This window comes from Protomyctophum parallelum (genome assembly GCF_964188405.1).
Source record: "Protomyctophum parallelum genome assembly, chromosome: 14".
In the NCBI taxonomy this organism is placed as follows: Eukaryota; Metazoa; Chordata; class Actinopteri; order Myctophiformes; family Myctophidae; genus Protomyctophum; species Protomyctophum parallelum.
The window spans coordinates 13,089,113-13,161,201 of record NC_139709.1 but is presented as its reverse complement, the minus strand read 5'-3'; the positions used below and the strand labels follow the sequence as shown (position 1 = coordinate 13,161,201).

General features: G+C 42.1%; 2 protein-coding genes across 2 annotated transcripts; one reads left to right on the top strand and one right to left on the bottom strand.

Moving 5' to 3' along the window:
• Positions 1-22,705: 22,705 nt before the first annotated feature.
• Positions 22,706-28,610, bottom strand: LOC310871123 (potassium voltage-gated channel subfamily V member 2; the record flags this gene model as incomplete). The annotated part of the gene is made up of 4 exons (XM_083782612.1): positions 22,706-23,029; positions 25,955-26,080; positions 26,921-27,551; positions 28,054-28,610. The coding sequence occupies 4 exons, from the start codon at positions 28,608-28,610 to the stop codon at positions 22,706-22,708; spliced, it is 1,638 nt and encodes a 545-aa protein (XP_083638738.1).
• A 2,319-nt stretch (positions 28,611-30,929) lies between these two features.
• On the top strand, positions 30,930-34,260 carry rps28 (ribosomal protein S28). The gene is made up of 4 exons (XM_083781126.1): positions 30,930-30,998; positions 31,320-31,367; positions 32,399-32,521; positions 34,110-34,260. Exons 1-3 carry the CDS (start codon positions 30,960-30,962, stop codon positions 32,519-32,521), a joined length of 210 nt encoding a protein of 69 aa, XP_083637252.1. The 5' UTR covers positions 30,930-30,959; the 3' UTR covers positions 34,110-34,260.
• The last annotated feature ends 37,829 nt before the right edge of the window (positions 34,261-72,089 follow it).

The following is a 72,089-nucleotide window of genomic DNA, read 5'->3' as shown; positions in this document are numbered from 1 at the left end:
CAACTGCTCAAGACAGGATCATGAAGCATCAATCCATCAAGGCAAAGCTGCACTGTGCTGCAGTGTCCATGATGCAGCCCTACAAGCACGACTTCCTCATAACGTACCGTATGCTCCATAGTGTACAATAGTGTTGATTGATTGATTGATTGATACAAACTCAAACTCAATACAAAAGCTGTTAACTGTGTCCGACACCATAAAGTATTACACTTGTTGGGCCCACCGTTTTCAATTCATCAGAACATTTAGAGACGTACAAATATACACTTGTATATAGCCAAAAACAGACAAAAACATCATCATAAAAGGAGGTAAAAAGGAGAAAAAAAACATATCGTCGGGGGGAAACCCTCATAACTCAATTTTTGAGGATTTTGAAGTGCTATTGAACACCTTTTATGTCTGTGTGTTGTTTCGAAAATATTGAACCAATGGAAAGTAGTAAAAAGTGCTTTGGACAAAACCTCTTAACTCCATTGGACCCTCAAAATGTCTGCTAAAGCAACTAACTCCACCACCTCTCTCCCTCTCATGGAAGTAATTGATAATACATAAAGTATATATAAAATAAACACCAAATTTTATGAGGCAGTATAGTAGTAGTGTGCTTTTTTAGTGAGTAGTGAGGTTTTCTTAATTTCGTGAAAGATTTATATTTTTAATTTCTTGAAAAATGAACATTTTGGAGTTTCCTCCTGACAGCAGAGATATACAGTGAGGGGAAAAAGGAATGCGTGGGGATTCATACATTTTACGGGGGCCAGTTTCAAATTGCATCCGTCCGTACATGCCCTTTGAGAGCGGTTTTGAAGGAGTCAAGGGATTCGCATGTCTTATAATGACTAAAAGTACGAAAAGTGCTGTTTTCAAATGTATAAAAATCTTTTGAAAATAGCAGATTGTAGATTGGCTATTTTCAAATGGCCGATGTTGTATATAGGCTGAAGTTGTTAAATGTAGTAGTAACTAAAGTTGTCAAATAATTGTAGTGGAGTAATAGTCCAATATTTGCCTCTGGAAATGTACTTAAGTACAGTATATATGTACTTAGTTACTTTCCACCACTGGGCATCAGTGGCAGCAAATACCAGAATTTACCAACTCGCGTACAGCCGGCGGAACTGCTCAGCCTGGTATTCCTAAAGTAACCTATAAGTAAATGATGCTTAAACGGTTAAACCTATATCCCTAACCTTAACCTCAGTAAAAACTATTCCTAAACCTGCCCCTATACCTAAACGTATACCCCAGTAGAGTTCTCATCGGGCCCGAAAATTAAGGCCCGGCCCTAACTAGGCCCTAACTGGGCCCTAACTGATCAGGCCCTAGGCCCGGCCCGGCCCGACTAATTTGCATAGATTTTAGGCCCGACCCGGCCCTAAAACGTTGTGTTGGGTCCGGCCTGGTCGGGTTTGTGCAGAATTTGAGAACTCTACACAGAGAAAAAGTGAAACACCAGTCAGCACCATCTTCATAATAGAGAAATACACAAACAGACAGAACAGAACTATTATTTTTATTATTCTAAACAAATTCAATATATATATATATATTTTCATGGAGCCCCAGGCCCGGCCCGGCCCTACTTATTAGCATACATTTTAGGCCTGGCCGGGCCTGGTCGGGTTCGGGCAGAGTTTGAGAACTCTATACCCCAGTAAAACTACGCCTAACCCTAAACTTATTTCTAACCTTATTCTCAGTGAAACAAAAGAAAGAATACAAGAACCGCCGCACCGAGCGGTCGGCGTGAGGTCGGATGGAGGGCCGTTTAGCAGCAGCAGCAGCAGCTGCTGCTTCTATACTGTACCCTATAGGCTATACACTAGCAGCACTGGCTCATCAGCTCAGCCTCAGCCACGTCCCACCAGCCCCAAGGTCAGCCTCAGCCACGTCCCACCAGCCCCAAGGTCAGCCTCAGCCACGTCCCACCAGCCCCAAGGTCAGCCTCAGCCACGTCCCACCAGCCCCAAGGTTGTGGCAAAGCGTTAGTTCACAAGTGTGCGTGCACGCATACATTCACGTCGTACACGTGGTGCATGCAGCCCGCATCGCTGCGCTTGATGAAGTGGATATAATGGCTCGCATATGGTTGAACATACAGTATAGCCAGGGCTGAGGGGATTAAGGGAGTCGAGTTATTAATTGACTCTGGTTCACGAGGCCTCCGGCATCAGCACCCTCGTGAATCAGGCTGCATATACAGTATATATACTGTATACTGTATACACTCAATTATGAAAATTTTTTAACCTATGACCTTTGACCTTTAACCCTGATAAAAGTAAGTAAAATGCCTGTAATATAATTATGTACTTTGTGATCATTAGAATGTCTATTTATTATTGTGCAAGATATCCAAGATTTTTATAAATTTGCATAAAAGTAACTTATTTTTGTTTTGTTGTTTTACATAATTTCCTAGAAGTACAAGTAGTAGTAAGGTTGAAATCTATTTTTTTTGCAAGTAGAAATGTATACGGGTCTTGCAGGGTTAAATTAATATTGAGTTAAATATTGCTGAATATTGTTGCACTAAGTATGTGTGTGATTTGGCATTACAGCAACTCGCACAATATGACACAAGAAAGACCCCCATCAGTGGCGTGCACAGACATTTAGAGGGGCAGGTGCTCAAGTGAAAAAAGGGCACCTTGTGCAGCGTGTGGAACCGGCCGGTTGCCTTAATAGTGTTACATTTATAGATGTTGGGGCATAAATAATATATTAGAAGCTTTTTTCTTTATGAAGAATTGATCAATGTCACCATGGTCCACTGTACAAAAAAAAGAAAAAAAAGTTTTAATTTTTTTCTTCAAAAGGGCACATTGCTGTCCAGAGGGCAGGGGCAGGTGGTGCTCTAGCACCCCCTAGTGTCTATCTGTGCACGCCACTGACCCCCATAATATAACAAGGATTTCACCGTGAGTTCTGGTTCCCCTTCATCATTGGACACTGCAGGTTCTCTATGTTCAGTGATTAACGTTCATTCATGGCGTGTCAAGGGTTATAACGGCGCCGCCGATACAGCAGCGCCGCCAAAACAAACTGTCAACGAGACGGCGGGACAAATAGAACAAGATTCACTTTGAAGTATAAAAAACGGATTCATCAGCGAGTGTTTCGGCGCGGGCGAACGAACACACACACACACACAGGACAGTGAGTGACACGTCACGGGCAGCTGTCTCCAGTGGCGTGCACAGATAGACACTAGGGGGTGCTAGAGCACCCCCTGCCCTTTTGGCAATTTTGCTCTTAAAAAAAAGAAAAACGTTTTCTTTTTTTTTCTTAATTTGTAGTGTGTGGACCATGGTGACTGTGACATTGATCAAATCTTGATAAAAAACGCTTCTACTATATTATTTAGGCCCCCACAATCTAAAGCCATGTTTCTATGTCAGTGGTTCTTCGATTAAAATAAAATAGCAGACCTACAAGCTCGTAGCGCGCCACTCGGTGGGCGGCGCGCTATGAGCTTGTAGATCTGCTATTTTTCAATAGCTAAAGCACCAAAATGGGTTCCCGCCCCAAAATGCGCTGCACAAGGTGCCCTTTTTTCACTTGAGCACCTGCCCCTCTAAATGTCTGTGCACGCCACTGGCTGTCTCCCAGAGGGAGAGGGACAAAGCCATGGGATTCATATTTCTTTCCGCTGATCATGGTACATTTGGGCTGCCGTCTATACTGCCAGAAGAGCAGGCTCGATCCGCATTGACCCAGCATGCTCGGCCTTCACTGCACTTTATCAGGGACGTGCACACATAGACATCAAAGGGGGCTTCAGCAACTGGCCCTCTCCAGACCACAAATGCAGCGTTTACTGATGGTGAAAGAAATGCAAATGGCCTCCCTCTCCTTTCCATGCCATACCGGAAGGCAGCATTCAGGAGATTATTTTATTTTATTTTTTCGAAGTCTCCTGAACTAATTTGTTTCGAAATCCATGCCGTACACCGCATCTCCAGTAGATAAAGAGTGCAACCCTGCAACGCATCGCAGTGCGACGCGTTGTGAGCTTGTAGATCTGCTATTTTCGCTATTTGGGCCAAAAGTGGCCTGTTGTGGGATCTCCAGCATATTCCAGCACTGGTCTGATAAAGATCACATATTACCTGGGTCAACACATCTGGAGGGAGCTGTGCTCGTTTGGCCACACTCAGATATAATAAGTCACAACGTTAGTTGTTCCAGTTGTTGCTGTTGCTTGTCATGGCTTCCAATTCCCACCTGATGTCGTGTGTGAGATCCAACTGCTCCAGACCATACTGAATGACTGCTAGCTTACATAATGTCTTGAGGCTAGGACTGAAGTCTAAGACATACAGGTCATCAGGTTTGTTGTTTAATCCAAAGAGGATGACACGATCTCCCACCATGCAACAGCACCACCTATACATCGGACCCGGTCCTTTCCCTTTGGGCTCAACCCTCTTCCAGGAGAAGGTCTCTGGGCTGAATTTCCACACATCATTGACATTCTGGTTACCGTTGTTGCCACCAGATATGTACAGCTCTCCATTGTAGGTAAATGCTGAATGACACAGGCGTCCTTCTGATAGAAGCTGTGCAGAAGGTGTGTTCAGACAGACGTTGGTCTCTGTGTCAAACACTCTGATGCTGTCGAAGACATCCTGGTCCTCCCCATTGCCCCCGAATACAAACATCTTTGTCCCGAGGATGGTGGCAGAGTGGCTCCTTGAAGCAGGAGGTGGAGTTCCTCTGGTGTTAATTAAAGACCAGACCATTGTGCTGGTGTCCAACTTGACCATGTCATTAGTCCATCCATTCAGCTCGGTGGATCCTCCATGGATAAACATGACCTTCTCCAACACACAGGCTGAGTGGTAGTACCTCGCCTCTGGAACAGTCCCAGAAACCCTGGGACGGAACCATCTGTGGGCGTCGACATCAAATGCATAAAGCACGTTGCAGTAAGGACGCCCTCCCCAGAGGTAGACAGTGTCTTCAATCAGCACAGCCGTGTTGCCGAAGTACATGGAGGGAGCCTCAAGGTGAGGTTCTCTTCCACGTGTCATCGGAGACAACCTCCTCCAGCGCAAGGACACAGTGTTGAAGACGTGAACTTCTGTCTTCTGAACTTCTGAACCCCTGTCGTTCACGTAAGCTGTCCGTTGCACCGTCCAGTGCGTCCACCCTCCAATCGCGTACACCTCGTGTCCGACGGTCACAGCCGCACGATACCCTCCTGGTCCGCGCAGATTCACAGTCCACCTCAGCATTGTACACACAAAGACAGGGCTGGAAAACCTGAAAATTCTCAAACGTTCTGTAAAAGAATCTAGTCAAATTGCTCACACCACCACTTATATATTGATACAGACCTACAAGTAACGACGTCATCTTGATGACATCACACCACCACTTATATATTGATTCAGACCTTACGACGTCATCTTGATGGACCCTGCTTTTACACTTGTAAAATGAGCCAAGTGTAAGCCAAGTGTAAAATGACTTATATTATATATTATAATGAAAAAGACAAAAAAAAAAGACTAATTAATCTTAGACATTCTAGTAGAAGTAGTAGTGAAAATAGCTATAGATCTACAAGCTTCACAGCTATAGATCTGCTATATTCTCACTATATGCGGGAAAACATTGTAATTTCTTGTTTTGGGTCATCCTGGGCTACAACAGTTTGGGAACCATGCACTGGGATTAGATTACATTGAAAGATTACAAGATGCACTGTTTTTGTATCTCCCTCTACCAACCCCCAGCCTGCAGGGGCGGGCACACATAGACATCAAAGGGGGCTCCAGCTCCTGCTCCCTTTTACCCGTCTGTAAAACAACTGCCCTTTCCAGACCACGACGAATGCAGCATTTATACTATAATGGCGAAAGAAATGCAAAATGCCCTCCTCTCCTTTCCATGCCACGCCGGAAGGCAGCATTCAGGAGAATTGCTTTTCTTTCTCCGAAGTCTCCTGAACTTGAACGCTGTATTTCTGCGCTGAACAAATTTGTTTAGAAAGAGGGCTGGGTTTGCTCCCCCGAAAATAGCTGATCAACAAGCTCTCACCGCGTCGCAGTGCGACGCGTTGTGAGCTTGTAGATCTGCTATTTTCGCTATTTTTGTCCAAAAGTGCCCTCTATAACGGGGTTTCAGCCCCTGCCCCTCTAACACTCTCTGCACATCCCTGCCTCCCCCCCCTCTCCCCCACCCCCCTCTCTTTCTCCTTTACTCCACTTCAAGACATTCCCCTGGGCGGGGGGGGGGGGGGGGGGGGGGGAGGCATAATCAAAGCGCGTTGTGCCGCTGAGGCTCGCTGTCATCGGCGGTCAGAGGTTCCAGCTATATAGGTGTTGTCATGCAGAGAAGGAGACACATGCAGCCTGTCAGCCTCACAGGAGGAGATGGGTGGATATATAGGATGGATGGAGAGGAGGAGAGGAGAGGAGAGGAGAGGAGAGGAGAGGAGAGGAGAGGAGAGGAGAGGAGAGGAGAGGAGAGGAGAGGAGAGGAGAGGAGAGGAGAGGAGAGGAGAGGAGAGGAGAGGAGAGGAGAGTGCTTCCTCGCATGCATGCAGCGTTTTGGGGTCATTTCTCCTCATATTGATATATATTATCATCATCTCTGCGCGTGCGTGCGTGCATGTGTGTTGTGCGCAGTACAGTAGCCAGCTAAACAGAGTGACACACACACACTTACAATTTAGGCATTCAGCAGACACTCTTCAGTTATTAAATGTTTTATCCCACGATTTTGCAACCCATCTCTTCACCCAGTGTCAATTATCTAATGTAATCCTGGGCTTCCTCTGCCAACCTGGGGAGAGCAACGAACGGACCTCATGCTTCCTTCTATGCATGAGGAGTCCAAGCTGTTGCTTTTCCCCTGAAAGGGGGAGAGTTTCCCCGGCCGGATCCTGTAGCGCGTGGAAGGAGCACGTTATTCCCTTTCCCCTCCATCAGGCGCCAGGCTGGCCAGGGGGAGGTAGTTGGAGAACACGCCCCCAGTGCCCACAGCGTCCCCTGCAGCGGGAATCGAACCCAGGACCTTCTAGCTGTGAGGCGACTTTCGAGTTGTATGTGCGACGCTGTGGTGTGATCAAGTACAGGGCAGTGGTTTTCAACCCTTTTCATATCAAGGCCCATTATTTATTCTGCCTCTCAGACCCATAACATGCTGTATTATTGATGTATATTGATGGCAAACATTGATGAAAATAACAATTCTCTAATTATGTATAGACTTCTTGTAAAATTAAGTAATGCAGATGTTTAACAATAATGTTGACTCTTGAGAGCGTGACATGAAACCAAATGGACCCGGTACGGGTCCATTTGGTTTCATTTTACGCTCTCAAGAGTTAAATATCTCTGCTGTTGGGAGGAAACCTCAGGAAATGAAAAATATATTTTTTTCAGGAAATTAAGAAAACCTTATATTTTTAAAGCAAAGCAATACAGCCTCATCAAAGTTGCTGTTGTAACTTTATATATTGTCAATGACCTCCATGAGACGGGGAGAGCTGGTGGTGGAGTTAGTTGCTTTAGCAGACCGTTGTTTGAGGGTCCAATGGAGTTAAGAGGTTTTGTCAGAAGCGCTTTTTACTACTTTCCATTGGTTCAATATTTGCGAAACATCACACAGACATAAAGGGTGTTCAATAGCACTGATTTATGCCAAAAATATCACAAATTGAGTTATGAGGTTTCCTCCCGACATAAGGGGTCCATAATTTGGTTATACCAACTGTCCATCATTTTAGCTGCATGGGGACCACCTGGAACCCCCTCAAGGACCACTGGTTGAAATCCACTGAAGTAGGGCATTGATTTATGAAACAGCAAAAAGGATAAAATAATGGAGATTGGAGGTTTTTTCCCAACAACAGAAACGGTATAATTACTCTAAGTCTAAAGTCTATGACTGTATACAGGTGAAGGTGATGGAAACAGATGACTTGGTTAGTCACATTTTAGTCACCTGGAATGCTTTAGTGTTAGTCTAGTTTTAGTCGACTAAATGTCATAAGATTTTAGTCGACTAAATCTACAGTTGATTTAGTCAACTAAAATGCTGGAAATAGCCGATCTACAAGCCCACAACTCTTTCTCACCATGAACTCACACAATTAAATATTTCAAACAGAACACAATATTTCGCTATTTAGACGGCCTTGGTCCACGAATACGGGACACACACGCACAAATGTAAAAACGCACACACACACACACACACACACACACACACACACACACACACACACACATCTTTAGCCTTGACACTTTTACTGTTGGAAACGAGAGCCCTGAGCACCATTTCATTTACATGCAAATTGACACCCACTAGTAGTCCATATACTCTCCTGCCAGTCGTGTAATATGTATGTATGCATGCGTGTGTGTGTGTGTGTGTGTGTGCGTGCGTGCGTGCGTGCGTGCGTGCGTGCGTGCGTGCGTGCGTGCGTGCGTGCGTGTGTCTGTGCGTGCGTGTATGTCTGTGTGTGCGTGCGTGCGTGTACATGCGTGCCATAGCTAGCCTATACTCTGCAGGCTCTTAGTAAATAATATGCCATCCTCTCATCCTCCACATACTAAAGCTAGGCCAGAGAGAGAGAGAGATAGAGACTCACATCATTTCCATTATTAGGTTTTATTAGCTTTGGTCTTTGACAAGACACAGGAAGAAAGAGTCTGCAAAGGAGCCCTGCATTCAATCACTAGGCAAGCAGCACTGTTTGTCATCTCAGGTTCAAAGTGAATCATTATGTATACTAGAGGCCATACTGGTGCTGCTGCTATAGGATCATCCTCTGATCACGTTTACTGCTCGTATCGCGGAACAGATCAAGTGTCGTTTCCAGGTGGCTGAGCATTTTGAGCACTATTAAAAGCATGCAGCGGTTCCCAAACTTTTTTATGTCAAGGACCCCCAAAATGATACTCATTAGCCCGTGGACACCCCCCCCCCCCCCCCCCCCCATTTGAAAAAGACATGCCAGAGACCCCATGAGAGAAGATGTCTACGGCTCTAGCATAGTGATTTTCAACCACATTTCAAGGGCCGCCAGTTTGACCTGAATTAGGCTACGGGCCCCCTATTTAATGGCATTTCTATCTCTGGGACCCCCATTTATATTTTAGTATAGACCCATAAGGGTCCATTTGGTTCCAAACTATCATTTAGCTGGGGACCCCCTGGAACTCCCTCAAGGACCCCTATAGGGGGTCCCCGGACCCCACTTTTGGAACCACTGCAGTGACTGCACGAAAGTAATGTTTCATCAGCGAAAAACTATGGCGAAAACTAAATAAAAGCTAAATAAAAACTAAGCTACAATGACTGCTGAAACCTGAGACTAAAACCTTATTATCGTCAACAAATAAAAACTATAGACTAAAATGTTGGGAGAGACTAGTGGAAAAGAGATCCTGGTTGCATGCTATTTTCAGCATGCAACCCAGTGTAAAATCAGCCATCAGACAAAATACATTTTAGTCGACTATTATCAAGTGCAGTTTTAGTCGACTAAAATCGTAGGATATTTAGTCAGCTACACTAAAACATTTCCGATGACTAAAATATGACTAAAACTAAATTAAGTTTAATTCCAAAGACTATGACTATACTATACTAAATCAAGACTATATAAAACAGTGGCAGCATCTTGGAGTCGGACCATATAGAATAATGGAACTACTCCGTTAGAAGTAATAGTCCGGAATTCAAAATGTGCTTGAGTAAAAAGTACAAAAGTATTGGCATCAATTAGCAATGCGATGCGACACATTGCGATGCGACACATTGCAATGCGACGCATTGTGAGCGACGCATTGTGAGCGACGCATTGTGAGCGACACATTGTGAGCGACGCATTGTGAGCGACACATTGTGAGCTTGTAGATCGGCTATTTTCAAATCGCCGAAATGTATAGGGTTGAAGTGGTTAATGTATGTTTTGTGATCATAATCAAAATCCACAGTATTAGTAACAAAGGTTTTCAAATAAATGTAGTGGAGTAAAAGTAGCTACAATATTTGACTCTGAGATGTAGTGGAGTAGAAGTAAAAGTATTGGAAATTGAAAATACTCAAGTAAAGTAAAAGTAGGCCTACCTCAAAATTGTACTTAAGTACAGTTCTTAAGTAAATGTACTTAGTTACTTTCCACCACTGAATAGTCAGAGTGGGAACTCAAGGGTCATTGTTTGTGACACAGCAGCAAAGCAAGGACGTTTTACTGTAAATATCAGGTGCTTGGCGCCCTCTCTTGGCTTGGTAGAGATGATGCATGAAACCTAAACTGTACTGTGTCAGTGTGTGTGTGTGTGTGTGTGTGTGTGTGTGTGTGTGTGTGTGTGTGTGTGTGTGTGTGTGTGTGTGTGTGTGTGTGTGTGTGTGTGTGTGTGTGTGTGTGTGTGTGTGTGTGTGTGTGTGTGTGTGTGTGTGTGTGTGTGTGTGTGTGTGTGTGCACCAATGCTCATGTACAACATACAATAATTGGCAGAAATGCTCAAAACAACATGTCACATTGTAGGCTAAATTAAACTCATTAAAGTCTACCAAAACACTTGTGTCTCAAAGTCAAATGCTTCTTCTTATTAATCCTTGCACGGAACAAGTCAGTCATTGTATTGGTCATCATATTATGGAGAAAGAAATAGAGGAAAACAAAAAGCAGGTGGAATCTGCACAGAAACTGCATTACATGATGTATTCAAGATATTGTTGAATTGTTGAATTGTCGGGACAACGATCCACACGTCCAAGACTGTAATTCTCCCTTCTGGCTCCAAAACTATATGGAAAGCACTTCACATTGCAGTCAGAACTGCAGCCTCACTCCCAATCTTCCGCCGCAGTCTGAAAAACCCACCTCTTCAGACTCCATATTAGCACTTGTAGCCCCAGCCTTGGCGTATGCAAAGGCTCAACTTGTGTAATGTAGTTATCATATTGTAGACATAGCACTCTATAGTGCACATAGTTTCATTATACAGATACTGTTACACAGATGTTAGATTCTTAGCTTACTTATGATTCTTGATGTATTCTATGTATTTGATTTTATGATGTATTACCATTAGTGTATAACGATATAGTAACTGCATCGAAAAATCAATTTTAATTTCAAGAAACAGCAACATTGACTTTGTATCGTCAACGGTTGTATCAATACTATGTTTGGTATTTAGACATTGTAAGAAGAAAAAAGAAAAAGAGGGGGTTTAATTTAATTACATTAATGTCTAGATGTATTTGTCCATGTATCGTATCGTAAACCATGTATCGTGATAAGTATATCGTATCGCTGTTCAAATGTATCGTTACACCCCTAATTACCATGCGTTGTTCTTTGCTTACTGTGAATCGCTCTGGATTAAGAGCGTCTGCTAAATGCCTAAATTGTTTCCAGCTGTGAAGCCTCTTGTTACTGGGTGCATAATAGGATTTGTGGTAACTTGGTAAGTCCAGGGACGTGCACACATAGACATCAAAGGGGGCTTCAGCCCCTGCCCTTTTATACCCGTCTGTAAAACAACTGCCCTTTTCCAGACCACGAATGCAGCATTTACTGATGGTGAAATAAACGCAAATGCCCTCCTCTCCTTTCCATGCCATGCCAGGAGAATTGCTTTTTTTCCCCCCGAAGTCTCCTGAACTTGAAAACAGTCTTTTGCGTTGAACAATGTTTTTGTAGAAATCCATGCCGTACACACCGCATCTCTACAGCTATATAAAGAGTGCTGGGTTGCGCCCCGAAAATAGCTGATCTATAAGCTCTCACCGCGTCGCAGCGCGACGCGTTGTGAGCTTGTAGATCTGCTATTTTTGCTATTATTTTGTCCAAAAGTGCCCTCGTACGGGGACTTTAGCCCCTGCCCCTCTAACAATCTCTGCACGTCCCTGACCAGGTCCATATCTCTGCTGTCAGGAGGAAACCTCATAACTCCAAAATGTTCATTTTTCAGGAAATTAAAAATATACGTTTTTAAGGAAATTAATAAAAACCTTATATATTTTTTTTAAACAATGCAATACTGCCTCATCAAAGTTGGTGTTGTGTCTTTAGATATTGTCAATTACTTGCATGAGAAGGAGAGAGGTGGTGGAGTTATCTGTTTTAGCAGACAGTTTGAGCGTCCAATGGAGTTAAGAGGTTTTGTCCAACATGTTTTTCTTTCACTACTTTCCATTGGTTCAACATTTTCGAAAAACAACACACGGACGTTAAGGCTGTTCAATAGCACTGATTTGTGGAATAAAATCAAAAACCTCAAAAATGGAGTTATGAGGTTTCCTCCCGACAGCAACGACATTATTCAACTCCACGGGTAGAGTAGAGTAGTAGAGTAAAGGCCTTTTGACCTATATGCTCTGTGTGTGAAGCTCATTTTACATATTTATACAATCACTTACATATTTATACCAGCTGATCTTGTCACGTTCTGTGACGTGTTATGTTTTCTTGTGTACCCTGTTCTTGGTTTTTGTTATTGTTTTACCTTTCTGTTGTGTTCCTCCTGTGATCTTGATGTTTTGTATTTTCCTCGTTTCTTAGTTGCAGTTTTGCCTTACACTGTGAACCTTTATTTTGTAGTCATGTTTTGTGCCTTCATGTCTGCCCCTGTAGTTCTGTTCCTGTCTTGTCTCACTAGTCCTGTGATTGCCCATGTTTCCACCTGTGTCCCCTTAGTTCCCCAGCCTATCCCAGTGTTGATTGTCAGTGGTGTTCACCTGTGTCTAGTTATCCCATGTCTATAAGTTTGCCCTTGTGTGTTCAGTTCCTTGTTCGTTCGTAAAATGTTGTCAGTGGTTTTTTGTTCCTAGTGTTTTCCATGTTCCTAGTGTTTTGCCTTGCTCTCCTCGTACTCAAGTGTATGTTTCTGTTTTTGGTTAATAAACCCCCCTTGCATTCGACCTGCCTGTCCTCTGCCTTTGTCTGCACTTGGGTCCAACACCTGCCTGTCCTGAACCGTGACAGATCTAAACTTCAACCTTCATCCTGGGATGTGTTGCTGAATACAGAAATTAAGTCAACTATACAGACAAGTGATTGTATGAATATTCCGCCCTCACCCCACTCCCTAAAGCCAATTAACCGATCAATTATGTGTAGGTCTGAATGAATGATGGGCTATTGGGAGTAATTTAGCCAAAGCTATGGTATATATAGCCTATATAGCGTGGCAGATAAGCAGTGTCATTATTTTTATTATCTTCCCAGCGAATTAAAAAGCCCCCTAAGTGTGAGTAAGTGGCTGGGTTTAGCCAGATCATTTCTGTTATAATCATGTTGAATTTATCAGATTTTTCCCATATTATCAGACAGAACAGAGAATACACTGTATTGTGTGTTATATACTGCTCTAACTGCTGTACTAGTCAAGCGCTCGCTCGCGCGTGTGTGTACGTGTATGTGAGCTTAATGTAGCTACTATACGTCCAAGCTACACCGGGCATGTGTGCGTTTGACGTAAGTGCACTGCGCGCACAAAGTAATGCGTGCGAAATGCCCCGGCTAGTGGCTACACCAGATCTGTGAGGCATGCTCTTTTGGTGTTGAACACTGACTGCTATTTTACAGTGCAAAACAAATTTCTGCATCTGATATTGATAATCATTTTATAATTACATATTTCTTTGGGGGGGGGGGGGGGGGGCTCAAACCCAGTACCGTGCGGTCCAGTTGGCCCCGGGCCCCACCAGCCCAATTTGGCCGTAATCATTTCTAACGAGTGTTTTTTCAGTAAGACCCCACATATCTCTCCAGTCGTTTTAGTAAACAGAAAATACATTTTCAGGTCGGGATACCACTTTTATCCAATCCGTAACGCCCACAAAGATAATTTATCAGCTTGAATTTATAGTTTTATCCAGTTCAAAATGTATCTGCTCATTTATTTTCCCATCACTTCCAATTTTACTTACTTTCAATTTACTGAGAGGGCTATAGAGAGAGATGGGGAAGACCTATAGAGATCAATGATTTTATCAGAACACTTATTAAAAGATATTTTAGGAATATATATATCACTTACTCCTTTAATGTCAAACTAGCTGCAAGGGAAATATAAATGAGCTACCATACTGTCATGATTGATCATCAATTCTTTATTACAATCAATTCAAGGTTTAAAGCAGAAAGAATGAAGAGAGATGAGATTTTGCACTGTGAATTATACAAAGACATAATTCATTATGAGATCATTCGTGAAGGGGAAAAAAAGAAACTCTCTCAATAAAAGAAAGCCTCAATATTCTTGTTTGTACATCTTTTGCAAGTAGCCTACCATCATACAAAAGATTGAAATATCTTTGATAATAATAACAACAACAATATGATTATTATTATTATTATGCCATTCAGGGCGGGAACAACCTTTTGGCTAAGCATGATGTTATACTTTAGCTATTGAAAATTAGCAGATCTACAAGCTTATAGTGCGGCACCGAGTGCCACGCTACGAGCTTGTAGATGCTGTTTTTTCAAAAATCGTGAAAAAGGGGCACACATCTTTGAACATATATTCTTTCAGAGCGAACTTTCTTTTTTCTTTGCTTCTGGGAGGGGTCCCTGGAACGACATATTTTCAGATGGGGGGGTCGGCGGGCCAATTATATATAGTTTTTGGGGTCCTTATGACAAACATTGAGAACCACGGACATAGATTAGAAACATAGGTTTTTCTGAAATCTATCATGATTTAGATTCTAAATCTAAATTTTAGAAGACATTTTGTAGAATCTGGTGTCAGGTCTATAAATGGGGTAGGCTATTATTAATATTATTATTATTATTATTACGGATATATTCAGGTACAAAGGTTTCATTGTGACATTGTCTTTTCCCAAATGCAAAAAATGCAGAAAATGAACAGATTTTTTTTTATTTTACTTTGAGTAGGCCTACATGCAGCTAAAAGCAAACACCCTTTTCAAACATCCAAGCATCATCATCATCATCATCATCATCATCATCATCATCATCATCATCACCATCATCATCATCATCATCATCATCACGCTATACAAGATGCCTAGCAGAATTGGATCAGCTCTTGCATGCTGCATCCTTTCTCGCAGCACACTTCGGGCACTCTCCAGGCGGCGCGGCGCGCGCGGGAGGAGGAGGAGGAGGAGGAGGCTACCGCTGCGTGGTACCAGTGCTGGGCCAGGAACAGCGCCTCTCCCCCGTCGTCGGCCTCCCCATCCAGCTGTCGAGCTCCGGCCTCCCCATCCAGCTGCAGTGGAGCTCTGGTGGTGCTCTGGGTGGTGGGGAGCTCCGGTGTTGTTGTTGCCTGCGTGACAGGGCCCTCCTCTGTTGAGACGCCCAAGTCCACTGCACAGAGATATAGAGAGTTTAAGCCTCATTTAGGCCTGACACATGATTGACTTGGGAATGCGACAAAAGCAAAAACTAATTTTCTTTTCTTCATACTTTTAAACTTGACATGCGTTTGTATTTTTGACTTGACGTGCGTCATGATGCGACGCATTGTGAGCTTGTAGATTTGTTTAGTTTTTTCAAATTATTCTGCACAATGAGTATACGTTCTACTTTTGGTACATATTGATGCCAATACTTTTGTATTTTAATCAAGTACAATTTGAATACCGGACTTCTACTTGTAACGTAGTTCTACATTGCAGTATTTGATACTTTTACTTAAACTAACTAATACTATGATGAAAACTGTTTGTCAACTACCTTTTTTCACTGACGAAAACTAAACGGAAACTAAGCTATATATGATGACTAAAACTAAGACTAAATATATCGTCAATTTAGTCAACAAATAAAAAACCGACTAAAGTGTTATAGGAAGGGACTACCGGTAGTCACTATAGTGGACAAGAGATACAGAGTATACTGTAAGTCATTTTACACTTGGTCGCATGGTATAGCTTGTAGATCGGCTCGTGTAAAATCAGCCATTACGACAGCGTCAAGGCCCGCCAAAATATATTTCCGTCGACTAAAATCTAAATGATATGTATAGTCGACTAAAACTATAGCCTAACACGAAGACATTCTAGGTGACTAAAATGTGAGTAAATCTAAATGAAAACTATTCAAAAAGACTCTGACTAAACAAAAAAATCTCAATTTGCTGTCAAAATCAACACACTGTCACACACATTTAAATGAATGAATGAATGAATGAATGAATGAATGTTCATTGTTCAGCAGTGTTGTTTTTGGCAGCACATTTCTATTTTAGTTTTAGTCTTTGTCTCCTGAATAGTGTTCATTTAGTTTTAGTCACATTGTAGTCACCCGGACTGTTTTATTGTTAGTCTAGTTTTAGTCGACTAAATGTCATAAGATTTTAGTCGACTAAATCTACAGGTGATTTAGTCGACTAAAATGTATTTTGGCGGGCCTTGATGCCGTCATAATGACTGTTTTTACACTTGCTGAAAATAGCCGATCTACAAGCTCACAACGCGTCGCAGCGTGACGCGTTGTGAGCTTGTAGATCAGCTATTTTCAGCATGCAACCAAGTGTAAAATGATTTATACTGGATCTCTTGTCCACTAGTCCCTTCCTAACATTTTAGTCTAGTTTTTATTTGTTGACGAAATTGTCAGTATATTTAGTCTTAGTTTTAGTCATCATAGATAGTTTTCATTTAGTTTCCATTTAGTTTTCGTCAGTGGAAAAAGGTAGTGGACGAACATTTTTCGTTTTAGTTTTAGTCGACGAAAACAACACTGTTGTTCAGTATACTTACAGTCAGATGATCCACTTCCTCCCAGCTCCGAGACGTCCCTGCGGAAGCGGCGGGAGTTGCCACAGGCCACGACGGCCCGGCGGATCAGTTCCCTCCCGCACAGTTTGACCCTGTCCTCGCTGCCGCTGACGCCTGCCGTCAGCAGCACTGCCGCCAGCAGCACACACATCATCACCAGACCCTTGAGAGCAGACATGTCGTATGGTATAGAGGCTATAAAGTATAATAGGCTATAGCGTCACTTAAGTCACTTTTAAGGCAGCAAGGGTCTGATCAAGGAACCGAGAGCAGGAATGGAGGACGGTGTCTGTGGAGAGACCTACCTATAAAGAGGCTGCAAGAGTGACTTTTTGAAGTGATCCAGAGGGCCTTATATACACCGAATGTGCGTTCTGGCCCGGGCCATTGTGTCTTCAACCTTGGGCAGGGGAAAACCTGTCCTGATCTTGTGCCCAGTGACGAAGGCTGGAATTCTCATTAAGATAAAAAAACGCTGTCAAATGATGATGATGACGGTGATATACTGCATGTTTGCCAGGAGTTCTCAATCTTTCGAGACCCAAATATGATCCTGCATGCATATGTGAACCAAATGGACCCTTACAAAATGAACACTGATCATTTTATAGTATCAATAGAGACTATATAAAACTCCACAAGTTATTTTATTTTATTTTATTTTATTTTATTTTATTTTATTTTATTTTATTTTATTTTATTTTATTTTATTTTATTTTATTTTATTTTATTTTATTTTATTTTATTTTATTTTATTTTATTTTATTTTACAGTATACATTTTTGTTTATGTCTTCAGCTGTTGTCACATACAACATAGCTTACATACACATTAGCACAAAAAGTTTGGATTGGTTTGTAAAGTTAGTGATTAGAGTTATAACGGAGATATTGACAATCAAGCACATTTAGATGTCAATAAGACCCATTGATCAGTATAGACTTTTGCTGCTCTCAAGACTGTCCTTCAGTGTGGCTTTCCCTTGAAGTGAGTTACCTTGCAGAATCACTCATCAGCATTCTGACTGGGGATAGACGAAACAAAATACCCCTGTGGCAATAAATTAAGCATGCATTTTGCAGAATACAGTTAACGTTTGGTGTCTCTATATCTCTATGAGAGCTTATTCAATGTGTTAGAAACAAAGAATTTGTCCACAAATTATTTATTAACATTTTAACAAGTTCAACATGCTCTCTCATTTTCTTGGTTTATACAAGCCAGGCATTCTAAAAAAAAACCCCTCCAAAATGGCATTGTCAAATTACCATAGAGTCACCGATCAATCAAAAGTATTCAGAAAGAGCCATTTCCAGTCATTGGTTTCTGTTTGGCCTATTAATCACATGAGGTCTAATATTGCACATGGACTCATTGCCTTGGCTGTGTTCCTTTCTAACGCTTATCTTGACAGATGCTGACGAATGGGAAGTGAAAGAGAACAGAATACGGAGGATGCACGGATGTCAAGGAGATTGGTACACTGCTGACGATGTTGTCCACACACCTGCTGCTCCTGCATCACTCAACGTAGACCATGGTTTTCAACCCGTTTCATGTCAAGGCCCATTATTTATTCAGCGTTTGAGCCACGTCGGACCACATTTGATAGACTCTTAAATAACACATTTAGAAATGGGAACGATTGTACAAATGTCTTTTACAGTTTACTGAAAAACCTCATGTTTCTATCTGTCAGTGGTTCTCAGACATTTCCATGTCAAGGACCCCAAAAATTATATGTATTTGGCTGCTGACCCCCATCTGAAAATATGTTGTTCCAGGGACACCCCAGAAGCAAAGATTTGAGATGTTTGTCTTCAATGCCGTATTGATGTGGTGCAATAAAGAAATGACAATTCTTCTACATTCTGTGTATAGACTTATTGCAATTTAAGGAATGCACATATGTTTAACAATAACTTACCTCTTGAGAGCGTAAAATGAGTGGTCCATTTGGTTACCAACTCTCCATCATTTAGCTGGGGACCACCTGGAACCCACTCAAGGACCACTGGTGGCCCCCCGGACCACTGGTTGAAAACCACTGATACATGATGGGCATGCAACCAGTCGCCCTGGGGCCCACATGCGGCTCCCACCTTCATCTAATGTGGCCTGCAGGTTAATATCATAATATTGATATATTATTTATACTATATTAGTAGCCAAATGACTAGTATAGTCTTTTTTCATGTCCAATGTAATTGCATTTGAGTTCATAAAGTTAACAAATGTAACCTATAACTAAATGCATTTGAAATTAAATAAGCATGTTTACTTTTCAGGATTCCAATTAAATTAAATAGCAGATCTACAAGCTCAAAACGTCCCACTGACACTGAGTGAGTGAGTGTGTAACTATAGTGGCCCTCTGGAGTGAGTGTGGAACTATAGTGACCCTCTGGAGTGAGTGTGGAACTATAGTGGCCCTCTGGAGTGAGTGTGGAACTATAGTGGCCCTCTGGAGTGAGTGTGGAACTATAGTTTCCCTCTGGAGTGAGTGTGGAACTATAGTGGCCTTCTCCATCTTCAACGTTGCCCACCCCTGATGTAGAAGATCGGACCATCACACCAGAAATTACATTAATAGTGTAATTTGCACATACAGCATGTCAATTTGTTGCAATAGTATTAAGGCCTTGGGAAATCCTCCAAACATAATTACAAACTTTTCTGGCATCATCAATACCATGCAAACAATGTGCAAAGTTACTCTCCAAATACAGAGACACAGCAACTAAATTATCTATGGGTCTAATACTGTGTGTGTGTGTGTGTGTGTGTGTGTGTGTGTGTGTGTGTGTGTGTGTGTGTGCGTGTGCGTGCATGCGTGCGTGCGTGCGTGCGAGCGTGCGTGCGTGCGTGCGTGCGTGCGTGCATTATAGTATAAGTGTTCATGAACCATTTTGTATTAAAATGGGGAGCTTTAACAATAATACTTTCTTCAGAGAGAGAGAGAGAGAGAGAGAGAGAGAGAGAGAGAGAGAGAGAGAGAGAGAGAGAGAGAGAGAGAGAGATAGAGAGAGAGAGAGAGAGAGAGAGAGAGAGAGAGTTAGAGCGAGAGAAAGATTTGGTTTTGTAAGAAAACTGGGGCATTAAATAAATAATGTACCAGACAACAGGCAATGATTAACCATAATGATTGATGATATACTTGCCCAAAGCTTCTTGAGCTTAATTGATGTAGCCACTATTAAAAGCCATTGGCATTCCTTCTGTTTCCTTATCCTGTAATCCCATTAGACAAACAGCCAATAAGACTCCTAACTTTAGAGCCCACACACAAACAAGACTGGATGCAGTATTAAAGCAGAAATTATATACCCCCCCCCCCCCCTGCAAAATATGCTGTAAAACTAAGACAAGAAATAATAAACACATCATGCATACATGCCACTGTATACACATGACATTTTATGTATACAGTATTCATAAATTGCAGAATCAGTGTTGCCAGATTGGGCTGGTTTCCTCCCCAATTGGGCTGTTTTAAAATGCATTGGGCTGTAAAAAATAGCATTGTGTGGTGAATTCAAATTTGGGCTTGTTTTTAACATATTTGGCGGGTTTTATTAGCCTCAAGACACAATTCATTCTTGGGGTTTTCTTTTCGCGCAGTACGTGTTTAAAGCCTGGTTTCTTTCGACTCCTCAGTGCTCTGATCCGGTCTAGAACCCGCCTATTCACTGTATCCAGTCCTTAACACACATATACACTGTTTCCGTATCCACTCTAGACCGGACATATATTTGTTGTGTGTAGGCTATACGTAGGGCGGGTGGTGGATACCCATGTCCGTCCAATGGGGGCGCAGCTGCACAAAGATTTTCATTTGATCTATTTATTTATTTTTAATGACGGACAAGGAAGCACCTGTCCCGTTCTTTGTTAAATCTGGTACCCATGTAATGATTTTAACTGTTTTATATGGGTTAGGGTGTTAGGCCCATATATGTGGGCTGTTTTTGTTATTGAATTGGGCTGGTTTTGGGCTGGAAACTGTCATTCTGATCTGGCAACCCTGATACTGTGGTATTTGATGATGTCACATGATGTCACATGATGCCACATATATCGACCATATATGGAGATGTGGGGTGACGGATGGACGGACGGACTGACTGACTGACTGGCAGACGGACTGACAGGAAATTCACGTTTCATAGTAAATGCGCAAGTTCGCAACTACGTTTTCAAATAAATGTAGTGGAGAAAAAGTACAATATTTGTCTCTGAGATGTTGTGGAGCAGAAGTAAAAGTACTGAACATTTGACATACTCAAGTAAAGTACAAATACCTCAGAATTGTACTTCAGTACAGTATAGTTTAAGAGCCATAAACGTCAAGACGTCTAATTGGCAATTATGTACCGGATGCCACGGACGACAAGACGTGATCCCTTGGGAATTCAATTTGTATCCATATTTAGAAAATTCCTCTAATCTGGTGTACAGGTGATGACATGCACATTACATGCATAATAGAATTACAAATTCTTTCTTTCTTTATAATGGGAGAATTGGCACTCAAAGCCTAAACTGGTGACCACCAGGTGGCGCTGAAGTACTAAGTTACTTTACACCACTGCTATCTGATCAAGCACAGGAGCATGTCCCAGCGAAACATACTTGCAATTATTAGTGGCAAATGACAAGCTATCTCAATGTCTAATGATTTGTAGACTGTGACCACAACACATTACTTATAGCTAAAGCCACAAGTGCATTTGCATATTATTTATTATACATCCATGTTGCGCTTTAACAGTATCGACTTTAAATTAGACTATAGTGTAAAACAACATATAATTATTTTAAGATTTGCACACTGCAATGACTTCTGAAAATATCTCATGTCAACATTATCAGCACTTCCAGTAGAGCAGCTGGTCAAAGAAAAGAATCACAGTGAGATCTGTACACCATGTACTATATATGCCACTAATACCTTCACTACGTGAAATCCCGATCAAACATTCTAATCCTTTCCGAGACGGAATTAGTCGCATCCGGGACAGGTATATATATACCGTTCTTGGACACAGATATCATGCTGCCCCATATATAGGTTGATTAATTCCTCTCCATTTGACAGAATTAAGTGCGTTCTCTATAAGCGTGCAAAAGCACCACCCAAAGCAGAGGCTTAAAAAGATTATCTCCATCGTCCCACCGCCGCATCCATTTCCTCCACTTGGATTGTTTGCTTCCCTTCATTCCATATTATAGGCCCCCAGAATAAAGCCACATGCAGACGGGGGCCAAGATGCTCTCCCACCCGGGGCCAGGATGATAAGTAAAGGCCACTTAGGGTTAGCGAGGTTATATGGACGACATGGGACGTGCAGAGTGTTAGAGGGGCAGGGGCTGAAATAGCGAAAATAGCAGATCTACAAGCTCACAACGTGTCGCGCTGCGGCGCGTTGAGAGCTTGTAGATCTGCTATATTTCGGGGCACAACCCAGCACTCTTTAGCTAGTGGAGATGCGGTTGTGCGACATTGATTTCTAAATACTGCAGTGTTCAAGTTCAGGAGACTCAGGAGGGAAAAAAGCCATTCTCCTTGAATGCTGCCTTTCCGGCGTGGCATGGAAAGGAGAGGGGAGGCATTTGCATTTCTTTCACCACAGTAAATGCTGCATCCGTGGTCTGGAGAGGGCAGTTGCTTTTTACAGACAGGTAAAAGGGGGCAGGGGCCTGAGGCCCCCTTTGACGTCTATAGCGTTATTCATAGTCTGGATTTCCGGTGGTGAGGTGACCACCGAACTACAACATGACGTCACTGAGCCGCGGTGAAGAGCAAAACCACCGCCACCGCCCCAGCCCTGCATCAACGTTATTTCGGCACCGGTGGTCACCTCACCACCGGAGCGGTGGTCACCTCACCACCGAAAAATCCAGACTATATTGAATGAGCCTTATGTGTTGCACGACGTCCCCTGACGGAATAAAAAACTCATTCTCAATCCACCGTGTCGTGACCGGCCCGCCTGCCGCTGGGCCGATAGTGGACCTCGTCGTCCGAGTCCTCGGGCTGCGGTGGCGGGAAGCAGTGGTCGAAGTTGTGCCTCAGGCGCTTCTCGATCTGGAAGCTGCGCTCGTAGGCGTGCGTGCTGTTGTACTCCTGCTCCTTGAGCTTGGCGTAGTAGTCGGAGAACTTGTTGAAGAGGATGGAGATGGGCATGCCGTTGAGGATGATGCCGAAGGAGATGCAGCCGAAGGCCACGCAGCGGCCCAGGTAGGAGATGGGGACCACGTCCCCGTAGCCCACGGTGGACATGCTCACCTGTGTATGAATGCAACAAAAAACAAACACACAAAAAGGGAAGCTATATGTCAAACTTGTGTTCTCCAAGAAGAGGACAATTACATAAAACGGCAATACACATCAGTGTTGTTTTCCGTCGACGAAAACTGAGGCGAAAGTGTTCGTCGACTACCTTTTTTCACTGACGAAAACTAAATGGAAACTAAATGAAAACTAAGCTATGATGACTGAAACTAAGACTACATATATGGACAATTTCGTCAACAAACAAAAATGTTAGGAAGGGCCTAGTGGACAAGAGATCCAGTATAAGTCATTTTACACACTTGAATTGTAAATTCAGTCACTGTAAAATCAGTCATTACGACGGCATCAAGGCCCGCCAACACACATTTCAGCCGACTAAATCAACTATAGATTTAGTCGACTAAAATCCTATGATATTTAGTCGACTAAAACTAGACCAACACTAAGACATTCCAGGTGACTAAATGTGACTAAAACTATTCAAGAGATGACTAAAACTAAAATCTAAATTTGCTGCCAAAAACAAAACTGATACATATCAACATCAGGAAGGTGCTGTTGATAGCAAGAAAGACCAATCTTGTCAAGAATCACATGAATCATACACACTTTGCAAATGTGGATGATCATTGTGAACAATGTGTGAACGATGAAGTAACTTAATAGCTTTAATTCCATAGTACACATTATAGGTTTTGCTGTTCGCCATGTTCATCACTCGTGAAAAGAAGTGAGGTCACTTTGTACAGTACGGATGGACGTTAATCCGTAATCCTGCTAAAATCTACTTCTACACATCAAGGGACGATCCCACTCTAAATCATGTTTTTTTTTTTTTTTTACCATAACGTGACCATGGGAATGACTCATACATTAAAAAGGGGGTGTTACATTAGAATTCCTTTCCAACCTGCCTCGCACTGCCCTGTCCATGACACTGTCTGCAAGGCTGCCGTCAATGTAGACATGCATTTTTTTTGTTTACTGCCCGGAACAACACATCCGATCATGATCGGATGTGTTGTTCCGGGCATTATGTCACACACAACTGAGATTAAAAACCCATGATCCAACTGATTCCAATGTAACTGGACCACAACATCTCTACTAGCGCTTCACCGCAATCCCTGAAGTGTCTGGTCTGAAATGCAACTCATTACACAGCATTACATGAGCTTATAGCCATGTGCAATTTAACAGATGCCACCCGTCAGACATGAGAGTATATACGTCCTTAATCAAAGAGGGGGGAAACATGGGGAATCATGCTGATGACGACCAGACACACTGTCATCTAATCCATCCTTGTGTTGGGAGGTTCACACGAAGGCACATTATAATACTAGGATTATATAATGAATGATACTTATCAACAGCAGAGATTTGTTGTCTCACTCCAGTGTGAATAAGTAGAATGAAGCGAAAGGTTCATTGATCCAGGGCTTATATACTGCTCTCACCTAGCTTAATGATAGAGGTGCTTTTCGAAAAATTTACTTTTTTTCCCCTCCACCAGTCCAGAATGGCTAGGGGGGGATTATGTTTTTGCCCCTGTCAGTCCGTGTGTCAGCGTTTCCAGACCTGAAACGCTTGCCCCCCCGCGGCAGTCAGCCGCGGGGGTGGAGCTTAATTTCCATCCACCAGCTGTCTAAAAACCCGGAAGAGACGCCGGCAGACAGCGGATAACGGCCGCGCCTGTCTGGTAGGTCTGGCAACAGCTTGTCTGTGTCTGTGTGGGTGTGTCGTCTGTGAACAGCCAATATTGGGCAATCCCAGTTGGCCAAGGAAGAATCTCCACCCATCATTCCCAACTTGGAATCACATGTTTAGGGGCCTCAAAACGGCAAACCTCCACTTTGTATTCACACTTATGCTCCATAGGCGGTCTGACAAACGTGAACGGTTCGGTTTCCCCCAGAGCTTCATAAAAAACACTTTCCCCCACGTTAATTGTTCACTCTAAAGAAAAAGTGTCCAAGGAAATGTACACATTTTGTTATTACCGACAGTGATAATGTGACGTTTTCAGAAAGGAAGCCATTGAGGGTTAAAATTGGCCTCAATGCTTCCAACTCGAGTAGGATTATTAATGTTCTGTACTGTGTTCAGTGTGGGGCAGACGGCCAGATTTGGGAGACCAGTAGCTTTGTTGTTGCAAGGAAAGTGGTAAAATGAGACTTTAGTGGTTGTTTTAGTCTCAGATTTATTCCGACGGAGGGACACAGTACATGTCACGCCCACACCAGTGTGAGCGCACCTGCACCAGGTTCTACGCTGAGTAGCCAAGGCTACTTATTGTCTACTGCTACCCATTGTTCTCTGCCTGCAGATCAACCCAATTTACCCTAGGTTAGCACGCCGTTATTCTTGAACCGTTATCCTGCCTGTTATTGTATTTGACCTTAGCCTGCCCCTATAGTTATCCCTTGCCTGACGCCTTGTACTGTGTATGGAACCGGACCGAACTCTGATTTATGGCTTGCCTAATCCCTATCAGAACCGACGCCCCACGGACTGCATTCCCGGAACCCTGACCCACGCTATCCCTACCAACGACGCCTTTGCCTTTTTCCCTTGACTTTAATAAAACCCGTTTATTGGTTTTTGCTGCCTGCTTTTGAGTCCAATCCTTTCTGGTGCCTGACAGTATAACTCTATGGGGACACAAAAGCGACACAAACAGTAGGACCTGGAAGTAGCTCTGGAGGGGGGGCGCTTTCCATTTTTGGCGGGAACCCCTTTTGGTGTTAGCATTATGTTATGCTTTAGCTATTGAAAAGCTTGTAGGTCTGCTATTTTTTGAAAAATCGAAGAACGACTGACATAGAAACATAGCTTTTTCAGAAAACTGTCAGGATATAGAAGAACATTTTTAGAAACTGATCTCAGGTCAGAATTAAATAGTCAATGTCTCACCGCAGCCCACCACCAGGCATCTGGAATGCTGCTGAAAGGAGTCCCCGGCTGGTCCTGCTCCACGGCGTGCATCAGAGCTGAGAAGCTGAAGATGCCCATGGCAATGAACAGGAACAAGCAGCACACCTGTAGGGAATACACGCCAATGTGCGTTTTGTGGACATATTATTATAGAGGTATACATGTCTATGCATAAAGTGAATGGCAAAGTGACAGGCAAAGTGAGTTCAACATTGTTTAATGTTGTGTAATGCAATTAGATATGACTTTTCTGTTTGGATGCATGGGCTAGTCAAGGCCATAAAGTAGTTTTTTGCCACTCAATAAGCATCCCTGTTTAACTTCCTGGTTTGATGATGATGTCACGCGCATACCGTCTAGTCTATTGCATGCTGGGAAATATAAGTGTAAAGTAAATCTAAAAAGGTACGGTAATCTTGAGGTATTTGTGCTTTAGTAATTCCAAATTCCAATACTTTTACTTCTACTCCACTACATCTCAAAAAATTTACTTTTACTATATTAATTTATTTGACAACTTTAGTTACTAGTTACTTTGTACATTTTGATCATTATTACAAAACATACAACCACTTTGACCCATACAGTAGGCTACATGTACAAGCCCCCAATGCGTCCCAATGTGAAGCATTGTGAGCTTGTAGATTGGCTATTTTCAAAATATTTGTATACATTTGAAAACTTGAAATGGGACACTCTGCATAGTGAATACTTTCTACTTTTGGTATTTTAGGTAAATTTTTATGCCAATATTTTTGCACATTTACAGCTTTTGAATTCCGGACTTTTAAGTAACGGAGTGGTTCTACATTGATTGCAGACGGTATTGATACTTTTACAAAACTTAAAGTAAAACTTATTGAGTACTTTTTCCACCACTGTGACTGTGTCTGTGTACAGCATATATAGGCTATGTTGAGCACCTGAGTGCCAGCGCACTTGTACCTGCTCAGAGCACTGGCGGATGGTGAAGCCAAACGCTCTCATTCCCGTGGAGTGGCGAGCCAGCTTCAGAATACGGAAGATGCGCATCAGCTTGACCACCTTCAGCACCTTGCTGACCTTGCTGACCCGGGCCATGGTCTTCAGGTCCTCCTGGGCGCCGAGGTCCTCCGAATCCGTGAACATCTCGAAGACGATCTGGAGGAAGTAGGGCATGACGGCCACCAGGTCCACAAAGTTGAGCGCGCTTCTCAAAAACTGTCTGATGTTGCTCGTGGTGAAAAGACGCAGGAAGTACTCCAGGGTGAAGAAGACGATGGAGAAGATCTCCACCAGCTCCATGTAGGTCTTGCCGTATAATTTGTACACCTTGAGCTCGTTGACCGTGTTCAGAGTCATGGCCACGATGGAGATGAGGACGAGCAGGCTGGAAAACACGGCGAAGGCTTTCGCCGCCAGCGAGGAGTACGGATTCTCTATCAGGTCCCACAGGACCTTCCGCACACCACCGAGGAACATGGTCTTGTAGCAATCCTCGTCCTGGTGATGCTTGATCTCATCAATCAGCTCTTTTGTGACCTTCAGTTGGTCTTTGATATCGTCGACTTTTTCCTCAAATAGAATCCGACAGCATCTGAAAAGAAAGAGACAGTCGCCGTTAATGTGTTTTTCATATACCTGCGTGGAACAAACATAGAAACTCACACACACAAACCCCTTGGTACAATTGCATGTTCGAGCAGTGTTGTTTTTGGCAGCACATTTTGACTTTAGTTTTAGTCATAGTCTCTTCAATAGTTTTCATTTAGTTTCAGTTACATTTTAGTCCCCTGGAATGCTTTAGTGTTAGTCTAGTTTTAGACCAAATAGCATAGGATTTTCTGAAAAGCATGAAACCAAGTGTAACATTATTGGAATCTCTTGTCCACTAGTCCCTTCCTAACATTTTAGTCTAGTCTTTATTTGTTGACGAAATTGTCAGTATATTTAGTCTTAGTTTTAGTCATCATAGCTTAGTTTTCAGTTAGTTTCCATTTAGTTTTCGTCAGTAGAAAAAGGCAGTCGGCGAACATTTTTCGTCTTAGTTTTAGTCGACGTAAACAACACTGGTTCAGAGGGAGATCTGAGAAGTGCACCTTGGTGTGTCCCTCATTCTCAGTCCCCAGAACGTCATCTCTTCATCGAAGTTGATGGGACACAGGCTCTCCATCACCCATATGACGTTGCTGCAGTAGAAGTGGAAGATGTAGTGGAAGAACATGGGGTCTCTGTCGAAGAAGAACTCGTGGTTGTGAACGTTGTAGTCGTCGCACAGGGTCAGACGCTTGACCGGATCTTCGCAGAGGGCGAGGATCCCGATCCTTGTTTTTGGGTAACGGAGGACGAGCTGAATGGGGATGTGAAAGACCTTTCCGCCCACATTGAGGTTGACGACATTAGATTTTCTTGGATTAGATTTTCTTGGTTTTGGTTTGGTGTGGTTGGTGTTGGTGTTGTTCTGGTGTTGGTCTTGGGGTTGTTCATCCAGATTGTCCATAGACGTCCATGCTTTCACAGAGCTGACTTGCGAAAAGGGGAATTCGTCCTCCTTTTCCTCGACGCTCGAGTTAAAGCTCACATCTCGTTTTATGCTGGCAAAAAGGCTTGAGCGGCGCTTTTTCAACACCTTCAATTTATGCCTTTTGCCTTCCATACCTGGTGATGATGGCACAGATTGTTATCCTCCCAATGAAGTTATCTGGCTAAGTTCAGGCCCACACAGTGGATGAATGAAAACAACAGTATTCCACAAGACTTATATTCCAACAGGATCCTTTGTAGACTCATGAATTCTGCCATCCGGGTGAATGAAAGAAAGACAGAAATGAGGGCAGAAAGAGCTGCCACGTTTTCCTCTCAGTGTGCAAGAAGATCAGCAACATGAGGATTCAGCCTCCTCACTGATTCTATAATCCTATTGCTGTTCTTTCTGTCCAAACGCTAAGTTAAAAATACTGTCCGTGAGGATTAGTGCTGTGATTTAAAGCTTTGGCTTCTAAGAAGAGGAAATGCAACGAGAGATAGTGGAAAGAGATGTCAGTTTTGTATTGATGACAGTGCTATTAAAAGCTCATGTGCATGCAGTACAGACAGATACTGTAGGCAGGTGACCATATATAGGCCTACATTTATTTTTTTGTAAATGTTGTTTGTACAAAGGAGGACATTTGAATTTTGTTCAGGAAAAATTGCTTGTGCTTATGAGCATCCTACTGTACGTGAGGACACTGAGGAGAACTTTCCCCATAAAATTGTAATATCGTAATGTCAATAATGTATTGCAGATTCATACAGATTTAACATATTTGTGAGATAAACTTCAACAATCAACAAAGGTCTTCAACAAATCAACGACAAGTGTGTCAAAATGAATTCCTGCTACCTAAACAGTTTTTTTTTCACCCACATAAAAAACTAATTATTCTGTTCTTCAGTTTTTTTCCTGCACCCTTAAAACCAACACCAACCCTGATTTTTCTTTTAAATAAACCAACACAAAAAATATAAATCAACGGCTTTTCTAAGAAAGAAAAATCAAACTATACTAATGTCCCTTCAGGCCAATAGATTCAGCTGGAAGTGATTGTATTTCATAAAAAATATATATACTCCGTTAGCTCGAATACTTGTAGGCTACTCCTGTAAACAAAGTCTGACCCATTCTTGTTTGTCCTTTAAAACATCATTGCCACGTTTTTGTTTTTGTTTTCATCATAATTGTCTTGTTAGAAAAAAAAAGAAAAATAAACATGTATTATGTTATACGTATGCACCATTGTTGTTTCCCTCTCCTGTAATGTCTGTGCTAACCCGGGGTTCTTTAAAAAACAAAATAAAAAGTTGGTCACAAAAATAAATATAATAATGGAAGATCCCTTTTCAAATGTTTTCCTCCGTGAGCTTTGCGTTTGACATGATGATCGTATCTTTCTAGTAGAAGACTCATTAGGCCAGAGGTCACAGGAGGTTTAATCCCAGCTGCCACCCTGAGGCAATGAAGCGTGTAAACGTTCCCTTAACTCTACCTGTTCACTCATTGTAAGATAGACCCGTTATTGAAATTCAGTTGACATGTCGCCTAATTGGTAAATTAGTGATTTTTGATGGGGGCCCATGAAATAAAAATGGTAGAGCCATAAAAAAAAATCTCTTATGGGTATTTTCTAATGGGGGGTCCGCAGGCTAAAGAGGGGGGGTCATTAACATGAAAAGGTTTGGGAACTGCAGGGGCTCCATCTTGCGCCACCCTTATCCCTTATCCCAAGACGTATTTGGCATTTTTTACTATTTTGAAAAACATTTTAAAATAGTTCAACTAGCCGATCTATTGTGAGCTTGTAGATCGGCTATGCTATTTGAACAATTTTAAAAGGTTTTTTAAAATAGTAAAACATTGCAAATTAGTTTAGGGATAAGGGTTAGTTAAGGGATGGCGCCAGATATAGCCCCAAGTTTGTACTACAACTACAAGACAAGTCCTGACTCCTGGTACAGTCTTGTGTGGTGTGCTGACTATTAGTATTTTTGACGTAGGCTATGATTGAATCAAGTTGCTTGGCACAGTTGGCAAACTTGGCACTAGTTTTCTTTTCTTTTGTAGTAGTCTACAACCAAACAGACTCTGTATTAAACTCATAATTGTATAACTAACTGGGCAGTTTCAGAGTAATGATTGTGAATGTATTGTTTTATTGATTCCAATGATTTTAGTAATGGTATGGTCCTCCGTCCTCCGAACCCCCCGTTTATATGATGGAATGGTACTAGCCAAGCTACCGGAAATGGAATTTCGAATAAAAATATAAATGTAATCTAAAGAAACATTATTTAAATTCACATTATATAGCCTACCTACCTATCATGTGTATGCGTGTGGAATGTATACACACACAAAAAACAACAACTAAAAATGTTCCACATAGGCCTATATTATTTTATTATTTCTGTTTAATAAAATGAAACCCCGCACCACGTGACTTCCTTTCCGGTCTAAGCTGACAACATGGACGCCAGCCGCGTGCAGCCGATCAAGCTCGCCAGAGTAAGAAACTATTAGATTAACGCCGAAATAACGTCAACCAAACAGATTTACAGAAACCTAAACTATTAGTGTCACGTTCGGTTGTGAAAAAACAAAGCGAGACGCAGTCTTGAGCTTCGTATTTGCGTTTTTTTGCGAGCCGTTCCTCGGCCCTTGTTTGTTCCATCATGGAGGCGATATACATGCTTCAGCTAAAGCGATAGCAACATGCTAATAGCTAACGTTACTATTGAATATCATAGCAGTGGTGCTTCAATGGATGTTGACTTTGTTTTTAATTCAACATGCTAAACTCTAATTGCACGTTTTTGTCATTTTTAGGTCACTAAGGTGCTCGGAAGAACTGGTTCCCAGGGACAATGTACACAGGTAATGTTAAACTGCTGATGCTAAACTGGCTAGTATAAATGTCTGTCTATGTCACTGGTTTCCAAACCTTTTCACGTCAAGGACCCCCAAATTGACACTAATTATCCCCCGGACCCCCATTTGAAGAGATAATATGCCAGGGACCCCTATAACATAAGGGTTTTACGGCTCTAGCAGTGATTCACAACTATTTTAATTTCAGCGACCCCCAGTTTGACATGCATTCGGCTACGAACCCCCATTTAATGGCATTTCTATCTCTGGGACCCCACATTTTCAAAATCAATGTTAATTTGAACTCTAGTGTACAAATGGAACCAAACGGTTCCATTTGTACACAAAGAGTTAAAGACTCATAAAGGTCCCTTTGGTTCCTAACTATCATTTAGCTGGGGACCCCCTGGGACTGCCTTAAGTATCACTGTCACTGGGGGTCCCCGCAACCCACTTTAAGATCCACTGGTCTATGTGACCACTATTCTCAAGTGTTATTTTGACGAGGTACTACGATTTTCAAAGTGTATATATGCATAATCGTACACTGGGTGATTTAGTAGGTTGGACAAGTAACGTCATAAGATTTTATTTGTTTATTTAATGGCCTAGTACTGTCGGACCTAATAATACTGGGGATTTAACATTATTGCCCAAGTTAAATCCATACCTTTTAATAATAAGGTTTGTTGGTGTCAAGTTGCACTGAATCCCTTCCCTTTGTTGTTGTTTGACAACTTAAAGAAACTTGCCTTTCTTTCTTTTCAGAACTCATTAATTTAAGATGCGCCGATGTGACTACAAATATCTATTTGAACTAATGTATAACTAAGTTAACCAATTTATAACCGATTCTAATTAGGTTTTTGTAATTCTAGTCTCATCCCTTTCTCCTATAACTCATGTAAAACATAGCCCAACAATTGGTCATGAAAACCTTTTATCCATCGGTCACCTCAAAAGTGATTTGATGTCCTTTTTTATTGCAGGTCTGGGTAGAGAAGTGATTTGATGTCCCGTTTCATTCTTTCTTGCAGGTCCGTGTAGAATTTATGGATGACAGCAACCGCTCCATCATCAGGAACGTGAAGGGCCCAGTGAGAGAGGGTGACGTCCTGACGCTCCTGGAGTCTGAAAGAGAGGCCAGGAGGCTGCGATAGGTACGCTCGCCATCATGGAAGCAGCTATGGTTAAAGCCCAAACCACACCAAAGGGTCGGGTTGGGATAAAACAATTTTTTAAAACCATTTAGGCCTGGGAACGATTATACACATGTCTTCTAAATCCTGACAGTTTTCTGAAAAACCCTATGTTTCTGTGTCAGTCGTTCTCAAACATTTTCATGTCAAAGACCCCCAAAAATATATGTAATTGGCCACCGACCTCAATATGTTCCAGGGACCCCCAGAAGCAAAGATTTGAGTTAAAAAACGTTAGCTCTGAAAGAATATATATTCCAAATTTGCACTACATTTTCACTAATTATTTTTGCCGCTCGTCGGTGCAGCGCTATGAGCTTGTGGATCTGCTATTTTTTGTAACCTAATGCTTAAACACAAAGTGGTTCCTGTCCAGAAGGGGTTAAGGTAGACCACAACAACTTTGCCTTAAAACTGTTTTGTCCCAACCCGACCCTTTGGTGTGGTTTGGGCTTTAGTTGCTAGATTCCATGCAGGTTAGCTGGACAGTGGAGGGGACTGTTCCGCATCAAGTTATACATGGGTCTATCTTTTTTTCTTTGCTCTCGGGAGTGCAGCGGGACGCGTTAAACCCATTTAGGACGGGAATCCATTCTGGTGTTTTAACTTAGAAATGTGCAACATTTTCTCTGGGGGGGAGATTACCCACTGTTTAACCACAAGATCTGACCACCCACCCTGTTAATTTTGGTGTAAAGGTTCAACTGGGCGCCAGTAGTTGGTTTGTGCTGCTGCTATGTGGCGTTGGCCCAGCTTCTATTATGTGTCATGCATACAGTCATTGTGCATATGATGTGAATTGGCCATGTTCAAGGGCGGAGAATGGGGTTACAGATTGGTCGTGCACTTTATCAGCAGGGAGAATATACTAGGGGCTATAGCCTATATCTTGTGCCAAACCTTATCCCTAAATTTATTTGCCTTTCTTTTTTTCTTTTTTCTTTTCTTACTATTTAAAAAAAACCTTTTAAAATTGTTCAAATAGCTGATCTATAAGCTCACAACATGTAGATGTTAGATCGGCTAGTTGGAACTATTTAAAAATGATTTTCAAAATGGTTCTCAAACATTCTTTGCAAGAGTTTCCCCCGTTAACCATAATTAATTAGCCGAGTACACCGATCACACATTTGGTGTTTCTTTAACTTTATTTATTTTGTCTGCCATTTTATTATGTTTAATATTCACACTCACTCAGGTCAAATGATGACCGTATTATTGGTGGTTTGGTTTAGGACCCCTATTTGAGAAATGATGGTCTACATTGCCCCAAATAACCAGCTGTAGGGTTTAGAATGAACGGGTCGTGTGTGGAAGACTGTGGAATGAAGATTAATATATGTATTAATAACTTTGAATACTTTATTGGCAGAAATGTAAATGGTACAGAGTACAGTCAAACACTTTGTACAAAAGGATATCACTGAAAAAATAGGGGGCTTGTTTCCATTCAGTTCCTGGGAAACTGCTTTCCTTTTTTTGATTTAGCTGGAACGTAAAAAGTGAAGATATTTGGGCTGATGTATGACACTGTTCCCTTCTCTTGCAGTGCCCAGTGGAGATGCGTGGGGTGCCGATCCAAGGTGTGGAGGAGTGATGGCGACCAGTGACCAGTTCTATAGCCTGCATTGGCTTACATCTCTGACTTTGTTTGTTGACGTTTGTTAAAAAATAAATTTGGTAATTGATGGCTAAAGGAAGTCCTGTGTTCTGTCATTGTTTTTGAGGTTGATTGTAATATTGATGAAGAGAAAAATATCATTCTGGAAAGTGTTTCTATAAACCATTGTCGTAGACTACTTATGCTGATCAATACATCGCTATATAAATCTTGTGAAAGCTAGATTTTTCCAAGCAATTTGTTTAAGAATGATTTGCTCATACAATCTGATTCTAACATACTAAAACTTTTGTATTTCTTTTGGTCAAACAATTATAAAACCAAGCATTTAATCTTGTATGAGTTACAACTTGCCATTTTACATTATGACATGGTTAATAATTTCAACTAAATTCAATCTGGGGGAATAAACTGCCGCTGTCATTTTATATATAGGAGCTGTGTCTGACGACATTTCATTAAAATGACTAGCAATGTCTTAATTTGTGCACAACTGCACATCAATGTTTTTCTAAATCAGTTAAAATATAGTGTACAAGCAAGCCATTTATATTTGCAGAAACTATTTAGCAAGGACTAGTGGGAGAATGTTTACCTGGCCAGTGGCCACCATAAAGACGAAAAGCTACTTGTGCTGGGATGACCAACTCCTTGATGTATGTTAGTGTTTTTTAACAAAATACTGCAGATAAGTGCCACATCTACATGGCAAGAGCATATGTATAAAATGCTGATTTGGCCTTTCGTTTCATCTAGATTTCACAGGCGGTGCTACAACTACTTTTACCCGGAATGTATTGTAATTAATGTAATACAACTATTTTATTTAATCATATAGATGTTTCACTTTTAAGTATGGGTTTAGGAACATCCCCACCAAGCAGATAAAGATAACCATATTGTTAACCATTGTCTAGTTGTCTGGTTAGTTGTGGTGTGAACTCTGCCACCAGTTAGAACTTCTAGTTAGCTTGGAACAGCCCTTCAGACAGTTCTCAATATACCCAGTAGAGGGCAGCATCACTACATTTTGGTTCAGCATAGATGAGAACAATTACATTCACATCTATGCTGAGGTCAATATCAACGGCTCTAGATTCATTTAATGGCTCTAGGTAACGTCTTGATAGAGTAATAATGAATGTGGTGGAGATTTGCAAAGTCACACTTAATTTCTGTTTGTGTTCTAACTAGTCTAAAACTGAAAATACACAATATATAGACCTACACATACTTACAGCTGTACAGCATACAGTAAGCTTCTATAATAAATACACTACACTGTCAAAAATACGATATTAGCCCATGCTATGGCATCAGTTAGTGTCATGCTACTGTATGCATGACATGGTGACAAAATGTCATAATATTGCTTTGATTGAATTATGTTATACTGTGCTATGGCTTCAAAAATACATAATGTCTAATACAACATGGCATCCAAAACATCAAGCTATTTAATAACACTGGTAAATGACATGCTATGGGTATCTGGCATTGGAAAAACAATGAATCTGTTCTCATGGTTCTGGTACAGTAGGCTATGTGTAGCTGATCTGTTAATGGTAATCCTAATACATTCAAACCCAAAACATATGTCATAAAAAGTGATACCATTCTAAAAACATACCATTATGTCAAAGAAATGTCATACCATATGGCAGAGGTTGCCAAAGTGGGGACCCTTGAGGGAGTTTCAGGGGGTCTCCAGCTAAATGATAGTCCTAGTTAGGAACCAAATGGACCCTTGTGGATCTGTAACTCTGAGAGTATACAAAGGTTCCATTTGTACACACGCAGAGTTAAATTAACAATGATTTAGAAATGCCATTAAATGGGGGTCTGTAGACTAATATGCATGTCAAACTAGGGGTCCTTGAAATGTAACGGGTTGAGAATCACTGCTATAGCCGTAAAAATCGTCTTCAAATGGGTGTCCGCGGGGTGCATGAGTGTCAATTTGGGTGGTCCTTGGCATGAAAAAGCTTGGGAACCACGGACCTATGGCGCTATATATGCTGAAGGAATTCCTGATTGAAACTTTGGTTCTCTGCTCCACACAAATAAAAACCTTTAGGTGTTCTATGTCTTGACCTATAAAATAGCAATAGCCTAATATATCTTAAACACTGCTTTGAGGCGCACGTACCTATACTGTAGCTGTAGCAAAGGTGTCCAACTCCAAACTCGGATAATTTGTTATACTGTGGTGTCAAAAAACACGATACACTACAGTATGTCAAAAACAATATGGTATCAAAAGACAACACACTCTAGGCTATGGTGTCATCATGACATACTACAATAGTGTCGGGGAAAAAGATACATACTTATACGACCAGGGGTGTCAAACTATAGCGGTCGGTGGGTCACAAAGGGGTCCAATGCAGCAGGACGATTTTGTGAAGAAGAACAAATATGATATGTTATGCTATCTTTCCCTAGCACTGTGTGTAGCCTGATGTTTTGGTACTTTTTTAATTTTGTTGTGAGGTTAAGAGTTTTTTTCCCCCAGGGTGTCAGCATCCTCAACTATCTTTAACTCCATTGCATCTATCTTTTAACCTGTAAATGCTTAATACTATATAGTATAGTACTAGTGTGTTGTATCAAGGCCCATTATTTATTCGGCCACGGACCACCATTTGTTGACATTTAGACCTCTCAGACCCAAAACGTTGAATATTCTGTTGTTGTTGGTTTAAGATCTTGTCCCCAATTCCATGCTGTGTTGATGTTGGTACGATAGGAGAGATAACAGGCAAACGTTGATCAAAATAACAATTCTTCTACATTCTCTAATTGTTTCGACTTCTTTATGCAGATAATGCAGATGTTTACTCTTGAGGGTGTAAAATGAAAGCAAATGTACCCGTATGGGTCCATAGTCCATTCCACACTTGTATTGAGGACACAGAGAAAGATTTTACATTTTGTTTCATTCAGTTTTAAGATTCAGTATATTTCCCGTTGGCTGGCACCTCACAAGGACCGGTGTGCTGTGCACCCTTTTGCTTATAGTTTCTTTCGGCAATGACCCAGAAATATTCATTCACGACACTCGCTTGTCGCGACCCAAACCAAAGTAATATTACTAGTACCACAGACGAAAAACAGTCTAAGTCCAAATTTCATTCGGACCCCTCCACGAAAAGGCCTCGTTGTCTATCATTTATACATTATGGATCAATAGTGTGGACTTTTCTTCGTCTGTGGCATTCGAGATAGATAAAGAGGCAAATGTAGTAGTCCTATAGTATAGTATTAGTATGTATAGTATACTAAATCATTGTTAGATTTTGTTAGATTTAACCGCTTGAACCCTAGTGTCCCTAGTCTGGGTCGAACATTCAGAAAAAAGACATTTTTGGTCAAAAATAGCAAACACCTTAATAATGCTAGATAAATACAATATATCATACCACAATCAAATCACCCCGCACCCCATCAGCATACAGCGTTCACTATGGACTTAGTGGTTGATTCTGCAGGGAGTGCAGTTTCTGGCTACACCAGTGTTATTTTCTGATACCCCAATGAACCAATATTTAATGTATCTGTTCTAAGACTCCCCAAGAATGAGTTTCAACTTTCACTTGCTGTGAAAACATCTTATGCTGTACTTTGTTGTCATTTTTGTTTTCTCCAGATCATTTGCCATAGTAAAATGTCACCATATCACATTTCTCTAATGTTCATGTTGCTTACAGGTCGGGTTACAGTTGCTCAGGCAGGAGAATGTCTGTCACCGAAACCCCATGGCTATATCAACAAGTCAAGTGGCATATAATCTGACACCAAAGGCACAAACAAGTCTTGGCAGTATTTCATTAACCTGCAGTGAGCTGTGAGAGCGAGCAAGGAGGACAAGCTGGCACTTGATACCATATCAGTGTTGTTTTTGGCAGCAAATTTTGATTTAGTCATATAGTCTCTTCAATAGTTTTCATTTAGTTTCAGTCACATTTTAGTAACCTAAAATGTATTTTGGTGGGCGTTGATGCCATCGTAATGACTGTTTTTACACATGCTGAAAATAGCAGATCGACAGATCTGTGAGCTTGTAGATCTGCTATTTTCAAGTGTAAAATGACTTATACTGGACCTCTTGTCTACTAGTCCCCTTCCTAACATTTTAGTCTCGTTTTTACTTGTTGACGAAACTGTCAATTTATTTAGTCATAGTTTTAGTCACCACAACTTAGTTTCCATTTAGTTTTCATCAGTGAAAAAAGGTAGTCGACGAACATTTTCCGTTTTAGTTTTAGTCGACGAAATCAACACTTGACACCATATTGACAGAGCGAGAGACACAGAGACAGAGATTCTATGTACATAGTATATACTGTATGCACTCAACAGGCATCATTGTCAACGTTAGCAATACAATGTTTGGTCATCTTAGTAACCCTGCCATTATCCATCCATCCACACCTGTCCTCATTACATGCTTGGCTGCCATCTGAGTTTGCTCTCACAGTTTCTGTCTTTTTGTTGCTTTCTCTTAATTTCTCTCTCTCTCTCTCTTTGCCAAAACGGATACACCCACACACGCACACGCACACGCACGCACACACACACACACACACACACACACACACACACACACACACACACACACACACACACACACACACACACACACACACACACACACACACACACACACACACACACACACACACACACACACACACACACAGAGAGAAACACATTTAGTCCAAGGACGCTCCCTGTTTGTCTGCATGCCTCTGAGGTTTCACCCAGCCATGCAGGGGATAAAAACATGTGCAAGGGTATAAGTGGCGATAGGCACGTCTGTCTGCAGGGAATATCCAATTTGATATCTTGCCAGCCCTCACACAAACATGTACGCACGCATGTGCGCACGCACGCACGCACACACACACACACACACACACACACACACACACACACACACACACACACACACACACACACACACACACACACACACACACACACACACACACACACACACACACACACACACACACACACACAATTTGGCTGCATGGTCTCTCTTTGACCTAATGATATGATGAAGGGCCAAAATCATGCATCTTCCAGCATGGGTATGCTTATGGCCTGGGTTTAGTTCATGGGATTTGTCTGAAAGCAACATGTTCCAGCTTGGTTTGTGGGATTTGACCAAATACGTATAATATGTACTAGCTCAAAGCTCTGTTATAAATATAAAGCTAAAAGAAAATATCCCCTGTCAGATCACGCTCCAAGCACTGTCTTGGAGCGATAATTTCACATTGTTCAAAAATGACATTTATCTTCAATCACCATATATTATAGTATATTACCATAAAGTTCCGGAAGTTAAAATCCATCAACCCCTTGTCTCTCTCCGTATCCCTCTCAGACGCCATCTCCATCTCCTCCTTCACACAGTCTGACTCCCCCACCGAACTGGTTAACATACAACACCACACTCTCCTCCTCCCTTGACCAGCTTGCACCCGTTCAAACCCGTTCCGTCTCATTCACCCACACTGCTCCCTGGTTAAGTCCAAGGGCCGGCAGCTGGAAAGGCTGTCCAAGAGGACAGGGCTCACTGTTCACTCCGACATGCATAAACAGCATATGCAGCTCTATAAGGACACCATCAACTCCACCCGCACCTCACACTACTCTGGAATCATTCAGTCAGGCAGTGGCAACCCCAGAGTACTTTTTTCCACAATAAACAAACTACTCAAACCCATGGACACCATTTCCCACTCCTTCACCACTGAAAAATGCAATAACTTCCTAACCTTCTTTCATGAGAAAATCGACAACATTCACATTCACCCCCCCCCCCCCCCCCCCCCGGACCTGAACCTGAGCCTACCATACCCACTACACACTCCTTCTCCTCATTCACTGACATCTCACCCTCTGAGCTGTCAACTGTCATTGCAGGCATGAAATCCTCAACCTGCTCCCTGGACCCCCTCCCCACCTACCTCCTCAAGGACTGTATCCCCACTCTCTCACCACTCATCACTAAAACAATAAACTCCTCCCTTTCCTCTGGTTTCGTTCCCCCTTCCCTAAAACTTGCCTCCATCACACTGATCCTAAAAAAACCCGGCCTCGACCCTGACTCCCCCAATAACTATCGGCCCATCTCAAACCTCCCATTTCTGTCAATAATTCTGGAACGAGTCGTCACAAACCAAATCACTGCATACCTGGAAACAAACCACCTATATGAACAATTTCAATCCGGCTTCCGCACCAAACACAGCACTGAAACTGCCCTCCTCAGAGTCACCAATGATCTCCTGCTATCTGCTGACACCGGTTCACTCAACATCCTCATCCTCCTTGACCTCAGTGCCGCCTTCGACACCATTCACCACTCCATACTCATCTCACGCCTCAAATCCACCCTTGGAATCACTGGCACTGCCCTCTCCTGGTTCCAATCATTTCTCACTGACAGACAGCATTTTATTTCCATCAATAACTGCCAATCACTCACATCACCTGTCACCCACGGCGTCCCCCAAGGTTCAGTACTTGGTCCCCTTCTCTTCATCCTCTACATGCTCCCCCTTGGCCAGATACTCCGCACTCATGGTCTCCACTTCCACTGCTATGCCGATGACACTCAACTGTATCTCCCCGCCAAAACCATCACTGCCATCACCCACTCCACTCTCACCTCCTGCCTGACTGACATCAAAACATGGATGCAAACAAACTTCCTAAAACTCAACTGCAATAAATCTGAAATCCTCATCATTGGCCCTGACTCACTCACCCGCTCCTCCCATGACTTCTCCCTCACCATTGATGGCTCCACTGTCACCCCCTCCACACGAGTCCGCAACCTTGGTGTCATCCTTGACCCCACCCTCTCCTTCCAGCCCCATGTCAACCAGATCACCAAAACCGCCTTTTTCCACCTCCGTAACATTGCCCGCCTTCGTCCCATGCTATCCCACACGGCCGCTGAAACACTCATTCATGCCTTCATCACATCCAGACTCGACTACTGCAATAGCCTCCTGTATGGCGTCACCACCAAGGTCCTCAAAAAACTACAATATGTTCAAAACTCCGCCGCCCGCCTACTCACCAGAACCAGATCCAGGGACCACATCACACCCATCCTCCGCGAACTCCACTGGCTCCCAGTCAAGTCCAGAATTGAATTCAAAATACTCACCATCACCTACAAAACCCTCAACAACCAGGCCCCCCTCTACCTCTCTGAACTCATCAACCGCCATGTCCCCTCCCGCTCCCTCAGGTCAAGCACTGCCAACCAACTGGAAACCCACAGATCCAACAAACGGACATGGGGAGACAGGGCCTTCGCAGTGGCTGCCCCTTCTCTTTGGAACTCACTCCCAATCAGAGCTGCCCCCACCTTCGAAATGTTCAAAAGCACACTCAAAACCCACCTTTTCAAACTGGCTTTCCCTACATAACCCCCCCCCCCACACACACACACACACACACACACACACACACACACACACACACACACACACACACACACACACCCTTCTTGTTTGCCCCTCTTTTGTTTTTTATTCCTAGTTTTTAACCTTTTAAACCTTTTAATTTGTTTTCTAATAAATATGTCTGTATTTCTTTCTGTAAAGCGACTTTGGGTACCTAGAAAAGCGCTATATAAATCGTATATATTATTATTATTATTATTATGGACCCATTAGGTGCATGTCATGCACATAAACCTAGCCTGAAACTAATGTTTCCTGAAACTAATGTCTGTAATCATGTTAAACCAACCAATGAAGGTCATTTCATGTTCAACGACACATTTTCAATTAATTATTTTGCCTGCTTGCATTTATGCCTATTGAGAGCTAGAGAACTGGTCCGCATTGCATTTAAAACCCATTTGGTGTTTTAAGCATTATGTTATGCTTTAGCTGTTGAAAAATAGCAGATCTACAAGCTCATAGCGCTATGAACTTGTAGGGGTTTCAGAAAAACTTTAGGATGTAGAAGACTTTTTTTTTTAAGAATCGTCCTCAGGTCTAAATGGGCTAAATGCTAGAAAACTATGAAAAACGACATATTATAGTATAGTAAAAGTTTAAACACCAAAGTACAGAAACAATGTAATTTAATTCATTAGTAAACATATCCTGAAATATTATTTTATCATTGGTATTCACATACTCATCATCTAGCAAAATAATCTTATCACTTTTAACTATACCATCTGTGAGTTTGACATAACTACACTGATGAAGACAGCATGTTAGCATAACGATGAAGACATTGATGAAGAATCTTCGCCGCGGCGACTTGGTAAACTGGCGAGTTCTCCCGGTATTCTTGGGAACTGAACCGCCACGGAATGCAAAAGCACTGTGCAGAGAGTGGTGCGAACAGTGCAGCGCATCGTGGGAAGGTGCATCGTCGAAATCCATGAGAAACGACGTACTATGGTATGTCGTCGAAAAGCATGATTTCATCTCTTTTCTTTAATCGTGGAAAACCATGAAAGACGACATACTGTGTGAAACAATCTGTTGGTCTGGCATGGATTGATAGCACAGCTCCGCTTATTCACAGGGCCTTCTTAGCGCTGTTCTTAAGAAGGGCACTGAAGTGTGCGTTCGGGAAACACCCTAAAACCTGAGCTCTTTCTGAGAAACGTACGCCCTTTTAAAAGCTCCCAAAAGTATTTATCGACAACAGAGCGGACAAAAAATATAAATCTTTTGGTTGTCAATAAATTATTTTGGGAGCTTTCGAAAACGGTGTGCGGATTATCCTCTCTTATTTATTTTTTTGGATCCTGCACCCGACGACGTGCGTGCACCTCTTGACTATTGCTTTCTGAGGAACTTCACAGAATCTTTCCGGAAATACGGAATCCGTAAAAGTATCAATAAAGACACAACACCACCAAGGAGACGGAGAAGCGGCACACCTGCTTCAGAGATAAAGTAACGCTTCTATTAGTGGAGCCCTTAAGTAGTATGTACGTTATCGGCCCTTGACAGAACTCTCGCTGGCCTCCATAGTCAGTTTCCACCAAACACATCTTGATCATTAGTAGTCTTGTTCAGAAGCAGAAACTTAATAAGCACAGTATGCACTACATTCACCTTCCCGCCAGTTCAAATTATCCGCACCACCGGTAACCACTTAGTAATCCTCTAATCACTCCGATGGGTATTTGGGCAGAGGTAACTATAGGTCTTCTAAAATTGGACTCTGGCAGTCCGTCACAGCCAGGATGTACTTGGAGTTGACTCTTTTTTGGAGAGAGGGGGCTGGCAGAGAGAGGCACATGGAGGAAGTGACTGGAGGTTTTGTCCGTCTTCTTTGCTGAGCAGTGGGACGTGCAACAGGGAGGTCACGGAGCCTCCTGGGGAACTGAGAGGCCTCTGATTTACAGGCTGTAACCCCCGACTGTGACCTGGGTCACGGCCCTCAAATACACTAACGGGGCCCACATGCCTGGGAAGACAAATGCCTCCGAGGTAACTGTCGGACATTTGCTATTCCTTTCCCTCTCTCCTCTGGCTTGCTCCCAGGTTCTTTCTCTCTCTCTCCCTCCCTCCCTCCCTCCCTCCCTCCCTCCCTCTCTTCTTTTTCCTTCTGCACGTCTCTCTCTCTTATTCTCCACTCTCTCTCCAATTAAACCCCCATTGTTTAAGTTAACATTAGTGCACCTTTGCGTGTGTGCGTGTTTCCTGTGACTAATTGTTAGAGGGTGAAACCAGGTGTAAATTAACCCAAGGCCAAAAATGAAACAGGAAGGATTTGGGGTTGTCTGAGGAGATGAATCCAAAAGGCCTTTCATCCTGTCTGGGGACATCATGGCATGCATATAAGGCACTTCCTTCTTTTGAGAGCACGGACCCTGTTCTAGCACTTCCAGTGTTTTCTGTCCCTCATGTATACGACGATGATCTTAAAAACTAAATTCAATCATATGAACATAAGGATAAAAGCGTAATCAGTTTAAACAATATACAATATTAGCCGTAAGACGCCCTGAGGGCCATATATGGTGGCGTGACGTGTCCACGAGGCATGATGCCGCGAGGCGTGAGCATAATATACGGAGGCGTGACATGAGGCGTGACAGACGGGAAATGCAGGTTTTCATAGTAAACGCGACCTAAACGGTCGCACTAAACAACATTAAATCATTATACTGTGACTACATTTTTATACATACAATAACAATTACGATGACAAATATATGGGAACATTATTTAAAGCATATACATGCCTCAAATTCAAATTCCTCTATCAATTATTTGTATCTGCCCAGTGGGAATAAAGACCAATGTGAAAGTCTCGAAGTACGTTTTTCCCAGGTCGGTGTTGACTCAAAGGTTTGGTATAATTACTAGAACATCTCTCATTAGAATGAGAGACGTTAGGTAATTACAGTGAAGCATAATAAGATTGCTTTTTAAACATACAGGAGTCAAACTTCATTATCCTAGTTAGCCTGGGACGACCGGCTGATAAAAGTACAATGATGCGTTCTAAAATTATCCCCAGTAATAAAACTAAAGTGCTTGATTGATAGACCTTGTCAACCTGTTTGAAGGTGGCAGGGGCCTAGGGGGGCAGCTAACACGTGCGTGTTAGAATAATGTCACCATAATCAGGTACTGACAGGAAGATAAACTGAACTATTTAAAAGCTGTCTATCATCACACGAGAAACATGATCTATTTCTGTAAAAAGAACCCAATTTTCCGTCAATTAACCCGTTTAGGCTGGTTGTAAACTATGTGAAAGAAAGAAGAGGTAAAGAGCGACCCCACCATCTATTTGATAGCACCTCGGGATTTGGATTTAGGGGGACTAGACCTGTACGTGCAGTCGCAGTCGGCCACCGCGGCCTACTTGGGAACGATACAACTTGGGAACCTAATAATATAAGTTGTCATAGCACCCGTTTGAACTGTCAGCCGGTGTCCCACATGGAGATCTGTGTATGTGCCTGTGTGTGAAGACTGCAAACTGAAAAGTGTATTTGGCAATCAATTCGGCCCACTGACAGAGCCTGATTGGTTGAGCCTCAATTTGCTGAGGCAGAGGCTGGAAATTGCACAGGTGAAAGGAGTTGGCCTCATTAGGCCCACTGGCAGAGCCTGGCCCAGGTGAAAGGAGTTGGCCTCATTAGGCCCACTGGCAGAGCCTGGCCCAGGTGAAAGGAGTTGGCCTCATTAGGCCCACTGGCAGAGCCTCAGCCTGGCCCAGGTGAAAGAAGTTGGCCCTCATTAGGCCCACTGGCAGAGCCTGACCAGAGCCTTTTGTGGCTCTGGCTCCGACCGACTCGATACCTGGCACATGCACTCCCTGTGGGGGTGTAGAACGCGTGTGTCGAATGTGAAGTCGGTGGGTCAAACGGTTCTCGAGTTACAAGATTGTAAGGTGTGGTGTGCAGGCAAGAAAAACAAGCAAATAATGATTTTTCCTCCACAATTAAGGCCTAACAATGTGACACCATGACAGGGCGCGGCGATATCGTAGAGGCAGTTTCCTCGGGGCCCGCGGGGGGGGAGGGCCCGCCCGGCCGGCGCGAGGTGAAGGAGACGCTTTATTGTAGCCGACGCTACAATATTATTGTGAAAATAGAGTGTTTAAACTGGGCTGCTTACTGGCTGGCTGCACGTTAGAGTACAGACGGATTGACTCCGGCCGGTCTGTCCGGTGTGGCTGTTAGCCCTGCTCTGCAAACGCCTGATGAAGTTGAGCTTTGATTCTTTGAACAGTCAAAACAAGACATAAAAAGACCACAGGCACTTTCAAAAGAGGGCAAGATAGATGGAGTAAAGGTGGAATACAAACACAACAGCTCCATGCACTGAGTGGAGAAGGTGAGTGAAGTCGCATGAAAGGAATACCAAGACAACAACGGACATGCCCACGTCAAAGGTATATTCAGTGATTTCACTTAATTCAAATATCACTTGTTTTTTCTTATTTTTTGGATAATCCTCCCTACTATAAAGTGTGCTGACCATATAAGGATTTCCTCCCTGTCCCCAGTGAGCCCCTGGAGTAAAAAAAAAACCCTAGTTTCCGTTTGGGCTTAAGGTGGCAAAGCCTTCATCCAATCAGGATGAGAGGGGCCTTCCTCCAATCATGATCGAGTGGGGGCGGGCCTTGGTGCACGTGCTGTTGGTCTGTTGTACTCCCCCCCCCCCCACTGTCGAGCGTGTGCATGTGCACATCTCTTTTTACAAATCACCCAAATCACCTGAATGCTCCTTTAACTTTTACCACTTGAATTGAAAAATTAAGAGACTATTTAATCAACTTTCCCGAATCCCGAGGCTGTCCCGTTCATCACAGGCAGCCACAGATGGCATGCAGGCACAACGTGAGTAGTAGTAGTAGTAAGGGAGGCCCGGGGCTGTCAATCTCACCTCAGGGCCCCCGTGGAACATTCTAAGCGCCGTGACCATACATATACACAGCAGGTGCCCATAGCTTGGAGGAACACGAAGGGACAATTAACAGGCGCAATCGTATATGTGATTGCTGTTATTGCATGGGACTAGTTTTTGAGCATGTGAGTATACCGTATGTGTATGTTTTGAAGCTCACCTCTCAGAGTAAACGGAGTCAGAACAAAGCTTTGTGTGGTGGACTGTGTTCTCTGTGTGTGAATGTGAACGCTGCAATAAGTGCAGCCATTGTAATGGGGTCAGCCAGCAGCTGCTCACACATAGCTTTGAGGGGCTCTCTCCCTCTCGGGGCAAAAGTCTTATCACCTGCAGTCACGTTTCACTTCACATGGCTCCTATACCGTACAAACTACTGTACGTTCAGAGGTAAATGCAGGTCACGCGGTATGGGTGCATGAGGACACGGGACACAAAACACCTGCTGTAGGTTTTTTCTAAGTGGGTTAGCAGGTGTTTTTACACATTGCTCGTTAGTTATTTACCGACTGTGGAAAGTACATTGTTACACAACTATAATTTGCATTACTCATCCCCGAGATGTCACAATGATTTTGATTATTGTATTTCAAATTCCGGGGTGAGATTATGGAATGTTTTTTTACGGTGGAGTTTTACAAAGATGTGCAAACGTGAAATTAAGCTCAAAGACATTATTTGAATACAAGGTACGGGGATAAAGAAGGCACAGGATCTCACTAGGTGTGTGTGTGTGTGTGTGTGTGTGTGTGTGTGTGGGGGGGGGGGGGGGGGTTGGGTGTGTGTGTGTGTATGTAATATTCATTTATAACAGATTTAGTTATACAAGTATTGAATAGAATGGGTTTTCAACTGATTTTGACCCAGGGACCACCATGCATCCTGACTAAGGGCAACCTGGGGACCACCACTATTGTGCGTGGCGGGTCCATCATAGACCCACCCCGCACAATAGTGGTGGGGGGTTCATGCACCACAGAGAGCTGGAGAAAATAGCTATAATATCAATATAATATCTAATAAAATACAGTGATTTTGTTTGAATATGATGGAATATATTGGAAGGATTGCTGTGATTATGGTAAGCTCACATTTCATATCACACACACACCATACAGTAAGAACTCCTGTAAGTTATTAAAAGGGAAAAAAGGGGTGTGGGGGGGGTTAACGCATGGCCAGGGACCACCTGCAATACCTCCGCGGACCACCAGTGGTCCACGGACCACCAGTTGAAAACCCATTATTGAATGCCATTTAGTATAAATTCTAAATGATATTTTGTTTTGTTTTTTAAATTGCTTTATTCAAATAAACATTTCAATCATTTTAGATTTAGTCATAGTCTTTTGAATAAAGGATATTTAGTGAAAAACGACGAACATTTCTCGCCATGGTTTTATAGTCGAGGAAATCAACCCCTGCAAATGATGTCCTTTGACCGTGACCCTCTCTCAGAATATCTTGCGGTCCACTCTGGGGTGTCAGAATGTGCTGCTTCACTGTCCTGGCCTGAGGCCTGAGACGGTCAGAACGGTACTTCCCTCCGAGCCAACGGGTCAGAATGACCTGCCTTGGCAAGATGGAAGGCTTCAGCAGCAAATATAGCCTTCCACTCGGCACATGGAATGTTACGTAAGTTATGAAATCATATGTTTCCGCCGGCTAAATATTGACCCAGCTGCATGCGGACATTGCCTTCTTGGCATTATAGGCGAGTCAACCAGACTTTGACTGTGAGTTCCTGACCCTCAAGGTTCCATTTGCTAACTCAGAGCTAGGTAAAGCAGCCCAAAAAATCTGATTCACTGCCTTCCCGGCTATAGGTCAATTCAGGGAAATGATTTCTAGCACTTTTGTTGCACTTTTGTTTGCACTGTAGCTGTTTTAATGAATTCTCATCTATCTATCATAGCTCTTTTAGTTTTGAATACTTTCTGTTGTCCAATTCATATATTTGATATTGCTGTATTTAATGTATATTGGTGATTGATGATTTTGTCTTTTGTATTTCGGCTACATTGAAAATGCCCCTCGATTGACCCCTCCTCAAACTGCTATGGTCCAATCACAGCTAAGCATAACATGGGTTAGACCCAGGGGGGGGGGGGGGCGTCAGACAGATATTTTGTGAAGCCACTAATGCAATCGGGACTTCCTGAAAGTTCATATAATGGCCTGTTGTGGCGCTGTCATTGGGCCCAACTTCACCTAGGACTGACAGGCTTCATTTTACGTCCATATAAGACCCGGAGAACGCTTTGACCATATATGTTTTACAGTCTATGGTTAGACCAGAGTAATCTAGTAAGAGAGTGGCGACACTAGCGTCGACTCCCATTGTAACAGTGGAATGCGGAAGTGCTCATTCTATCTCAATGGGATAGTTCCAATGTTTGGAACTATAGCCCCATAAGCACCCGCTTTGCGGCGAGATCAAAGCGTGTCGCCACTCTCTTACTAGATTACTCTGGGTTAGACAAACCTCTCCACCAACAGTTTATGATATTATGATAAAACACCGTTTTAAAACAAAAATGCCACGCACATATTTTTCCAGTGCATGTGGCAGGCCTTGTTGACGGATTCGGAAGAGATTTCGAAGGTCTGGTTCCAAAAATGAACCAGTGTTTAATGTGTAAAATCCATGATATTTACATTGGAATGAATGAGCTCGTCTGGAAAGTGTCCACGTGGGAGAGGCCGGGTCTTAGCTATAGGTCCATTGTACTCCGAGCTTAAATAAAGGTTATGAGGATGATGATGATGATGATGACCAGTAGGAGGTTGTATTGCTGCAGTGTGTTCTGATTGCCTATGGCTGTTAAAATCACAGTCAATGTGCGTCCACTCCAATTCCAGTGGGATTGTCGTTGACATCGGTTGACCACAGCCCCTTGGAATCGTGAAAGAGTTGGACTTAACACGTCATTGAGGGCCTCGTTATTTTAACATAATAGCATATGCATCCACTTATAGTACCATAATTATGCAATGTACTTAAGTTACCACTCACTTAGATCAGCTAACAAAGGGAGTCTTATTCGTCCCTACAATACGACGGCCAAAATAAAGAGGAAAGGAAATAGAGAGATAAGAGAAACATACATGTCTACTCTGTATTACAATGAGAGATACTGTAAAAGATTTCTATACGGTGTATTACAAATAAATATTTGACCTAGATTACAATGATATCTAATTTCTATTCACAATATTACTAGATTACAATTTACAATATTTATTACTAGATTACTATTCACTGTTATGCCCATGGAGTTATTTATCAGGCATGCCAGATGTCAGAACACATCACTGTCCAGAGAGTTGTTGCGACCGCACGACGCATTTACTATAGAATCTTTCTATAGCAGTGTTGTTTTTGGCAGCAAATTTCTATTTAGTTATAGTCATAGTCTCTGGAATAGTTTTCACTTAGTTTTAGTCACCTGGAATGTTTTAGTGTTAGTCTAGTTTTAGTCGACTAAATGTCATAAGATTTTAGTCGACTAAATCTACAGTTGATTTAGTCAAACAAAATGTATTTTGATCATAATGGCTGATTATTTCACTTGCTGAAAATAGCCGATCTACAAGCTCACAACGCAACGCGTTGTGAGCTTGTAGATCGGCTATTTTCAGCATGCAACCAAGTGTAAAATGTCTTATACTGGATCTCTTGTCCACTAGTCCCTTCCTAACATTTTTGTCTAGTTTTTATTTGTTGACGAAATTGTCAGTATATTTAGTCTTAGTTTTAGTCATCATGGTAAGCCATGATGACTGTAAAAGTTAGAATGGGGTTTCTAGGTGTAAGTATGTAGGACTAGTAGCGTGCCAAAGTTTGTGCCATTGTCATTGACAATGCATTTGTCACGGTACGCTCCTCTGCCCGTGGACTTTGTCTGTGTTTTGAGACTTATTACTTGTATTTGTGTTCTGTACCTTATTTTGTAATAGTGTTCTGTGATTTCCTGTCTGCCTTGTTTTCTGTCTCCTGCCTTGTCTCACCCCCCTGTATTAGTGTAACCCTAACCACCTGTGTTCTGTTAGCCTATCCCATTGTTGATTGTGTGTTTCAGTTCACCTGTGTGTAGTTAGTCTTGTCTATATATATGCCCCAGTGTTTTCAGCTCCTTGTCAGTTCGTCGTCGTATATGTTGTGGTCAGTTGTTCCATGTATATTGTTCCTTGTGATTTTTCCATGTGGGTTTTTTTGAGAAATAAACCTCTTGAACATTCACTTCTCTGCCTGGCCTGGTCGTTCTGCATTTGAGTCCTACCTCTGTGACCACACCGTAAGTAAGTAAGTAAGTAAATTTTATTTATAGAGCACTTTTCGAAACAAGGTTACAAAGTGCTGAACAGTGACACAATATAAAACAATCAGGTTAAAACAAGCATAGTAGTAAAAAATGGAAGAAATATATATATACAACCGTATACCGTATACCGTGACAGCATTGGGTGTTTAAGTTAGATAACTCAGAAACTACAACACATTTCAAAGTAAAAAGTTCCAGCATGTGCGCCCACAGTATAGTCTCGCGTTACCAGACTGTTGCCTCTCGCAAGCATTCGGAGATTGTGGAATAGTTGTCTGTCTACACGAGACTACCCACAGTAAGCTGAATTATAAAAAGTGTGAATGGAGTTTCAGTTTCTAGGTGAAAGTGACTTTTTGACGTGCCAAAATCTGCCATTGCCATTTTCAGGCAAAAATGTCCACCGTAAGAAGTTTGAATAGGGGATCTAGGTGTAAGTAGGACTATAATAAGTAGCGTGCCAAAGTTTGTGCTGGTGAGACATGGTATAGGTGAATAGGGGAAAAAAGTTAAATAATAGCTATATCACAATGAAACTTGGCATAAAAAACCCAATTTTCGGCATGTTTTTAGGTATAAAATGTGATGTAAATCAGGCTGTGAATGATATATCAACAAATCCATCTGTAAATGTCTGCGGAATATAGTTATGAATAAGACTGGAACGTTTGGTGTATGTGAGTTCAACTGAAGTGGAGATTCTTTGAGAAACTCATTTTGAGAAAACGGCCTTTAAAGATTTGTATTGTAAAATTCTCATCCAAACCTTGGCAAACCTTGGCAACAACATATAATGGCATATATCATTGGAAAGGTCTGGACCTCGAGCTGACTGTGGTCTGATCCAAATATGGTCACTTCCTTTGTACCAACAACCAATCATGAAAATAGAGATGGTGGATTTTCACCCAGAAAAACGAGCTGTCATTGGCTAAAATAAACTATCAAAATAAACATCTAAATCTGTATTTTAATTTGTATTTTGCTTTAGTTTGAAAGAAAACATGTTTAGGAACAAAATAGCAACAACAACAAAAAGAAAAAGAAGAAAAATCATGATTTCACCTGCCATGTCTCGCCTTAAGTTAAATAACTCAAAAACTACAAAACATTTCAAAGTAAAAAGTTCTACCATGTGTGTCCACAGTAAGCTGAATTATAAATAGTGTGAATGGAGTTTCTAGGTGAAATCTGCCATTGACCCCCATTATACATTTCTCAAATTTGAAAGCAGATGAAAATCATGAAAATAACGACATACTATAGTTCATGGTTTTCGATGACATACTGTACTATAGTAGGCCGTTTTTCATGAAAAACGACATACGACAGTATGTCAAAAACCATGACAACGATAAAAATAACTACATGGCAACATAATATAGTACTATAGATATTACTAACAATTAAGTTTGCAAATCAAATTAGGTAGACTGTACTAGGATTCATTTTCTCAGCAATTCTCTGTTGAAGCCATTTGACACAATCACAAGGGACACGCTGTCGGAGCTGGGCCTTGAACCTGTGGCCTCCTGATTCCCAGGCAAGGCTCTATCCCCAGTGAGCCAGCTGTGCTTGCTGTGTACAAAAAGCCAAATAGATCATGATAGCCAGCCAGAGTCTTGTTTTCATTGTGGTTCATAAACATTCAAACGTCTATAGACCCTTATACCTTACATTATCCTGGTTGCCTGTTTTCTTTGAACACTGGGTTTGATAAATGTGATGCTGACTATGGTGCCAGGTGTGTGGGTGTGAGGGCCTATGTACTCCAATAATGAATGAATTGCATTTTATAGCGCTTTTTCAAGTGCTCAAAGCGCTTTACAATGGTTCATTCATTCATACATTGGGAGGTGAAGGTTCATTCATTCATACATTGGGAGGAGAAGCGGTGAACAGTCGACACCAGCGTCCTCACTTCCCACATTCACACACCAATGGTGGCGAGCTCACACCGACCAACTCATTGGAGGCAGTGTAGGGTTCAGTGTCTTGCCCAAGGACACTTCGACATGTGGACAGACAGGAGGAGGAGCCGGGATTCAAACTGCCGACCCAGGGATCATTGGACGACCTGCTCTACCTCCTGAGCCACAGCCGCCCCCTCTCTGAACCATGGTGACACGGTAACATGACAGGGCCTGTGGCTGTCACATGATTACAGTACATACATTATGATATATGTATACCATGGTGACACCGCGGTGACATGACAGCGGGCCAGCAGGGCCCGTGACAGGGCCGTGACAGGGTCATTCAAGTGCTGTGAGAAGTGGCTCTTCAATGGCGGCCCAAACGTTCTCCACATGCCTGCATGTTTATCAGCAAAGGGTCCTGGGAAAAAAGGGAGTGTGTTGATGATAAACGGAGGGACACGTGTAGAGGGTTTATTTCTAGGACAAACATGTTGTTACTCTGTGTTTTGAAACTTGGGGGAGACAAAATAACTATCACTTATCACGTGTATATGTAAACGACTGCGGTTCTAGGAAATGTAGTGTTGTGGTCTGTTCTGGAGACCTTCTTTTTTAGCACCATGCAACCACTGCGCCGTTTAAAACGGAATGCCCGGACAATAGAAAAAAAAACAATATGGTATTTATATTACATCTCACGTCTTCCAGGAATCTGTCTGTGAACTGAGTAACTTATCCTGGCTCTGAGTTGATGTGGACAGTGAGTAAACTAGAAGAGGTAACTTGTGGTATTATTGGGTTCCTTAAAGTCCATGATATTGACATTGTGCTTCAACTTAATAATACGTACTAGGGATGCACCAGCAAAAAAATAAATAGGCCTACAATTAAAAAATAAATTTGTGTATAGTACATCTCATTCAGTAGTCATTCAACAGACACTTGGAAAAGTGTTATGCTTTGTGGTAATATCAGAATCGGTCAGAGTCGTTATCGGCAGATATGACCCTGCAAATAATCGGATGATCGAATATCGGTCAGAATTTCATAATCGTGCACCCCATCTTTTGTGTTATTTTTATGAACACAAAACAAAAGGTTTGGATATGTACCTAAGAGTAGCGTATACAAGTCTTTTTTTTTCCCATGGGTGCAAATGCAATCCATATCCATATCATCTCACAAATGCACGTGACCATCATTTAAAAGGGAAATAAACAGGCTTTCTAAAGGTATATAAACATTATTGCCTATAGAAGCATTGTTGCAACGGAGAAAACAATTACCAAAAATGTTGTTTTCATGTTTAGAATAACAGGCAGACAGATACTGTACGAGGGTGTAAATAATTTAGAATTAGAATAGGCAGCTGACATTACGTTCCCTGCTCAATTGAGTGATGTAATTCTATGCATTCTTCTTACACTGCACTGAGTTTTTTGAAGTTATTCTGCTGGAATTCTTTATACGGTCTGTATTTATTTGCTCAGTAATAGTGGCAGTACACAACAAATTAGTAGTAATAGTAGTAATAGTAGTAATAGTAGTAATAGTAGCAGGGCCTGAACTGGAGGCTGCAGGAGCATAAATGAACAGATTTTCAGCACCGACAAAAGAAAGGCATGACAGAGTATACCCAGTTGCTTAGGTCAAGTACTGTACAACTATGTACATTTCCCCAAACGGTTTACATGTACGCGCTGTACTTTTCCGTTTCCTGCCAGCTGCTATGCTCATTTAGCGTAACAAGCGAGGGGAAGCAAAGCTGGGCCTCAAGGAGTATAGCCACTACCATGCACAGTGACGTGCACACACATAGACATCAAAGGGGGGGTTAATTCAGCCCCTGCCCCCTTTTACCCGTCTGTAAAACAACTGCCCTCTCCAGACCAACGAATGCAGCGTTCACTACGGTGAAAGTGTTGTATATTAGAAATACAACTAAACTGACTAAACTAGAGAGAAGACTGGAGTTCCCTATAAAAACAAGCTGCAGTACTGTACTGTAGTGAAAGACCTTGTCAAAGCATCAGATGATCGGATGAAGAACGCAGGCAGAGAGAGAGATGAAATGACGGTCCCATCAAAGTTTATATAATATTTCAAACAAAGACAAAGAGAGCTTCCCTCGACGGCCATATGCCGTCCCACGAGAGCGCAGCCTGCCTGACCGTGTGGCCAGCCAGCCCAAGACCACCTTAACCCATTCTATGACCTGAGATCAGATTCTAAAAATGTCTTCTACATCCTGACAGTTTTCCATTCTGACCTGAGATCAGATTCAAAAAAATTCTTCTACGTCAGTCGCTCTTCGATTTTTCTAAAAATAGCAGACCTACAAGCTCGTAGCGCGCTACTCGGTGGCGCGCTAGGAGCTTGTAGATCTGCTATTTTTGAGTACATTTGTTCACGAACATGAAATATTGTAGAATTATGGATTTCCAGATTCCACAAAAGAAATGCCAAATGCCACTCCTCTCCTTTTTATATGCCAAGTCGGGAAAGGCAGCATTCAGGAGAATTGCTTTTTCCCCCCCCCGAAGTCTCGTGAACTTGAAACGCCGTATTTTTTGCGTTGAACAAATTCCTTTAGAAATCGATGTTGTTAAACGCCACATCTCCACTATAGCTTAAAGAGTGCTGGGTTGCGCCGCGAAAATAGCTGATCTATAGAAGCTTGTATAGATCTGCTATTTTCGCTATTTATTTTTTATCACTTACATTTTTTATTAATTCTTGAACAATGACAAAATTAAGAAAACATACAGTACAAATAAACATGGAAAAAATGAAATCGACATTGCGTTTCATACCTTGCATGTTACATTACATTACATATTTCTAGGCATTTGCTGTTGTTTCTCATTCCCCCAAACTCTTGAACTCTTGTTCAGTCTTAATAATGAAACTGTCAGGATGCAATAGACATTTTTAGAATCTGATCTCAGGTGTAACGAAGTGGTCCTCCGTTACTGATATTGGGCACATTTATATATTTATATATAAGTATATATTTGCACACAAAGGAAGAGTCATGAGTTGAACTGGTTTATGGAAAGTATTATGAACATGAAAAAAGAATTATGCAATATGAGACTGTGTTATGGGTACTTGAATACTGACTGCTTCTGTTCTGTCTGTTCCAGTGTGTTCAGGCAAAAAGAGTCCCAGGCTACCAGAGCACCATGTATTGGTCTGGACTGGACCACAGTGAAATAGCCATGGGGGTGTTTGAGTTATGCCTTGGAGCTGCTAATGATAATGTGATATGTGGGTTATCTTGCAATAGTGGGCATCATTGATATGTACTTACCGGTGTAGGGATATAGATTTATAGGTTCAAGTGATGTGGGTTATGGGGGGTTCAGAAAAGTGTTGCATGTTTAACTAGGTAATATGGTACAGTCTGCACTGATTGGTTCAGCTGACTATAAAAGGCTGCCAGGAAGCACACACCAACTCAGTGTTGGATTCAGTGAGAGGGCATGGTGGAGCTGCACACCAACATGCCCTATTTGTTTGCTGCCTGTGATCTGCCATTCTCCATGCTGTCAACCTCTTTTTTTGGAATAAACCACGGTGTGGCTGCTTTTTACCTCCTGACTCTGTGCTCATTTCCAGCTGCTTATCGGGCCAACACTACATCAGGTCAGAATCCTTCCTTTCTATCTTGCTGAAGCCTCAGACGGTGTGTCAGTTTCTCCATGAGATGTATCTCCTGAATCAAATCCCCCAACCCCCATCAAGTTTCCTAAATACAAAACATCACACTTCATAGGCACCTCTTATCCTAATATCTTTTGTATCTGGTCATGTATCATTTTCCCAAAATCATCCATCCAAAATTTCCATTTTTTTGCTATTTTTGTCCAAAAGTGCCCTCTTAACAGGATTTAAGCACCCAGCCCCTCTAAACACTCTCTGCAGAAACGGCCGCACTTCAGGCAACGTTGTTGTTCATGACAGAGTTTAAGTCCACAGAGTGAAGCTATAGCTATCCAGTGAAGTGACAAACACATACCCGAGCCAGCAACTGCAAAAAAAAAACCCAAACAAGTTATGTGTGTCCTGTTTATTCCATGCATGTCTGTGCAGAGCTTCATCTGTGGAGTGCATTTACGGAGTGCCAACAAAATAAAGGTTATGTGCGCGCACCGATAGGTGTCTATCGGTGGTGGGGAAAAGTATTCACGTTAACTTGTACATTACATTGCATCCAGAATTCAAAATTGACTTGAGTTAAAAGTAAATAAAAATGTACTTAAAGTACCAAAAAGTAGTACTCATTACAATGTTCCATTTCACAAGTTTCAAATATGTAAATTGAATACGAATCTTTTGGAAATAGCCGATCTACAAGATCACAGTGTGTCGCGATGCGACACATATATGAGATTGTATATCTGCTATTTTCAAATGGCCAAAACATATACAGCTGAAGTGGTTAGTGTGTTTTGTAGTACTTAATAATCAACATCTGCAAAGTAACTAATAACTAAAGTTTTCATGTAATTGTAGTGGAGTAAAAATCACAATATTTGACATAGTGGGGCAGAAGTAAAAGTAGTGAAAATTGAAAATAGGCCTATACTGAATAAAGTGAAAACATAGTAGGCCTACCTCAAAATTGTACTTAAGCTTGAATATACATATTGTACCTTTTTAGGGAGCTCAACAAACCACGTGCAACCCAGATTCGGCTCAAACAGAGGGACTCGATTAATTTAGCTCCTATGCCACCAAAATGTGGAACGTCCTACCAACAGTCATTAAGACATGTGAATCCCTTGACTCCTTCAAAACCACTCTCAAAGGGCACCTATACGGACAGCTGCATTTCCCCTGAATTCAAGGAAAGGGGAGCAAGCCATCACACATTTCTGGCGAGATTTGTACCTGTTGTATCTGAGCTTCTCCAATGGTATAAAGGATAGAACATCCTTGACCCAACTTGTAAATGTTGGAGGTTTATCAGATTTCCAATTGCGGAGAATAAGTCTCCTCGCTATGAGTGAAGCAAAAGCTATGAAATTGGCTTGGGGAGAGGTAATTGGTGCATCGTCGTTGGGAACTCCAAATATAGCAGTTATCGGGTTGGGCGCAATTGGCATAATGACAAATGGTTGAGAAAGCATCAAAAATACTATTCCAAAATGGGTTCAAGGAAGTGCATCCCCAGTAGAGTCCAAGTAGAGTCAATGTCAGGATAAAGTTTAGATGCAAACGATGTACTATTTTGAATTGAATTAGGCAATTCTGCAAACTGTTAATAAATACTTCAATCAATCAATCAATCAATCAATCCATCAATGCCACTGGTGTCTATTTAGGGCACATTGTTCACAGGAACTCTGATAGTCGTATGCATGTGTATGCAACTGAAGAAGCAGACGGCCCGAAATGACAGCCGGCCCTCCCTCCAATTCAGACACCTGACACAGCAGAGCAGAGCAGCTGTCGCCCCACATTCAGACAAGGGGGTATATAGCCCCAAGGGGCGGAGGCTTGACTCAGGGTGCCATGAGGAACAGGGCGGCTGGCTGGTGGACGTGGTGGTGGTCAGCCTCATGTGGTCCCACCGGCGCGGCGTCGTCCCAGGAATCATATCCCCAACGCTATAGAGTTATAAGTGGTGCAACTCCGTGTGGTTCCCCAGGGGGGGGGGGGGGGTTCCAGACCCACAGGAACGCACCCAGGGTACCGGCCCGATTCCGGCGAGCCGCCCCGTGTCCGAAACGGTTGAGAAAGGACAGAGTTACCGTGTGGGGGTCCCTCTACTGTACTGTACTGTACTGTACTGTACTGGCACACCCGAAATCACCATATATACAGTTAATATGTGCATGTGTGTGTTAGGTTGCGCAAGGTGGTGAAAAACAACCATGCTGTTTTCGTGCTCAGACACACCCACCCACCCACCCACACACATATAGTCACTTAAGGAAGTGGTTGCGCCGCTTAAAAAAGACAAAAAAAAACCCTTTAAAACAGGCCTCTACTAAATACCGCTCCCAGTATTTTCAACCACAAGTCGGCAGTAATGAAACTACACAATAGGCCGAAATACCTTCTCTTTTTTTTGACGGACTTTTGAAACAGAGACCAGGCTTCCCTCCGAGGTGGTGGAAAGCCTGTATACATCGCTACATGGTCACGTGCATGCGTATAGTACCGTATAAATGCACTTGCGTGCACACTTTGTGCACAGAAACACTACCGTCATCCAGTTATCAGCCAAAGGCAAACAGGAACTGTGCAAATAGAAACTTTGTGGGTCAGACACCTGTCTGTCCTCCTGTGCTATTACAGGTTAAACAAGCTTGTGTGAAAGGCTGCAAGCCTCAGTCTTTTTTTGCTTTTCCCGAAAGCTTGTGGATTTTTGAGAATGTGCCACATGCTGGAAGAGCCATCTCAGATTTAGCTTAAAAAGAATAACACACAGGATGCTGATGTGGGTCTCTCCACCGCTGTGCTATAGGCCAGTGGTTCCCAAAGTGGTGGTCCGGGGACCCCCAGGGGTCCTTGAGGGAGTTCCAGGGGGGGTCCCCATCTAAATGATAGTTTGGAACCAAATGGACCCCAAGGAGGTCTGTAACTCTGAGAGTGTACAAATGGAAGCAAATGTGTACACCCATTTGTACACTCTCAGAGTTACATTAACATTGATTTTACAATATAAATTGGGGGTCCCAGAGATAGAAATGCCATGAAATGGGGGTCCATAAGCCTATAATCCATATTATCAATTTCGGGGACCTTGCCATGGAAAAGTTTGGGAACCACTGTGCTAGGGGACAGACCAGAGTGGCTAGATTATTTCTTTTTTAAAACCTCTTGTTGACTTTGCAAAGTCTGCTCTGGTGTAGTCAGTGAAACATTGATATGACCTTGGCTACTGTAACATTTACCCCAGAGAGCTATGTTAGTGAACCTCACCTCATTCCTATACCCAAGCCCTCTGGTTTCAAGTTTAGGGTCAAGTTCAGCTATATAATCCCCTGCCAAGAGGTAAATAACTGGGTCAATGTGCACTTGAAGGTAGAATTGTTATACATTACACAGTCCTGTACAAGTGAGGATCTTTAAAAACCCATTTAGACCTGAGAACCTAAATCCTGGGTTTTCTTGTAGAAACCCATGTTTCTATGTCAGTGGTGCTCAACCTTTTTCATGTCAAGGACCCCCAGAATTAGCTGTATGTTCCTGCGGACCCCCATCTGAAAATATGTCGTTCCAGGGACTTCCCCAGAAGCAAAGATTTGAGTTAAAAGTGCGGTGCTCTGAAAGATATATTCAAAGATTTCTGCCACATTTTCACGATAAAAGAAAAAAAAATGACCTACAAGCTCGTAGCGCGGCACCGAGCTTGTAGATTGGAATGGGTTAAAATCTAATCTGAGTAGTAGTATATGTTTGTGGGTATCATTTATAATTATAAATTATATATGCGCCAAGTCTCTGTATGTCTGTATATAGTATGTATGTATGTCTGTGTGTAATCCACATAACTCGAGAACCGTCCGACTTCAAATTCGACACACGTGTTCCACACCCCCCGCAGGGAGTGCAGTGCCCGGTGTCGAGTCGGTCGGACCCACGGTTGTCCAGAACCGCCCCAAAAAGGCCTCTTCTTCCCGGGCTCTGGACCGGGCCCCCTGCCGGTCCATATATGGAGCTGGCCTGTTCTGGCCTGGCCTGTTGACTCGCTTGTAGGAATCATTTATACAACTGTTTTTGAAAATGTTATGAATTTCAATGTTATACACTGATACCTTGAACTGCCATTCGTGTTTTATTGCTTCTATGTGTATACTTTTTTTTTTCTTTTTTTTTTTTACTGTGTTTTATGTGATTCATGTTATCTGCCTATGTGTTATGCTTTGCTGTACACCAAATCGCTACAAGCTCAGCTACGGGCTTGTAGATCTGCTATTTTTGAAATACCACGAAATGTGGCGCAAATCTTTGAATATATATTCTTTCAGAGCGAACGTTTTTAACTCATATCTTTGCTTCTGGGGGTTGTCCCTGTGGAACAATTAACACCAATTTTGGGGGTCCTTGACATGAAAATGTTTGAGAACCGCACTGATATAGGTCTAAATGACTGGACCAAAATGACTGGAAATAACATTAAACTTTATTCAAACCAAACATCCCTCTTTTTTTTTGGGGGGGGGGGGGGGTTACATAACGTCTCCATCTGTCATCCCGTTCAAGTTGCTTGTTTTCCATAGGGGGGCCACATCACATGCAATTGTGTGCGAGCTCGGCAGGAGGTTCAAAAAGCAAATCTGTGGGGTGGAAATGTGGACCAGAGGTCCGGTCAAACAAACAAACGGTCAGATGTTTGCACGGGAAGCCGTGGAGTCCCTCCTATGTACAGTATATCCTCTGGCTTATTGTTCTTCTTGGCGGGGCATGGAGGCCGAGGTACAGTACTGTGTACACAACGTCAGGACCATCGATAGCGGCATGCCTAATCTCCATGGATTGTACTAGATAAATGATGCATAGTTACTGCACACTCCTCACCTCAGGAGGGTTGGGTGAAGTAGGGCAAGTGGCTAAAGAGACCCCCACAGAATCAAATGACCAGGGGCCGCCAGGCTGAGTAAATACAGGACATGTTCTATGACCACTAGGGGTCAGTATTGTGTTTTACCAAGTTCCACTATAAAAGGTGGGCCTATATACTTCGCTTTAATAGCTCTTCACTGACATTAAACGGAAAATGTTCAAAGTTGCCTTGAGGGACACGTTTTCGCCTGCATGTTTTTCGTTTTTTTTCTCTCCAAGTTTCCAGGCCTGCCTGCCTGCATGGCATGTGTGTCCTGGTTTCTCACTGCCGAATGAAGGAGTCAGGACTTGTGTTTCTCCTCCAGGCAACAGAAAAAGGATTTGATGGGTAACGAATAGCAATCTGTGCATTTTATTTGATGCATTTGGTGCATTATAGAGCCTTAAATTCTGATATAGATTAAGGTGCATCCATATATATATGTTGAAATCAGTGTTGTTTTCGTCGACTAAAACTAAGACGAAACATGTTCGTCGACTACCTTTTTTCACTGACGAAAACTAAATGGAAACTAAATGTGCTTGCCACAAAATTAATGAACGGCAGGACAAATCGAGCATCTGTCTGTCTTGTCTGTCTGTCTGTCTGTCTGACAGACAGAAGGCGCCCCCAGGGGCTTAGCGGATTGGGCGGGGCGACAGAACATGTTTCAGAGCTCTATACCCATTCCAACAATAAAGTAGAGTGATTCCCATTATGACAGATATAGGTCAGGGGACCCCCAGGGGTCCTTTATTGATTGATATGATATTATGATATCATATATGTAGTACTTTGTTGTCAGTTCACACTGACATTTGTCTCGCGACCGACCCAGCAGCCAAGCATGCATAGAATACACACATATACACACATTTTGACAAAGAAACAAGACAATTTACATATACATTGATCATTATAGGAAACAAATGGACCACTTACAGGTTTGTAACTTCAAGTGTACAAATGGAACCAACGAGTATGCAATGCAGATTCCGAGTGTATATTATTTTTCAGAATGGACCCTTGCAGGACGGCCCTTTGGTCCAATTTGTAAACTCTTAAAGAGTTCAGGTCAAAGTGAGGATTTGACAGTGTCAATTGGGATCCCTGAGTTTAAAAATCATGTCAAGGGGGGATCATATCATGGCATATTATTGCCTTAACCCATGTCTAACCAATGACTAGTCTAAACTAAGTATGCACCCGTCACACACACACACACACACACACACACACACACACAGAGCAGAAGCTCTCACTGTTTTGACCATAATACAACTCAATATACAAATAACTAAACACAAATCTCACTTTTGAATTGGAATTGCAATACTTTTCATCATTTCAACCCCCCCCCCCCCCCCCCCGGGCTGCAGCCCACCCCCCCGGCTGTGTGTGTGTGTGTGTGTGTGTGTGTGTGTGCGTGTGTGTGCGTGTGCGTGCGTGTGTGCGTGTGAACTCAGGGGTGTCTAAGTACGGAAGGTATGCTGATTGCTGAGGTGTGTGGGGTGGGGGAAAAGACATGGTGTAATGTGGATTTGCGTGCACTTCCAAATGAATGTAATGCCTCTCAGTCAGGCTTGTGATATGCAATGTGACACATCCATTTAAAATCACTGACTAAACGAAAAGAGACCTTTTCATATACCATTTAGACCTGTGAGGACGTTTTACATTATACAAATGTCTTCTAAATCCTGACAGTTTTCTGAAAAACCTCATGTTTCTATGTCAGTGGTTCTCAAACATTTTCATGTCAAAATATATTTCATTGGCCACCGACCCCCATCTGAAAATAGGATGTTCCTGGGACCCCCCCCCCCCCCCCCCCAGAAGCAAAGATTTGAGTTAAAAACGTTCACTCTGAAAGAATATATATTCAAAGGTTTGCGCCACTCGCTGCCGCGCTATGAGCTTGTAGATCTGCTATTTTTCAATAGCTCAAGTATAACATAATGCTTAAAACACCAACAGGAGTATCAGACTATCTATATGGCCACTACCACATGCTTTACTACCACTTTTCTTTTTCAATAAACAGGATAATCTGGATAACGTGACTTCAAACACCCAGAACAAATGTATCTCTATTTTTAAGGGGCGCTAGCTATATATAGCCCCTGGGTTTAATGTTTGTTTTTTAGTTAAACAAACATTAAAAACATCCATTGACAATGGACAGTTAATGTTTGTTTAAGTCGCTATAACACAAACATTAAATGCCTTTAAGAATGAAGAGAGTTTAATGTTTATCTTGTGTCTGTGTTTGTTTTACACCATTTTATCACCATTTACATCACCTAATCATACATGAGTTAGACTTTAATAAATTAGCGCTAATATATTAAAGTCTAACTCATGTTAAACACTATTAACAATAAAGAGACAATATGACCTAATGAGGCACATGATGACGTACATTTTCCCTTCATTGTCAATGGCGTTTACAAAACAAACACTGAACTAAAAGACAAACATTAAACCTGTGTATAGGAGGGCCCTCAAAAATAAATTAAGTCCAAATTTCCTTCGTGCAAATAAAGACCAAACCAGTTGAAAGAGTATATATTCATAGGGGATTGTAGGGGTTAATTCTTTGACACGCTCAGGCACGTGGTCCCCCCCCCCTCTTGTTCCATCCCCGTGTATGTGTGCACGTATGCGTGTATGTATGTGTGTATGTGTGCACGTATGCTTTTACTGGTCCACGTGCTTTACTGGTCCATACAGATGTTCTGCGTTTGTAATCTGGGTAAAAGGTCAGCATGCCGGCTGGATGAGGAAGCAGCCATTTTGGAGGTGGAGGTGTGTCCGGTCGGTATACTAGTCATCAGTTACAGTACGTCTGGCTAGCTGCTGTGTGTGTGTGTGTGTGTGTGTGTGTGTGTGTGTGTGTGTGTGTGTGCGCGCGCGTGTGTGTGGTTGACTGGAAGAGGCTCGTTGCTGTCAGTTGGAAAACCAACTAACTCCATTTTTGAGGGGTTTTTTTCTTCTTTTATTTTGCATACATCAGTGCTATTGAACACCCTTTACGTCTGTGTGTTGGTAAAAGTATTTTAAAACGTTTGTTTTTGTTTAAACGGACAAAACCTCTTAATTCCCCACTGGACCACTCAAACGGTCTGATAAAGCAGCTAACTCCACCACCTCTCCCCTCTCTCATGCACCTAAACCTATAACCTCCCACGGGGCAGCACACCGGCTAAACCTAACCTTAACCCATGTCTAACCAATGACTAGTCTAAACTAAGTATGCACCCCGGTTGACAATATATAAAACCAGTCACAACACCAACTTTGATGAGGCAGTATTTGCATTGTTTAAAAAAATACATAGCCTATAAGGTTTTCTTCATTGCCTGAAAAAATGTTTATTTCTTTTCCGTTTTCCGAAAAATGAACATTTTGGAGTTAGGAGGTTTCTCTCCCCCCGACAGCAGCGATATGGAACGCAGACATCTTCCTTCCTACATTACGCCATTAGCCCATTTTGGTGTTAGCATCATGTCGTGCTTTAGCTATTTAAAAATAGCAGATCTACAAGCTCATAGCGCGCCACCGACGCTACGAGCTTGTAGGTCTGCTATTTTTGAAAAATCGAAGAGCGACTGACATAGAAGACTTTTTTTTTAATCTGATCTCAGGTCAGAATGGAAAACTGTCAGGATGTAGAAGACATTTTTAGAATCTGATCTCAGGTCAGAATGGGTTAGAAGCCCCATATTCGGCTAGACCTGTTGTTTAGTCTGTCCCCAAGAGGATTCTCCTAAATATTGACATTATACAAAAAGGCAATAAAACACAATATTCTTCGTCGTGGCACAGGTGTGGGTTATACTGTTTGGTGAAAATTTTGTCTTGGAAGCAGCCTGTGACTCGAGTGTTTTCATTTTGGAGGAACAACCCATGATTACACAGTGTTTTGTTTTTTTTCGGCACACACAACGCTATAATTAGTAATTATACAATGTGGATAGAAACATCCGGGAGAGACTCACTGGTTATGCAAGTTTGTTTGCTTCTCAGGAAATTCTTCTGAAAACCAAATGTTTTTGTGTGTGTGGGTGTGCGCGCGCACGGCGCGCGTGTGTACTTTACTCGGGTGTTTGTATTTTTGGACACTTACAACTTTCAAACCACTACATTTCAAAGACAAGTATTGCACATTTCTAGGAAAGGGGGAAAAGAACATTATTTATGAATCAACCATTTAAAGTCGTATTTCAATTATAGTGCAAGTAACCGCATATGTTTTGGAAGGTTTTCCGTATTAAAATCTCTCAATCCTTTGGGACGATATCTACGCTTCGGTACAGTCAGAAATGCATTGATGCCCGGGGGGTTGCTGGCCTAGCGGTCCAGGGCACCTATAGGCTAGAATATAGCCTGACGCGTTGCGGGTTCGAGTCCCGATCCCGACGGACTTTGCTGCGTGTCACTCTCTGCCTACTGTCGTCCTATCGATATAAAGGCTTTCTTAAAAAAAAGAAAAAGCAATTACTCAAGTACTTTCAATTATACTTGACTGTTATTTAGTCTTTCGTATTTATAGGCTACTTTGCCTCTCTAGAACTATAATGACCAATCTTTGAGGGTTTTTTATATTTTGCTATTTTGCTATTGAACACCCTTTACGTCTGTGTGTTGTCGCAAATATTGAATCAATGGAAAGTAGTAAAAAGTGCTTTGGATGAACCTATTAACTCCATTGGACCCTCAAACTGTCTGCTAAAGCAACTAACTCCACCACCTCTCCCCCTCTCATGGAAGTCATTGACAATATATAAAGTTACAACGCCAACTTTGATGAGGCTGTATTGCTTTGTTTTAAAAAATATAAGGTTTTCTTAATTTCGTGAAAAAAATATATGTTACTATGTTGGAGTTATGAGGTTTCCTCCCGACAGCAGAGATATATTCTAAGCTACATAAGGATCTGTTAAAACGGTCTAGGGACCATATCACTTTTATTTTTGAGCAGCACATACACAATACAGTCAGTTATTCATTAGGGGAAAAATATATATACAAATATATATATATACATTACATACATATACATACATACACACACAACACACATGGGCACATCAGAAGGCAAATTGCAAGAGTACAGCTGGGGCTCTCCAATCCAATGAATCACTTCCTTTATAAATCACAGTAGATAGATCCCTGGGCAGGTAATCTATCAGCGGCTGCCATACATTCATAAAGTTACCATATCACGTTTAAATCCAGCCCTCCTCCCAACATCCAAAGCAAACACTTCATCAAGACAGCAGGGCTCCAACTTAATTCCAACAAGATCTAACTGACAAATCACGTTCTTTCACAATAAACCCATTTAGACAGTTTTCTGGGGGAAAAAAAACCTCCGTTTCTATGTCAGCGGCTCTCAAACTATTTCATGTCAAAGACCCCAAGAATTATATGCAATCGGCCGCCGACCCCCATCTGAAAATATGTAGTTCCAGGGACCCTCCTAGAAGCAAAGATTTTAGATTAAAAACTTTCTCTGTGAAAGCACGTGTATTCAAAGATTTGTGCCATATTTTCACGATTTTTCAAAAATAGCAGATCTACAAGCTCGTAGAGTGCTGCGCTATGAGCTCGTAGATCTGCTATTTTTTCAACAGCTAAAGTATGACATGCCTAAAACACCAAGAGGAGTACGTTCCCGGCTCCCACCGAGAACGGTTTTAATAGAGAATAAAGCGAAGCCGTTTCTGCTTTGGCATAATCTAGACATCATGTCATGAAACAGACATCAGCAGCAGCAGGTCTGGATAAGAGCAGATAGGGCTGACGTACATCTCTTTTTTTTTTTTTACAATGCAACAAATCGGGGCCCGCCCGGATCTTCCCATCCGCTGACTGCAGCGGGTCTCACACCCCTCCCGAGTTCTGTAATGTCTCCAAAGTACAGTAAAGTTGTATGCAGTAAATGTAAAGGCAACATAGTACATTCTTTCCATGGAAAATCATGTACTGTCAGTGGTTATTGAGGACAGTGGCCGCCGGGGGAAATTACCTACGGGCCATTCAGAATTTATTAATCCATTTTTTGGCGAGAACCCCTTTTGGTGTTTTAAGCATTATGTTGTACTTGAGCTGTTGAAAAATAGCAGATCTACAAGGTCTGAGTGCCACACTACGAGCTTGTAGGTCTGCTATTTTTGAAAAAATGGTGAAAATGTGGCCCAAATGTTTGAATATATTCTTTCAGAGCGAACGTTTTTAACTCAAATCTTTGCTTCTGGGGGGTGGGGGGGGTCCCTGGAACAACATATTTTCAGATGGAGCTCGGCGGGCAATTACATATATTTTTGGGGGTCCTTGACATGAAAAGGTTTGTTTGAGAACGACTGACATAGAAACATGTTTTTTTTTAGAAGACATTTTGTAGAATCGGTCTCGGTCGAAATGGGTTAAAGCAAAAAAACAAACATGATTCCATTCAATGACAATCCCCAATGTACAGTACCTATACATATAAAGTATCTATGCCATACGAAACATTAACTCCTCGAATAAACAATCGCATCGAAACAACGAAACAACAGCAAAAACTTGTTTGCGTTGACCTCGGTGCTCTTAATCAGAGTTAAAGCCCCCCCTCTCCTCGGATTGGTTCTAGAAAAGCCTATTTTTAGTCCGAAACACAGCGTTCTTTGATGGTCTTCAACAGAATCCCTCCTGAGGGCCCGTGGGAGACTTTACTTGAAATAACGCTAATGTTTGTCACATTCCAGACGCACAAGTGTGGTTCACGCTTCTTTCCCCTCCCAGCCAGCCCAGCCCAGCCCAGCCAGCCACTCTCTAGGCAAAGCTTTACCTTTCACCTACTTAGCCTCCGCTGCAGACAGGAGAGGGTTAAACAGCTGTTCTTTTCTCTTTTGTGGTCTGGGGTTGGATCGTGTATCGCCGCCCTGCATGCGCCGTATGCTCCTCCAGTGGAGGGTGTGAGGAATTGCCATATAATGTGGGCATTCTCTCTCTCTCTCTCTCTTGCTATAGTGCTGTGACCTTTCCCCTAATTCTCACAGTCCTCCCTCCTCCTCCACAGCCCTCTCTCAGCACCTTATAGATGCGTGGTGAGGACCAACAATCGCGTTCCCGTTCCCCGTTGACGTGTGTGATGTCTTCGCACAATCTCGTACACTCGCTCGCCGTATCTCCCAGAAAGACGATTACGGCGTCTTTCTGCGATAGCCCCGTTATGTGGTATTATGATTATGAGCGATGCTTTCCAATGTCCTGTATAAGTGTGTCCGTGTCTACTGTATCGATGGCAGTGTAAGGGCAGGGGTGAAAAAAAACGAATACCAGACGAGTCGCCCCGGGCGTACAGCCGGCGGAGCTGCGCGGCCTGGTATTCCTAAAGTGACCTATACGTGAATTATGCTTAAAACGGTTAAACCTAACCTTATTCCTAACCTTAACCTGAGTAAAACTATGCATAAACCTACCCCCTCTGCCTAAACTTAAACTTACTTCTAACCTTATTCTCAGTAAAACAAAATACAGAATACAAGAACCGCCGCACCGAGTGATCGGCGGAGAAAATGGAGTGGCGAGATGGTTTAGGGGGCGACCGTACCTGATACCTTAAAAACTACTCACATTTGTTATGCTCGAGTAAAAGTATCAATACTGCATTGTAGATATACTCTGTCAAATCTGGAATTCAAAATGTACTGGAATAAAAAGTACAAAAATGTACTTGAAGTACCAAAAGTAGAAAGTACTCTCTATGGTATGCAGAATGTCTCATTTCAAGTTTTCAAATGTATACAAATCTTTTGAAAAAAGCAGACCTACAAGCTCACAATGCGTCGCACCGCGACGCATTGTGAGCTTGTAGATCGGCCATTTTCAAATTGCCGAAATGTATATAGGGCTGAAGTGGTTAATGTACGTTTTGTAATAATAATCCAAATCTACAAAGTTAACTAGTAACTACAAATTTCAAATAAACGTAGTGGAGTAAAAGTAGAGGAGTAGAGTAGTGGAGTAGAATTAAAAGTATTGGAAATTGGAAATACTCAAGTAAAGTACAAATACCTCAAGATGGTACTTAAGTAGCCTAAATGAAAATTCCACCACTTAGTAGTGATGATGCACTGTTACGGGTTATAAAGTACGGTTAAGAAACAATTTAGCAAACATAATTCACTTGTTATATAAAGTGATAGAATTTGGGACATGACGTTTACCTTTGTATGCATTTAGCACATGGGGTTTTCAGCTGATTGTGAACCAGGGACCACCACCCTGACTTAGAATCAACCTGGGGACCACTATTGTGTTGGGTGGGGATATGGGCTAAGATTAGTGCTTTTGTAAGTTAACACTTGCACTGTTTCTCAACCGTTGACTACTACTGGTAAAATGTCCTAATAATAATGACTCAACCAGACAATCCGGTGCACTTCCCCCTTCTTGAGATTCCAACTCCCTTTTTCTGTTGAATTTCTTGAACTCCAACTTGTCAGTAAATGACTACATGGATGGACTCATCATAGGTCACCAGGTCATTCAGTTCACGGTTTTTCAAGTAGTGGAAAGAGCATTTAAAACAAATCAACAAATCCTACATTACTAAATGCATGGTCAGGGGGCCACATGCAATACCTCCACGGACCACCAGTGGTCCACGGACCACCTGTTGAAAACCCATAGAGCTACGCCAATGGCGATAAGCGTAACATTTGATTAATTGCCTTTAATTGACATAGATTAATGGCAATGGCGCGACGTGGGTTAAGAGCGACTTAGACAAAGTGCAAGATCAGAGATAAATGTCATGAACCCAAGTAGTCAACTACTGACAGGGCCGGCATCCAGGGAGTGTGTGTGCACAAAGTTTGGTATCTACCGGGTTAACTGTGCCGGAGATTAGCTGTTAACAGACGGACGGACGGACACACGGACGAACGGACGGACGGACACACGGACGGACACACGGACGGACGGACGGAGGGCAAAACATACTCTCTCCCCATGCCTTCGGCCTGGTGGAGACAAGCCCCTGTGGGGATTTTTGTGTTATCCTTTTAACAATCCCTGTAAACCTTACCAATCTGTCAGCCAGGTATTTGGTCAAGTAATCAAAGAGTGCAGAGCAAATAAAACAAGTTCTACCAGATCCCTAGCATCTGTCTCTAAACAACTTCACTATCTAGATCTTTATCATTAATGTGGACAAGCAAACCGAATGTCTATCTCTAAATACATTAACATACAGTATGTGCACAAGTAACATTATATCTGCATTGTAGAACTAGTATCTATCACAAAAGAAAAAGGATGGTCAATTTATATACATATATATATATATATCACTCATTCTTGAGATGAGGGACAAAAGTGGAAAAAACATGTCCCACACATAAGAGCCTTATTATTGTTAAAAATAAATAAATTAAATAAAAATAAAACCACTTGCAAAGTTAAATGTAATACAGTTGTGCATTATTATGCCATTAATTTCATTATAATTGTTTTCATATGCCATCTGAATTAGTTAAAAGCAGGCACTGTACCCAAAAACGCCTGTATTTAGCCTGTCCCCAGCAAGTGGTCATAATTTCAAACTGCTAAAAAAGTGTCTAATACTGTCACAATCACATAAATATACATACTAAATTAAAGTAGATTGTCAACAACATAGCAAACAATATACACAATAATTTTAATTTATATTTTCCATTAGATATCTCATATCAAATGTGTGTCCCACGTCTCCCGTCAACTCCGTCAGGTTTTTTAAAAGTCTTAAATTAATCAGAAAATATTGTCGACAGATTTAGCCTGAAGACTCCTTTTCCAAGTCCCGTTTGTATTTGTTGCAACAGTGGAGCACCTGGTCTGACAAGCATTCAATTGTTTGATATTTTAAACAAACAATGTTGATATCAATGAGGTCACAGCTTTTACATGTCAACTCCGTCAGGACATTATTATGATCTTTGTTAAGAATTCCAAAATAATGTTTATTATAAAAGTTTAGGGTTAGGTTTAGCTAACAAATGAAGCAAAAACAAAATGGTTACATTGTACTACAGAGGGTTAAGATGAAAACAAATGACATTTTGTCAACTCCGTCAGACGTCAACTCCGTCAGCTTTTGTGTCTGACGGAGTTGACATGTATCTGACGGAGTTGACAAAAGTGTTCCTAAAACAATAAAATTATAGTTTTTGAATAATGGGACGTATTCTAATTTGGCACACAGTTAGAGCATGCCTTAAGGAACATTTTTGGCTATAGGGCCATCACAGATTTGTCTCGTGGTGACCATGGCAGCCATTTTCCAAAATTGCCGCCACCTGATGTTATTTTACAATAACTCAAGTTCTACACCACCTAGGATCTTGATTCTGGTGACTAAGACTACATTTTCAAGGATGAGGGATACATTGGTACTATTTAGATTTGTCCTGTGACCATGGCAGCCATTGTTTTTCAAAATGGCCGCCACCTGCTGTTATTTTACCAATAACTCAAGTTTTAGACCACCAAGGATCTTGATTCTGGCGACTAATCATTACATTTTCAAGGATGAACTTTCTCTGGGAGGGGTCAGGGCTTATTTCAGGTGCAGGTTGAGTTGCTACTGACAGGACATTAAAAGGAGGTGGGCTTTCTGGCCTTTGACTTGTCTCTTTCAG

What these genes read in the sequence shown, in the direction of transcription:
- rps28 (XM_083781126.1), top strand. Translation starts at nt 30,960, where the DNA reads ATGGACGCCAGCCGCGTGCAGCCGATCAAGCTCGCCAGA. An exon ending in AGCCGATCAAGCTCGCCAGA is followed by an intron (nt 30,999 to 31,319) that starts GTAAGAAACTAT and finishes TGTCATTTTTAG; the next exon opens with GTCACTAAGGTGCTCGGAAG. An exon ending in CCCAGGGACAATGTACACAG is followed by an intron (nt 31,368 to 32,398) that starts GTAATGTTAAAC and finishes TCTTTCTTGCAG; the next exon opens with GTCCGTGTAGAATTTATGGA.